Source organism: Lynx canadensis, chromosome B1 (genome assembly GCF_007474595.2).
Source record: "Lynx canadensis isolate LIC74 chromosome B1, mLynCan4.pri.v2, whole genome shotgun sequence".
In the NCBI taxonomy this organism is placed as follows: Eukaryota; Metazoa; Chordata; class Mammalia; order Carnivora; family Felidae; genus Lynx; species Lynx canadensis.
In genome coordinates, this window is record NC_044306.2 from 174,668,984 (window position 1) to 174,737,306 (window position 68,323).

The 68,323-nt window shown below is 42.3% G+C and overlaps 1 long non-coding RNA gene across 1 annotated transcript; it reads left to right on the forward strand.

Moving 5' to 3' along the window:
• Nucleotides 1-633: 633 nt before the first annotated feature.
• Nucleotides 634-32,229, forward strand: LOC116738043. The gene is made up of 4 exons (XR_004343585.1): nt 634-653; nt 2,302-2,309; nt 15,965-16,044; nt 32,215-32,229. It is a non-coding gene; the product is annotated as an uncharacterized LOC116738043 (long non-coding RNA).
• Nucleotides 32,230-68,323: the final 36,094 nt, after the last annotated feature.

Genomic DNA, 68,323 nt, shown 5'->3' on the forward strand with positions numbered 1-68,323 from the left:
TTTGGCCCACTTGGTTTTCTTTCAAGGACTAAGCTCTGGGCCCCCCCCCCCCCAATCTTCAGAGATGCCTGAGAAGGCACATCCAGAACACCAGAGAGTGTGGTGTCCCAGGAGGTGAGTGAGATAAGTGCTTCTGGTGGGGAATGGTTAGTTTTCCTAAATGCCACTGAGAGGAAAGAAGGGAAGTCCAGAAGTTACCACTGGAATAAAGGACATGCAAGATGCAGATATTTGTTTGAGATGTCCAGCTGACAAAAAGAAGTGATTAGCCTCTTAGTTCAGTGATTCCCAAACCAAAATTACCTGGGGACCTTAAAAAAAGCTCCTTTGGGGAACCTGGGTGGCACAGTTGGTTAAGTGGTTAAGCCTCTGACTTGGCTCAGGTCATGATCTCCCGGTTTGTGAGTTCGAGCCTCACATAGGGCTCTGTGCTGACAGTGTGGAGCCTGCTTGGGATTCTCTCACCCTTTCTCTCTCTCTCTCTCTCTCAAAATAAATAAATAAACTTAAAAAAAAATTCTTTCATTCGCATGGATTTACACTCACACACCTGAACAGTCACAAACACTCCAAACCTGAACTATAGTTAGACCATTGGGTTTTATGGCATGGGACTTAGAAATTAGCATTTCAAGGGGCGCCTGGGTGGCTCAGTCGGTTGAGCGTCCGACTTCAGCTCAGGTCACGATCTCGTGGTCCGTGAGTTCGAGCCCCAAGTCGGGCTCTGGGCTGATGGCTCAGAGCCTGAAGCCTGCTTCCGATTCCGTGTCTCCCTCTCTCTCTGCCCCTCCCCCGTTCACGCTCTGTCTCTCTCTGTCTCAAAAATAAATGAACGTTAAAAAAAAAAAAAAGAAATTAGCATTTCAAGAAGTCAAAGTTCTGATTCTGGTGGCCAGGCCTGGGGAACACAGGCCTGGCTAGACTGTATCCAGAACAATAGCTGAGAGTTGGGCATTGGCCACACCCACAAATCCTGCCCTTTCTCAAACTTGAGATATTGTGTTCTCAACAATAATTCCTATATCTGAAGCTTGTGTTAATGTGGGCTTCATATCTAGTATCTTTTTCAGTATCCTGTTTTAAAATGTTCATTTTTCCTTAAAGAACGTCAATGGATGGCACTTTGTGAGGGATTTTTCTTCTGGAATGTCACATTATTACAGGTGATATCTATTCTCATGCACAAGCACACTTGTTATTCAGACCTTGGAGATAGTTTGTGTCTTTTTTTTTTTAAATACTTTTAAAGATTTTATTTTCAAGTAATCTCTGCCCACGGTGGAGCCCAAATTTATAACCCCCAAATCAAGAGTCGTGTGCTCTACCCACTGAGCCAGCCCGTGCCTCCTTGCAGTCATCTTTGAAGCCACAAAGACTTCCGGTCACAGTAAAACTAAATTCTTTTTCTTGCATTAATGGTTATCTATTTCTTTTTGGCAACCTTATAAAACTCTTCTCTGAAAGTGAAAGTAACTATTTAAAAAAAGCTTTTTTTAAAAAAAAAAAAACAACTCTTTTTTGTTGTGGTAAAATATATATCACATAATATAATATAGTATATATAAATAAAATATATTTTATTTAAAATATATATATAAAATATAATTTTATTTTCCATTTTAACCATTTTTAAGTGTATGATTCTATGGTATTAAATACTTCCCTATTATCATCTGCTACCAGCACCATCCATTGCCAGAATTAAAACAATCCATTTAAAAATGTCTGAAGATAGTTGTATTACATGCTTAATATCTATTAAAAAATTCAGTGTTGGCCAAGCGAATTAAAATAATACAAATATTAAGAGAAAATTAATAAAATAACTTAAGAGTATCTTGAAATATCTCATTTTCTTCTTTTTTTTCCCCCTACTGTATTACTTTTCTATTGCTGGATAGCGAATTACCCAAGTTTAGCACCTAAAAACAACAAAGATTTTACATTCTTTTTATCATATTAACTCTTTGAAATCTGATGAGTATATTACACTGGATTACATGTCAGTTTGGATTAGACTCATTTCCAGTGCTCAGTAGCTGTGTGTTAACATATTTGCTACATAAGACACATTAGTTATGATGAGGACGGCTTGGACCTGAGCACTCTGTAGCTTATTCTAGATCTCACAAGCAGAAGATTGAAGGATAAATGCACATGCACATGGCATTTGGGCCAGTTACATTCCATTCATATTGTACCATTCTGGTTTTATAGGAGGCCCATGAATGGTCTTAGCTAGATGCAATCTTTCTAGATGAAGGAGCTGGGAGCCCCAGGACATGCATGGCCTTGGTCAAGGCATGGTAGTTTAAGATGTGGTCTAGAAAATATCAACCTTCCAGGGTCTTGTCTACTGACAAACTTAAACTAAGAAAGTTTATCCAAGGTTAGACAAGATATAGGCAAAATAATTATTCATAGCTTATTACAACAGCTTAGAATTTTAAAAAGTGTTGCAAATGAGTACCACAACTCATATACGCACAGAACCGTAGCTTCTGTATCTCCATAGCCTATCTAGTTTTCCTGTCCCCATTATGAGAACCTTGAGAATGTTCATGCACTGGCAATGGGAACATAAATTGGTATATTGTAGAGCTACCTTGGAAAACAAGTGTCATTGAAAAGGTACATACTCTATGCTGTAGCACTTCCAGTTTAGGAATATAATCTACAGCAAAGGTCTGCCAACTTCTGTGAAGACCCAGATAGTAAATATTTTGGGCTTTGTGGGCCAAGATATCTCAGTTTGGACTAGACTCATGCCAGGTGCTCAGTAGCTAATATTCAAGATATCACAGCTACTCACCTCTGCTGCTGTAGTTGGAAAGCAGCCATAGACAACATGGAACTGAATGGGTGTGTTCACGTTCCAGTAAAACTTTATTTGTAGACAGTGAGATTTGAATTTCATATTGTTTTCACCTATCACAAAATATTTTCCTCTTTCTTTTTTCAACTATTTAAAATGTAAAAATGATTCCCACCTTAATGGGCCCATACAAAAACAGGCAGCGGAATTTCCTAGATGAAGTGTTGTACATCTGTAGTGAGAGGCTCTTGCTAAGTTTCCAGCAGTGTCACCTGTAATAGTAAGTAAATAAAAAGTGGACCAAAGAAGCATAGACAATGAACAATAGTTTGTGATATAGTCATAGGACGGAACTCTACAAAGCGCCAAAAATGCATGAAATACAGTTACAGGTATCAGTACAGATAGATCCCAAACAATGAATATTGATCAAAAAAAAGCACATCACAAAATAATTCATGCAGTAAGATAGTTACATTAAGAGCAAAAAAAAAAGGGGGAGAGGGGGCAAAATTAAGCAATACGTAGGTGATAAAACTATAAAGGAAGTCAAGGAAATTATTAACATATAATTTAAAATAGCAGCTCCCATAGGGATGGGGAAGGATGAAGAAGAGAGAAGCAGAGAAAAGCAGAAGGAACTTCCAAGTTAATGGAATTTTTCTATTTCCTGAGTTCTCATGCCAGGTATGCAGAAGTTCCTTTCCTTCTCACACTTTAAATTACATATACATATACATATAGATACACACATGGCCTTGGTCAAGGCATGGTAGTTTAATATGTGGTCTGGAAAATATCAACCTTCCAGGATCTTGTCTATTGACAAACTTAAACTAAGAAAGTTTATCCAAGGTTAGACAAGATATAGTCAAAATAATTATTAATAGCTTATTATTATTAATTATTAATACACACATACATATACATCCACACTTATTACTAGCAATATAATTTTTGAAAAAGCATTGTTACTGATAACTCGGAAGTTAATTTAGTGCTTTACTCCACAGGTTGGTTTACCTGTTAGTTGAGCAAACGGACCTTGGTTTTGTGGGAAAGGGTGCCCTCTTCTGGCAATACGTCCAACGTTGTGAAAGTTTTTTCACAGCAAACGTAGACTTTTAAAAATACCAGACGCTCATAGAATTCCATGACTGAGAGGTACTTTGTGAGGTCTTTCACACCTATTCTTAGCCAGCCTGAAGTATTTTATTTTTAGAAATCTCTAGGGAAGCATTTTTTTCTATTTTTTGTTTAATAATATGGCTTGGCTTAGTTTTTTAAATCATTTCCTTTATATTCTAATTTCTATTTCTTATCAGTATATGAAATTCCTTAGAGTCCTTTATTGGAAGATCTAAGATACAGCCACAGAAATGCTTACCCTGAGATGCCTCCCGTGGCCTGTGATAACACCAGTAGGTGGGAAAGACTGGGTTTCTTGTCCTTGGCAATAGCTTATATATTCTTGCAAATATTTCAGAATTCTATTTCTATTCAAAGAAGGAAAATCTATTTAGATCTAAAATCTTGTGGGCACTACTATGGTTTGCTCAAATATTTACCTTATGCCTCCATTTAATATAGGTACTACACTACAGTTTATAAAAAGGATCTGAGCAAAAATTACCATTTAGTCATTAATTACTAAAAATATAGTTGAAGTTGTAACATCAGTAGTTTGGGATTAATAAATCAATTCTTTTGACCCAGCCGCTACAATATATTTAAATTTGTTCCTTTGTTAACTCACTGAATAAGCCCTTATTTGTGATTATTATCATTTTAACCTTAAATATAGTATTTATTCTCCCAGATTATCTTATGCCACCATTGTATTGAAAATAATCTTTAAAAAATTCCTTTTTAAACATTATACACTAGTTTGAAAAATTGCAAAACATTTCCTGAGTTACTATCTTTCATATCTTTCATGGCTACCATAAACTGAATTTCTATGAGGGGTTTTACTGGCCGTAAAATGGTTTTAGAAACACATGTTGAGTAAAAAATGGGTTGTGCTGCTTTTAAAAACATATGCTATTTTCTTTCTGTGTGGAAGAACGAAAAGTAGATGACAGAAATTAGAATCCTATTGATTTTTTTAATGTTTATTTTTGAGAGAGAGAGAGAGAGAGAGAGAGAGAGTCAGGGCACAAGCAGGGAGGGGCAGAGAGAGAGAGGGAGACACAGAATCTGAAGCAGGTTCCAGGCCTTCAGCTCAGAGCCGACACAGGGCTCGAACTCAGGGACTGAGAGATCATGACCTGAGCCAAAGCTGGATGCTTAACTGACTGAGCCACCCAGGCACCCCTCAAATCCTATTAATTTTAAATCTAGAAGTGATGGGAAAGTTTATCTTGTCTCTTGTCCCCTACTGAGGACGGCTGCCCTCATCTGAGTAAATTGAGATCTAACGTGTTCACTTGATTTGTCCCAAATCACACAATTTTACTAATTGAGATAACTCTTTTAACCAGTTTCAAATGGACTTAAGCAGCAGGCTGTTTTTTGATTTCGCGGGCACTTGGCATGCCCAGTGTTATAACATTGGGTAGCTGGGAGGCAGTGTTGTATAGTGGGAAAAAGCTTTCAAGTGAGAGAGATAGAACAGGGAGCTGGCTCTCGCCACTTGGTGGCAGACAGTGGGCAATTTACTAGGGGTCTAAATGGGAATAATAATATATACTGTAAAGTGTTGTCATAGGGCTTAAAAGAGATGCATAGTGGGGCTCCTGGGTGGCTCAGTTGGTTAAGCATCTGTTGATTTCAACCCAGGTCATGATCTCACGGTCATGAGATTGAGCCCCATGTCAGGCTCTGTGCTGATAGAGCAGAGCTTGCTTGGGATTCTCTCTCTCTCCCTCTCTCTCTGCCCCTCCCCCACTCTCTCTCTCTGTCTCTCAAAAATAAAATAAAATAAGATAAAATAAAATCTTAAAAAAAGAGAGAGAGATGCATAGTGCTTGGAACACAATAGATCTTCAATTAATAGAAGCTGCCATTATTGCTAGTTGTATATTTCTATTAGCTGTATATTTGTTATTATTATTAGCTATATATTTTATGTGTATCATTAGCTGTATGTTTTTTGTCAGTGGTATTTTTAATGCTTGTATGCATTTTTCATCTGAAATCCATCTCCTTAATTACTGCTTATGTGCTTTAATTCTCTATATTTTGCCACAGTCTGAAGCAGAGTGATTTGTATCATATTTAATTCTTTGATGCCTCAGTTTCCTCATTTGTCTTAGGAAGGAGGGATTGAAACAAATAATCTGAAAATCCCTTTTAGCCCTAACTCCCCATGTGCCCATCAGTTGGTTTTTTGAATCCCCACATTCCTGATTCTCAGAGGGTTTTCAGGTCTGAATTTCCTACAATAATTCACTCCTGTAAATGAAGCAATGGGAAATACTGGGTTGAGGGGCACCTGGCTGGCTCTGTCAGTTGAGCATACGACTCTTGATCTGGGGTGAGTTCAAGCCCCACATTGGGCATAGAGCCTACTAAAAAAATAATTGAACTGAAAATCATTGTCAAGAGTTTTAAAAAACGATGATGGGGGATATAAATCTGTTTAATAAATGCTGTCAGGCAAGCAGGATAGTAGGGAGAGATATTCATTTAGAGCTGTGCTTCAGATTATTTACTGAAGTAAACCTCAGATGGATCAAAGAGTTAAATATTTAATACCAATCTATTAACGACAAAACAAAAAAAAACCCTTGGAAAAATGGATGCTAAATTTAATCCAGCTGTGGAGGAGGGCTAAGTCTTTGATGCTTAAGAAGTATTGGCTAAGACCAGGGATACAATGCATATGATCAAATACGTGAAGTCAGACTAAAATTTGTGTGCATACTAAATACTGAAATGAACAGTGAAAAAAACAAACCGGAGAGAAGAAACAAATGTGACAACATCTGATAAAAGCTTTACTATTCAGATACAGCCAGCACATCAATGCAAAAATCAACAGGTAGGGTTCATTTAGTAGGCATTGAAGGTCATCCAGAACAAGAGACAGTGCATTGTCTCATGGACAGTGTCTACAAGCCAATAGAAAGAAGGAATATAAAATAAGGTAGCAAAAATTAATAAAAATTAGCTTGTTCAATGGAGCTAGGGCTACTTGGTCACTGTGAGGAAACAAAATGTGCTTTCTCACTGCAGAAGAGTTACCTCTTTCTGGAGAATAAGTTTCCAATATATAGCAGGCTCTTTAAAAGTTATTCATACCCAGGGTGCCTGGGTAGCTCAGTCGGTTAGGCATCCGACTTCAGCTCAGGTCATGATCTCATAGTTTGTGAGTTTGAGCCGCGTGTCGGGCTCTGTGCTGACAGCTCGGAGCCTGGAGCCTGCTTCAGATTCTGCGTCTCCCTCTCTCTCTGCCCCCCCCCCCCAACTTGTGGTCTGTCTCTCAAAAATGAATAAAAACATTAAAAAAATTTTTTTAAAGTTATTCATACCCTTCCACCCATTAATTCTATTTTGGAAATATACCCTAAGGAAATAAACTTACAGGAAAGGACATCAGTAGTAAAAGCACAAATATAACTTCTCCATTTATAGCACAAAATAAATAGAGAGGGAAAGAAAGTTTATTTTACCAAAGAGAAAAAATATGTGACACACATACATACATATATACATACATATGCATATATATGTGTATATGTATATATAATATACATATATAATACACATACATTGACATATTCTCTAGGCAGAAAAAATAATGTGGTCTGTGTAAATACTTGGAATTGTTTTTATGAAAATAATCTTAGGGTGAAAAGGAGAAGCATAAGACAGTCATATACTGATTGCTAGCTGAAACCATTCATGTAATGATTATTCAGTTGGGTTTATGTCTCATGGTTTCTGCTTCCTCTGCGAATCAGATGACTGAGTTGTTCATTGGAAGCACTTGGGAATGAGGAAGGCAGATGATGGAGGGGAACCAGAGGAGGCTAAGAATTTAAGTAGCTGCTTTGGGGGATGGGATAAAGAACAAGTATTCTGGGAAGGACTAGGACTGAAGTTTCAGATCATGAATTTGTTCCAGTCTGAAGAGTGATTTCTTTTTTCCTGGCATGATCCAAAGCCAGAATGTGGGAGCAAAACATGGGGGCAGAGTCAATAACCACAAGTTGTGAGTTTATCGAGAGATGAAAAGAATGACAATGTACATGTGAGTTGAAGTGTTGGTGAATACATCAGTCATTCCCTTGAAAGTAACGGAAAGGAAACATTAACTTAAGTATATAATGAATAGCTCATAGATCAAAGGGAAGGTTAGAGAGTCAGGCTGAAAAAACAGGTGGGACTCAAGGGAGATCAGACAGCTCACACGGGAACGAATGACCGGGGCTCCCTGCTGGAATGGCTACCACTGTTGTCAAGGTGGCCCACTACTACCAGGACACCCTTCCCCTGCCTCTGGACCCACCTTGTCTGGATTCTGCAGCCATAAATATGTACGAAGCTATCCATTTGTCGTCAGTGGTCAAGAGTTGACCTCATGCAGGAACATCCAAGTGACTAACCCTTGTATGTCCAACTTCTATTTCTAGGAGGAAGGGAGAAGTATCTGGCCCCTTCAGCTTCCACTGTGGAAAGAGTCTCTACTTCATGGCAGATTCTCACGATGGGGACTCCCCCCAGTTAGAAAGATAGACACATTGAATAGGAAAACCAAGAAACAACGCATTCACTGTAATAAAAGAGTGGTTGAGTATTGGGCTATTGGTTCTGGGATGACAGGAAAAGATGTGGGAAAAGGGGGTAGTTGAAAAGTTTGGAGAAAAAAAAGAGATAAAGGAACTGGAGATTTCTTTTTTAAGTTTATTTAAGTAATCTCTACAGCCAACGCGGGGCTCAAATGTACAACCCTGGGGTCAAGAGTTGCATGCTCTTCTGACTGAGCCGTTCATGCTCTGTCTCTCTCTGTCTCAAAAATAAATAAACGTTAAAAAAAATAATTAAAAAAAAGGCGGAGCATACAAGTTTTTTAAGCGCGGATACCATGTAGTTATACCTCAACGACAACCAACCAAAAGAAAATGTGGGCCACCAGGAATGGCACAGAGGTGGTGCTCGATGTGTTAGACCTGACCGAGCTCATAGCAGAGAGCCCAGCACTTAATATGTAAGTGAATGAATGTTGAATAGGTTTTTCCCTTTGGTTGAGCTTTCTATGTTTCTGATTTATTAAAAAAGAGTTGTGCTTAGTATCTGCCCTGATAATGACTGAATCTGATTTTCTCCATGGCTTTGAGGTATGATACAACAGAGACACAGGGACCAAAAAACCCAGTCTTATTAGATTTTTGCTTCATTAACTAGGTATTCATATTGCTTTATTTATATAGGTATAAGCTAAACAATTTCAGTACATTTGTCTGCTTTCTGGTTTAAAGGGTGTATTTGGAGGGGATTAGATATTATTGCTGACTACTTACCTGTTTGCTCTTAGATTCATTCTCTGCCTTCTCCCTGATCTGCTCTCTAATGCAGGGACCTATAGTTCTCAGACTACCTTGTCAACTGGCTTCTTGATAAGTTCAGTTAAAGGGACGACACTAAAGGAAGATTTGGGCCAAGGAGGAGAAGAGAAGCCAGGGTATTTCTGTCTGTGTGTCTGTGCATCCTTCCCTTCCATCTCTCTCTCTCTCTCTCCCCCCCCCCCCCCCCCCCCCCCACCATGTCTCTCTCTCTCTCTCTCTGGTAAAGTCTCTGATGACAGTTGTACCTCGACTTCCTGCCCATTAGCTCCTCTCTCCTTCTGGGCATCTCCCACTGGAGAGATGGGGCTTTGGAGCCCCAGCTTTAGGGCTCTGACGACACATCTCATCCTATTGACCTTCCCATCCTGGGGGTGGTTCTCCATATCTCTAAAATCTGGGTAGTCTCACTGTTCATATTTAGTTTCTCTAGTCCTTTTATAAATTCATTGTTTGAAGTTCTCATTATTTGAAAGCCCTAAAATATTTGCTGTTCTAAGAGGATCTTGGCTGATCTAATATTCGTAGCGAAAACTAAATATTGTGGAATTCACTTGACCTTCAGATGAATTCCAAAGTCATCAGACTCAGAGCTTGCTGTCACCTGAGAACACTTCTGTTCAAATGGGGGGGTTCTAATCTGAAGCAGAGTGTGCCTAGCCCTTCATCAGGTCCTTTTTCTTTCCTCCCAGACACTCAGCCGGATTCCACTTCCCAGCCATACAACGGATTGCCGGCAAATGGAATATGGATAGAATTTATACCTGGCGTTTCCAGGCCTGATCCATAAAACGCTTCCTTCTCTCTTTCTCTTCCCCTTTCTGCTGACTGGACTTCAACATTTGGGGCAGCTCTGAAAGAAGATGCTGAAAATGTCAGAGTCTTCACCTGCCTGGGTCCTTGACTGTCCACATGGAGCAGACCCTTCTCACACGGACCTCTGCCAATTGGATTTGAGATGCGTGAGAGATAACCCTTCAGGATAATCACTAAGATTTGGGAGTTTGTCTTTTATAGCATTTAATGCTACATTAACTAATATATAACCTAAGGGAATTTTTTATTAGGGAGCACAGTGGTTAAGATTGGAAGTAAATGGGCTTGGAATCCCCAGTCAGTCACTCACAGGCTGTTCTGACTTTGCGTGAGGCATTAATTCTCAGTTTCCTTTGCTTTAAAATGGACATAAGAATAATAGTATCCCATGGTGATGTGGTAAGTAATTACTATGGATAAGATCTATACATGTAATTCCATATATAATTACTATATTATACTACATTATGTTAATTAGTACAGTCATTAGCGAAAATACATAACTGTTAGTCATCTTAGTTATTAGTCAACTAGAAAGTGGGTTGGATTTTAAAAGCAGTTTTCCTCACCCTCTGTGTGTATCTCATATAACCTTCAGACACACCAGTATAAGTTACGTACCATTTTTAGATACTTTTAAAGATACATTTAGATACATTTTTAGATACATTTTAGAACTTCATTATATAGTCAATCACATGGCCGCTGAACTTTTCCCTGATGGTGTCATTAGATTTTTCCACTGCAGTTGCTGGAAAATAATGTGGCCGATTCCATCCCCCTAGGGAAATGTCAATGGGCAATTGAAAGAGTAAATAGGAAAAGGATTTTATAAACCACAGCCTCACCTGATCTCCTAGTCAGGACTGATGACTCCTTCCTTTGAACCCTCACCCTGGGTTTCATACTCTATGACATTTTCTTGTGGTCCGGCTTGCCTCCTATATCAGCCTAGAGGAAACAGATGAAAGAGTTTAATGACAGGATGTTTACACATCAAGGGGAACCAAAAGGGGTAATGAGGCACTCCCACTCTACATCAGGGGGAAAGCCACTGTCAGCCCTGGGGCTGAAGGAGACAGAATGGTTACTAAGATCTGGCTCCATCTGTGGCTCTAGGAGAAGGTCGTAGCTGTGGCTGGAAGGGGATACAACCACTGGCAAGTCATGGGAGGGCAGAAGGAGCCAAGGCAATAAAAAGCTTTACTATTTTCTCCCCTACCCTTCTCCCACTGTGCCGCCCATTGACTGAGCCTATCTAAAGCGGGGGGCCAAAGAAGCCTGGTTGATGCTGTCCAGAAAGTCAACCCACAGGGGCATTGGGCAGGGTGGTGTATGGATCTCGTGGGGCCACGGGGAATATTCAGCATCTGCCCTTATAAAATCGTGAACTCCTTTTTTTTTTTTTTTTTAAGATTGTATTTTTAAGTAATCTCTACACCCAGCGTGGGGCTCGAACTCACAACCCTGAGATCAAGAGTCACATGTTCCCCCTGACTGAGCCAGCCAGACTCACCGAGCTCACCGAGACTGTGAGCTTCTCATGAGAAATCTTTGTCTTGTTGCCTTTGCAACTTCAGTCTTCAGCAAGGGACACTTAACAGATGTTAGTTGAACATCTGTTAGTTAACAGATGTTCGTTAGTTAACATGTTAGTTAACTAGATGTTAGTTAACATGTTTGTTAACATGTTAGTTGAATGTGGAGAATAAAGATGCTTGCTTTTATTTTTTTATTATTTTTTAATTTTTTAATGTTTATTCATTTTTGAAAGACAGAGAGACAGAGCATGCGTGGGGGAGGAACAGACAGAATCCAAAGCAGACTCCAGGCTCTGAACTGTTCAGCACAGAGCCTGACGTGGGGCTCGAACTCACAGACCGTGATCATGACCTGAGGGAAGTCGGATGCCCAACCGACTGAGCCACTCAGGCGCCCCAAGGTGCTTGCTTTTAAATTTGAAGAAAAATAAATGATTTCATGGTCTTAATTGTCCCTGGGGACAATGAAACTCCCTCCTGGAAATGAGGACTCTAAATGAAAGGGACATTGAGTTCTTCACGGGCCCATGGCATCCCAGTCCTCGAGATCCATCCTTCACGCGTTGGCAAGGGCCCTTCTCCCTTGAGGTCTGTCACTCCTTGCCTGTGGCCACTGTGTCCTCTGGCATAGGTCAGCCTTGCTGGGCTGTCGTGCTGTTTCTAAAGCCCTTTACAAAATCAAAGGGCTTCTCCCACCAATGCCTAATTGCCTGTTACTCCTCATCCTGGATTTCCTTGACCTTTTCCTTGATAGCTCTTTTGCTGTCCTAAAATCTGCATTTTTTAACATTCAGCCTGAAGGTCTTCCTTTTACTACAGGCCCAGCTCTATCAGCTGCTCAAGTTTTGTCAGCCAATGGATGACACTGGGAGCTAGTACGGCAAAAAAGAGAGGGCACAAGAGAGGAGCAATGCTTACTTCAGAACATCTGCACTCGGGGAAGGACCGTGGCTCTCACTGGCTGCAGTAGGGATGTGCTCCAGATCTCTTCTTCCTCTTCTTCTTCTTCTTCTTCTTCTTCTTCTTCTTCATGTTTATTTATATTTGAGAGAAAGAGAGAGAGAGAGGAAATGTGTGAGCAGGGGAAGGGCCGAGAGAGACAGAGACAGAATCCAAAGCAGGCTCCAGGCCCTGAGCTGTCAGCACAGAGCCCGATGCAGGGCTTGAACTCACAAACTGAAAGATCATGACCTGAGCTGAAGCCGGCCGCTTAACTGACTGAGTCACCCAGGTGCCCCATCTTGTACTTCTTTCCTTAATGGTGGACTGTTCCATAAGACGTTTTCTTTTGTTGTGTTTTTTCCATTTGGAGTCCCCAAAGATGTTTTAGAGAGAAATAGTGCCTGATAAACTGGCAAACTCCAAGGCTGCAGCAAATAGGATATACATTTATGTCAAAAGAGAAACTTTTATTTATTTCTCTTTTAATTTTTTAAAACGTTTTTATTTATTTTTGAGAGAGAGAGAGAGAGAGAGAGAGAGAGCGAGCACAAGCGGGGGAGGGGCAGAGAGAGGGAGACACAGAATCCAAAGCAGGCTCCAGGCTCTGAGCTGACAGAACAGAACCTGATACAGGGCTTGAACTCACGAACTGAAAGATCATGACCTGAGCCGAAGTCTGATGCTTAACCGATTGAGTACCCAGGCGCCCCTCAAAAGAGAAAGTTTTTAAGGAAGTTATGAACATTCATACCATATGAGTGCTAAACATAGTTTTACTATGAAACTTACAGAAATGAGGTATTTTAAATCAAGTTATTTCGGAATAAGTCTTTTGTCTGAGGATCAAGGATTTGTCTAAAAGGAAATTAGACAATAGATGTATGGAAAATATGTTTCCTGTTGCTTTTCTCATTGACTTAGTTGTTCTATTTGCTTTGAAGGCCATTAGAAGAAAAGTATTAGAAACAGAAATCTGGTCAGAAGGGTATCACCTATGACCTCCAGGTATGTGTAGCCTTAAAATTCAGATAAATAGATGTTTTAAAGACTTAATTTTTAACAAGCATCACTAATCATTAAGCACATTTACATTTTCTACATCGAGCATTTCACTGAAGGTCACGGATCAAGTTTCTTTTTGGTCATGACTTAGTCATATGAACTTCAGCCAAGCTTACCCATGACTTTTGTCGTAGGAAAAGTTTTCTCAGGGAGACAAGATGCTTTTTTTTCACCTCATTATTGCCAAATCAGGAGTCTGAGGACATAAAGTAGTATATCCATACTGTCTTAAGCATATACACCCATGATCTATATTTTATTTACGAATACACTGTTTTTTGGATGGCTTTTTGTTCGGGCCCTGTAATAGCTTGGTACCTCAGGGGTTTAATAAAGGGTGAGACATGGTCCGTCCCCCAAAAGAGCTTCTGTAGTTGGAAAGAAAACAAATGTTTAATAACTTTACAGACCAAAATATGGCAGCCATCATAAGGTATATTTGTTAAGCACCGTTTAAATGGAAGAGAGAATATACATTTAGAATTCTGAAGGGAGAGAGCTGATTAAAGGCAATTCAGAGAAGTTTCTAGAAAGGAAAAAGAGATGAGATTTGAAGAATTTGAAATAACAAGGGTCAGAGGAGGACACGGTATGTGGGAAAGTTTTGTTACTTACCCCCCTACCCCCACCCTCCTCCACCCCCCAAACATGATTTCTCTGTCAAGCCTGGAATTGGTAAAGACATAAGCCTGTGGAAACAGCTTTAAAGGAGGCAGCACAGTGGTGGGCCCTCTGTTGCGGGCCAAACAATTGTGTTCACTGATTGGCAAGTCTGTAGTCTTTCTTAGGTGAAATGCTCAGGTTGTGATGGAGGGGGGAAAAGGCTGGATAAATGATTCCACTTTAGAAAGGATAAGGGATGGTGTTGCTTTAAGACTAAAGAACAAAAATGTAATACAAAAAAGGCAGGCAAGAAAATCAATATTGGCAAGTGATTCTAAATATCCAGTTAATGTCATAAGATTATAAAAATATATATATATATTTTTTTTAATTTTTTTTCAACGTTTTTTATTTATTTTTGGGACAGAGAGAGACAGAGCATGAACGGGGGAGGGGCAGAGAGAGAGGGAGACACAGAATCGGAAACATGCTCCAGGCTCCCAGCCATCAGCCCAGAGCCCGACACGGGGCTCGAACTCACGGACCGCGCGATCGTGACCTGGCTGAAGTCGGACGCTTTACCGACTGCGCCACCCAGGCGCCCCAAAATATATTTTTATATTAGGATACAATAGATATAACCGGAGGCATTGACAACAAATAACAAAACAGATATATTAAAAATGCATCAATACATTCAAAAATTAAGCTCTCTCTCTCTCTTAATTTTTGCTAGTCTTTGGCTTTGACCGGGGTTTCTCAACCCAGTGCTACTGACACTTTGGGCAGGATGATTCCCTGATGTTTGGGGCCGTCCTGTGTATTGTAGCATGCTTATGGCATCTCTGTCCTTTACCTATTAGATGCCAGTAGCATTCTTTCACCCTAGTGTGACAACCAAAAACGTCTGCGGACCTTGCCAGATGTCCTCTGGAGGACAAAAATCACCCCTCTTGAGAAACGCTAATTTAGACGAATGTATTTTTTTTTTTTAAGTCGTCACTAGGTTTAATAAAGGATCAAATAGGGGCGCCTGGGTGGCGCAGTCGGTTAAGCGTCCGACTTCAGCCAGGTCACGATCTCGCGGTCCGGGAGTTCGAGCCCCGCGTCAGGCTCTGGGCTGATGGCTCAGAGCCTGGAGCCTGTTTCTGATTCTGTGTCTCCCTCTCTCTCTGCCCCTCCCCCGTTCATGCTCTGTCTCTCTCTGTCCCAAAAAAAAAAAAAAAAAAAAAAAAAAGTTGAAAAAAAATTAAAAAAAAAAATAAAGGATCAAATATATGAGGGTAGAGTGTGGGGTTAGCACAGAGAGAAAAAAAAAAAGACATTTAATAACACCTATACAACGAAATACACTCTCATTTATGCCTCGTAGTCTCAATTCTTCCTGGTAGAAAACACACAAAACATTATTTCTGAAAAAGCTACCAGCTCTCTTGAGCTCCCCAAACCAAGGTTGGGAAGTTCTTGGCAGCTGACCCCTGCTGGCTGAGCGCAGGAACGTTCTGGGCCTAGTCTGGGGCAGGCTCTCACATTTTTATCTGGTGAGCATTTTCTGGCTTATCAGCCTCAGGGCAGGCTCATAGGGGAAGCTGGCCGGGGTGGAGGGCCTCTTCTCAGTGTTTACAAAGTCATCTCTGAGTGGATGAGTGGGGGACACCTGGCTGCCTCAGTCAGAGGAGCCTGAGACTCTTGAGCTCGGGTTGTGAGTTCGGGCCCCATGTTGGGCATGGAGATTACTTAAAAACAACAAAACGAAGTGAATGTGCACGACATGGGGAGCGCGCTCAGCTGACGAAGCCCCACCGAAATGACCTTCCCTGTGGGGAGAGAGCACACCGGGTCGTTCAGCCTTTGACGGGCAGTGCTCTCCGTTCAGATGGCGTCAAAACCCCGTGATCGATTCTCGTTGCTGTGCAGAGTGACCTCATCAATACTGGCAATGTTCTCTTCTCAGTCTCTAGGGTGGTAAGCACTGGTATCCTTTTAAGAAATGCATTATATTTTATGGATGAAAGTGCAGGACATTTTAATCTGGATATTTGGCATCAAAATTCCTTTTAGGGAGAGAGTTGATACCATTGAAAAAAAAATACATTTGGTGAATATGTGGAATGAAGGAAGAGACGCCTAAGTTACATTTTAAGTGAAAAGGGGCTTCGTGTTTACAAATGCTGCATGTGAGACAAAGGGATCGTCCTGCTTTGCTTTTTGGCCCAGAGGGTGAAGTTAAAGGGACAGGGGAAGGGAGAAATAGAGAGGAGGTGGGCTAAGCAAGATGGTAAAAGTGTACAACTTTCTCCCTCCCTAGTTCCCCCAAGTAAAAATCTTCTCTACTGTTAGGGGCGTATTAGGCTGTGAAGTAGTAAGTAGAATCAGACTCCTGGTGGCTTAAATAAATGGGAGTTTATTTAAAATCAGAGATATGTAGTTGCTGGCATGGATCCATCTGCTCAGTGATACCATCAGGGGCCCAGGAACTTTCTCTAGTTCCACTTTGTCATCCTTAATTCTGGTGGCTTTTCGCTCGCGTTTTCCACACATGGTCTCAGGTAGCTGCTGTGGGCTCACACATCGAGGCAGGAAGAAGGAAAAAGAGGGAAAGTCTAGCAATGATGGCCCTGTTCTTCTTTAAAGAAAGTAAAATCTTTCCTGGAAACACCCCTAACAGGTTTCTACTTCCACATGGCCTCCCTGAATTCAAGGGGCGACAGGATATAATTAGCCTTAATATCCTCTTTCACAGAGGCAGGCAAGGGGGACGGCCTGCTGCTGGGTCATCTGCTGAGCTCATAAAGGTTGGCTGCGGGAGAGCTAGTTTGGGAAATGCACGAGGGCGATGAGTTTCATTTTGGAAATTGATCCGGTGTGAACAGAAGCAGCTCATAGGAGTCAGAGGTCACAGAGCAGGAATGGCTGGGAGGACACAGCCTTCCGGAAAGAGCAGAAAATCGTGGTGAGTGCTTAGGGCCTCTCAGGCTGCGGATTTGAGGGGTGGGGCAATCTTAACGATCAGCCCTCATGACTGAGTTATCCTAACTAACCTCTAGTTAATCACCAATTCCTACTAATTATTCTTGTCTGCGGTCTTCAAATTTGCCACTTTCACACAGTCTCTTCTTCAACTTCCAAGCTCATGTCTTTCATGCCATTCTGGGAATTTCCATCATTGCCTTGTTTCTCTGCCTTCAGTTTTTCTCCTAGTCTGGCTTCATGTAGCTTGTTGATTATCTAGCTGTTGCAGATAGGTTATCTATCTGTCTGCAAAATTGTTCTCAAGGAGAAATAGCATAAGAATGCTATAATAAGTGGCTAGAAAATAGAGCGTCTTAGATGGTGGTAAGAAACAACAGAAACATTCATCCTAATGCTGGGGTGGAGATGTCCCCTCGTTTCCTGCTGCGAACTCCATCTTCAAACACAGATGTCCCTCAACCTCAGATCTTTAGCCCCCTGCCTGAGAAGCATAGAATTTGTTTAGATTCCCAGGTACAAATGATTCCTGGTGGAAATCATTTGCAGAGTTCAAATAGATAAGTTACATCTTCCCATAGCAAGCAACAGAAATATAATTATATTAAAACAAACTTGGAGCAGTAACTATAAACAGAAAACGTGTTTTAGAATATTTATCTTGGAAAATGCTTAAAATATCTTGCTAAATGGAAGAAGTGGGCTCCAAAACAGTATGTATGACCTGAGTTTTTTCATATACCAGGGAGGGACAGAGAAAGAGAGAGAGAGGGAGGGAGCAGCATATTGCATTATATGTGTATCTTTGGCACTAAGTGTAGAATCTAGTCTCCAAGAAGGTGTGGCTCCATTATCATGTTTAACCTACATAATAACCAATCTATTAATATGTATCAAGGCTACAGTTGCTTAATATTAAACCATAACAGAGTAGAAACTTCCAGTAAGCAGGACTTTAGAATTCTCCATCCCTCTCCCCAGGTTATTTTAAGATATTGCTTTCCTTTCTTCCTTCAGTCTAGCTGAGCCATTCTCTTAGTATGCTTAAGAAGCACTTTCCAGGGTTGTAACCATAAAAAGTATACGCTGTACCTTCTGAGTGATTTGAGGTCAGCTCAGGAATAGTTTGCAAGGTTTTCCTCCTTCCAAGCTGACTTTAGAATTAAACTTTGAATCCATTGCTACTTCACCATATTCACATTAAAAAAATTATTTTTCTTTCTTTTGAGAGAGAGAAAGAGAGAGAGAGAGAGAGAGAGCTTGCTGGAGGGAGCGAGCTGGGAAGGCGCACAGGGAGAGGGAGAGAGAAAATCTTAAGCAGGCTCCAAGCCCAGTGCCAGCACAGAACCCGGTTTGTTGGGGGGAGGGCTCAACATGGGGTTCCATCTCATGACACTGTGAGTCATGACCCAAGCTGAAATCAAGAATTGGAGGCTTAACCACCTGAACCACTCAGGAGCTCCTAAAAAGATTAAAAACAAAATTTTTTTTTAACGTTTATTCAATTTTGAAAGACAAAGAGACACAGAGCATGAGTAGCGGTGGGGCAAAGAGAGAGGGGGACACAGGATCCGAGGCAGGCTCCAGACTCTGAGCTGTCAGCGCTGAGCCCGACGTGGGGCTCGAAATCACGAACCAAGAGATCATGACCTGAGCTGAAGTCGGACGCCCAACTGACTGAGCCACCCAGGCACCCCTAAAAAAGAAGATTTAAATGGATATCATGTATATGAGAAAGTTGAGCGCATTATTTTTGATAATGGGGTTATAAAAAGGCTCTTACTCTTTTTTCATCTGTATTTTCTAGTTTTTCTACAATGAAACTGCAGTACTTTTCTAATCAGAAAATGTTATTTTAAAACTATCACATGATAATAGAGCCTGTAACAAAAGCTGCCAGGGTGATTCTAGAAGCTAACACCACCCTGACTCAGCTCCAAACCCCACAGATCTGCTATCTCTCACCTCAAGACAGGTACCAGCAAGTGTCTTCCCATGGGGTTATTTCCAACAGGGCGACGGATTTCGAGATAAATCAATCCAGCTGTATTTAGGGACAAAACGATCAATTTGCTAACAAAATGGGCTGCAATGGTAGACTATAAACTCCCAGAGCATTTTTGTTCCATGACTCTTAGATGATCAGCTTTGTGATTTCTTTGTGTACGGTCCTACTTTCTGCTAACCCCCAGTATTACTGAGGTCACAGAGGTATGAATTCTGAATTTTCCCATGCTCAATTGAGTGTTGAGAGAGTACTTCGTGCAAAAGAATTTGGTTTAGATTTAACATGCTGAGCATTTAAGTCAAATTAGTAACGCTACCCTTTAAAAAGTATGTAGAAACTCAACCAGTTTAGCTACTCCACGCTGTTCAGCTAGTATGCAAACACGTTTTGTGTTGCTAAAATTGTTTTTCCAGGACCTTGAAGGTGTAGAACCAGAATGCTCTTTCTCTGCGCTTGCAAAATCTCGGCACATATGCTCAGAAACTGCAGGTAATATTGAAAACAATAAATAAAAGAAATACATACAAAGCATCCTTCCAAACAGACCTTTGTGACGCTCAAGTTTTATCCGAGGTCGAGAAGTCTGTGTGTCTGGTAGGAGACAGTGACGATCCATGGACCAGCCAAGGGCACTCTCTCCCCAGGAAATCACTGTGGTTTCCAGCCCAGTCCCTTTCTGCTCTTTACCTGTGTCTCCGCTTAGACAGCTTTGAAGCAGCCATAAAAGAACCTATAAAGGAAGTTTTCAGATTCCACCAAGAAAGGGGACATAGTCAAAGCAGGTCATTTATTTTTATATCTTTATTTGCTTTTGTCTCCCCTTTCATGCTTCTTCTCCTCCTGAGCCACCATAAAATTGTGGGGAGGAGCAAAATCTCATCTTAAGATCCATCTAGATGTGAGGAGGCGGAGGGATTGAAGTTACTCTTTTTCTCTTTCAAAGGAAAATAAAAGCAAACGGGTAATTTGGGTACGTAAGGGACGGTGGACACATGAAAGAACCCATAAGCTGTGGAGTTTATATTAGCGTCTAAATGCATGAGCCTCTGTGCAGATTTTTGGGTTTTTTCGTTTTGTTTTTGTTCAGCCTGACAAATCGTCTTGCCTTCCTAAGCAGTATCGTGCCACTTGCATAGTGCAGAATCCTTTTCTGAGCTGGAGCCGGCTTCTCTATTGGCCGGGCTCTGGGGGAGTCCACGAAGGACAAAGAAGTTCTTGTGGCCCCAGGAGATGATGTAGATAGCATGCTTTCCGAGGTTACGAGAAGGTCATGAAGAACACCCACACATTCTGTCATGGCTTGAAACAACCCTCCTCCCATACCTGAATCCCCCAATCAGCTTTCTGCGAGGCTTTAATTCACCATCAAGCGCCCAGGCAATATACTTCGAGAGAGGGTAGCATAGAGGTACTCCTGAGGACAGCTTTCTCTTCTCTGGCAGCACTAACAGTTTAGATCATTCCGAATCACTGTATTCATTCAGGCTCATTGATCTTCACGTAGTTTTAAATGTAAGACACACTCTCAAATGGAGGGCAGTCATAATCTTTATAATTGTATTTCATTGTAATTACAGCTATTTGCCTTCGAGAATAGTGGGTTATTTTAAGTTGTTATTATGAGGCTGGTCTTTCCTGTCTCGTCACAGCCCATTATCACGACTCACCTGAACTGCGAACAGGTTGGTGGCCAAGATCGTTGAAACCCTGTTGTATGGGTCAGTGAACATCCTTCCTAGGTTGAGGCACTTATGTAGGACATGACTGCTGGCAGCAATTAACTCTAGTTCAGCCAACTGACCAACGCACATTTACCATTGAGTCAAGCACAGTGCTCAGCATCATGGGAGTAGACAGAGGTACTGGCAAGGTGTGTATTCTTGGGAGAAAGGGGGAGGAATTAATATTTAATAAATGCTCACCATATACTTGACTCTCTGCTCGCCATTACTGAAATATAGAGCATGACTGTTGCCCCCAGGGAGCATGCAAGCAACTTGAAGAGTAAAGTGCATGCACACACACACACACACACACACACACACACACCTTATATCATTTTGGAGCAAACACGTCATTTAATCCCCATAACTTAATGAGACTGGCACTATTATTATCCCCACTATGCAGCTATGGTGGTGAGGAAGAGAGTTAGGTTGATAAGCAGTAGGGCTGGGATTTCGACCCATGCAGTTTTGCTATAGACCCCATGCCTTTAGCTCCATACTATATAGCCTATATCACATACCCATGTAAAAAGTCAGTTATGAAACAAACCTGTAATCAAGTAGCCTTCACTTTCTGAATTCTTGCTATCCAAAATCAGAAACCGATTAGGGCAGTGTGTGTGTGTGTGTGTGTGTGTACGTGCGTGCGTGTGTGTATTTATAGATCTTACATACAGCTCAGAGCCTACACTAACCACATTTTTATTGTGTGCTATTTGAAACTCAGGAATGAAATGCATTTAGGTGATATGGCATCCACCATAGCTATGTAAGCCCTCGCCATTCAATATTAGAAGCCGAATATTCAGAGAGGTAGGGAGACTTGCATAAGAGCCAAATAACTGAAGCATATAACAAATGCAACAGGAGTTGGCCGTTGAAATAAAACCCTCAAGGATAAGGAAATGTTAGCCCAAAGACGGAGGAGAAGACCAAAACGGTTGAGGCACACAGGGAAGCAATAACAACTTGCATTCAGAACAAGAAGATTGGAAAGGCACACGGGCCAGAGATGAAGTAAGACAGGAAGCCAGTGGCTACATCATCAGATACTGATTGGACTTCATGCTGTAGACAGTGGTACGTCACTCGTAATTTTAAGCAGGGCTCGTGACACGATCAAGTTTGTGAATTTAAAAGACTCCTGTGGTTTCAGTGTTTCCAAAGGTGCGACGTTAAATGGCTTCTGCATACTTGGGAAGCTTTGGGGCAGGAACGGTATCTGCGCTGGCAACTGCAAAAGCCTGATGGTGGAATTGTTTTTGCTAGGTAGCAATGTTGGGCTCAAAATCCTTAGAGGAGCTGCAGGAAACAATGGAAACCCCACATGTACACATGCCCAAATGTAGATAATATATATGTGGTGACCTGTACAGCATAAAGTTACTTGCTGATTCATCCACCTCCATAAAATAGTTAAATTGGAAATAGTTACATTTTGTTTGTAAATAGGATAGAAATTATCTACATTTGTGATGGGCTCTGACTTCTTCAAAACCACGTGGCAGTTTATTTCTTCAAGGCCAGTAAGAGAGTTTGCTGCTTTGAATCTCTCTGCTTCAGTTTCTGACCTTGGTTGTCCCCATAGCTTCACCTGATTAGGTCAGGCCCACTCAGGATAATCTCCCTTTTGAATAACTCAGAATCAATTGATTAGGTACCTTAATTGCAGCTGTAAAATCCCTTCTCCTGTGCTATATAAAATAACCTAATCACAGGAGTGCTATCTTATGGAGTGGTAAACTTAGAGGTCATCTTAAAATTTTGCCATTCATAGGTATCCTCCAAATGGAAGCTAACCTTTCAGAGGCTATCCTTGGATACCTCTGTTTACCTCTGCTAAATGTTTTCCTCCCCCCCGACACCAGCATTCACAGATTCATGTTTGGAACTAGTGACCCTAGTCTGATACAGCTGGCTTCAAGCTGGCACTTTTTAAAACTCCGGAGGTGCAAATATCATGGGCCGCCAATGAACACCCTAGTGTACTTTGTCACCAATTTTATTTCCAAGGTTGCTGTCCCAGGAAAGTAGGTGTAGATGGGAACACTTTGAAAATTAATTGTTGTTTATTTTGGCTATGGTGGTAGTGATTGCCATGTGTTCACTGACCATTTCCTTTTCCTTTGGGGCATAAAGCCAGACGACACTGCCCAGGCACTACCCTCCCACACCATCCTCCACTCCCTTGGTTTCTTGCCATCTGGGAACTTAGGAATCTGAGGGCTCTACTGCCCTTGGGGATGGTCAAGACACAAGGTTGAAGCAGCCTGGGTCCTGAGTAATTGCTTGGAAAAGAGTCAAATGGGAGGGCCGGCTGGCCAGGAACAGCACACTTTCATGTGTGAAAGTGGACTTTTAGTCCTGGGCACTGACCGTCACAGCAGTTAACCTCTCCTGACCGATGCAGCCGGATCTCACCCTGCCTCTGGCCACAGGGCTCATCCACATGTGCTTCCTGATTGATACTTAGAGGAGCATTGTTGATCTGTTGTTGTTGCTTTTGTTACTTTTCTTTATTTTTTTTAGACAAAAAGCATAATCCATACCCTACGATGACTAGAACACAAAAACTATAAGAGAATATTATATGGGAGAGATAAACTAGTATTCAATTGTTTCTTTGACTCTATAAGCTATTGAAGTTTTAGGACAATGTCTGCTTAGATCTACTTGTAGCAGGAAAATAAATTTTCTTTTACCAGCTGAATATTCTCTTGAAATTAGTAAATTAGAAATCCAATTGTGTTTCCTTTTATCAATCTAATTAATTTATATAAACATTGTCCCAAACAAAAGCCCAAGTATATTGAGAGGCTACATAGAAAACCCAGGAGATAAAGTTGTTGCTGTTTGTCCAGTTGGTCCCTACGCTTTTGCATTTACCTTTCTTACCTTTTTTTCCTCGGGAACAATGATGTCATTGCTTAGAATTTAGCTGCTTGCAGAAACCCACTATGTGATTTTAATGACCCTAGTATAGGACACTTTGTAGAATCAATACGAATGCCAGTTTATTTAATAAAATAGCTTGACGTTTAATACACAAACATTTTGGAAACCTAAGGTAACGTTTCATGGGCTTTATCGACTAATTTCAATCAAGATAGGACTATCTTTGGTCTGAGTTAGCCTATATCCTCAGGAATAAATTATTAGAAAAAAGGTAAGGTAAGAAAAAGCAGCAAAACATGATATAGTGAATAGAACAGAACAACAATGTTTCAGTTATAATTTGGATAAGAAAGAAGGATGACCAAATGCAAGAATAATGAACATGAGATAAACAAATTAGGGAAACATGAGCTGGAAAAAAATCAATATTGATAGACACATTTTGTAAATTATAGGCTTAAGAAAAAAAGGGAGAATAAAATACAAACTTCACTGCAGACTGATGGAGTCAGGAATATTAACTGAAGAATATTAGCAAGAAGAGAAAGGGATACAAAGAGTATTAAATGTTTAAGAAAAAGATAGAACTAGAATGTATTATGCTAAGCAAAATTAATTTGTCAGAGAAAGACAAATATCATAGGATTTCACTCATGGAATGTAAGAAAAAAACAGATGAACATAGGAGAAGGGAAAGAAAATAAGATAAAAACAGAGAGGGAGGCAAACCATAAGAGACTCTTAAATACAGAGAACAAACTGAGGGTTGCTGGAGGGGCGGTGGGTGGGGGGATGTGCTAAATGGGTGATGGGCACTAAGGAAGGCACTTGCTGGGATGAGCACTGGGTGTTGTATGTTAAGTGGTGAATCACGGGGTCCTACTCCTGAAACCAATATTACACTGTATATTAACTAACTAGAATTTAAATAAATAAATTTACAAAAAAAGAAAAAAGGAAATCTTGTAACTTGTGACAACACAGATGAACCTGGAGGGCATTATGCTAGGTGAAAAAAGCCAGACACAGAAAGACAAATACATCATGTTATCACTTACATGTGGAATAAGAAAAAAAAGAAAAAGAAAAAGAGAGAGAGAGAGAGAAGGAAAGAAAGAAAGAAAGAAAGAAAGAAAGAAAGAAAGAAAGAAAGAAAAAGAAAGGGAAAAATTAACTCAGAAACAGTAGAAAAGTGGCTTATGGAGGCTGGGGGAAAATAGGGAAATGTTGGTCAAGGGGTACAATAAACCTCCAGTTTTAAGATGAATAACGTGTGAGGATCTAATGTAAAACATGGTGATTATAGCTGATAAGACTGTAGAGTAAAACTACAATGTGCTGAGAAGTTAAATGTTCTCACCAAAAAACCCAAAAGTAGGTACGTGAGGTGACAGGTGTGTTAGTTACCTTGGGAAAGGGAGCCCTTCCGCGTTGCATATGTATAGCAAATTGTCACATTGTACTTTAAAGATCTTACAGTTTTGCCAATTATACCTCAATAACGCTGGGAAAAGAAAAAGAAAAAGAAGATTTAAAATCCCATAGTCCTGGCTTCAAATTCCAGTTCTACTTTCAACGAGGCTGTGACCTTGGACTAATTAATTATTTACCACTCTGAGTTCAAGCGTCCCCATCTGTCAAATGAAAATAATGATACCTCCTAAGATGCCTGCGAAGCTGTATTTCTCAGCTTCTCCAGTCTCTGGTACTGTAGCCGTGTCAGCCTGTCTCCGGCCAGGTCAGTCCTCTCTCTGCCATGGTGATTAAGCGGTAGCTGGGCATGTGACTGCTCAGCCACTCTCTGTTCCCCAGCCTGCCTGCAGTTAGACATAGTCACATGACTCAGTGGAATGGAATGTGACGACTGGACAGGCCACTCTGGGCTACTGGCTAAGACGCTGGATGTGTCTCCTCCTTACATCTGCCCCAGTTAGAGCCGGCAAAGCCCCAGCCTTGACCCTGTGGAGGAGGCCAGGGCCCCAAGGCCTTGAATGCCTGGAGCAGAGCATCTAACGACCTCAAATACCCACCTCACATGTTACGTGGGAAACCAGTAAACTTCTACTGTCTTTAAGCTCCTGTTGCTCCCTTTTGTGAGGACATCCTAGCCCTATCCTAACAAACATAGATCCATTTAGACAAACATAAAAATCTCTCCCTCTCCGTACCCACCCCCCACCCCCTGCCCCGTATTTTCCCACTGTTGACTCTGGTGGAAAATGCAGATTCTGGGTATTTCTACCCGCCAAAAAAAAATGGGCTCAGACTTGGCTTTATTTGAAATTCCAGAAAAACTGGATATTTTTACCAAATATGAAATGATCTTACTTAATTTTTCCCATACAACCTCACCCCTCTGGAAAAAAAACACAAACTGATACCTCCCTTACTGCTTTAAAAATATAGTCTGTTAATAGAAACTTGAAGTATAGTAAGACCAACAGATCAGGAGTTGATGGCTATTGAACAGATAATTTGTTATAGTTCCCAGAAGGAGAGAACGTGCCATGCCATGGGCCTGGGACCACACAGGAAAGCACTGGGGTCCCGACCAGGAGGCAGAAAGAGAGGGAAATGTGGGCAAGAGTCTTTACTGTTGTTACTGGAGACATGAAAGGGTGAAGAGGAGAGAGAGTCTCAGGAACTGGCCAGTTTGAATAATTTCAGAGAACTACGCATAGGGCATAGGAGCTGTTCATATTGTCTGGTACCTGACGTTGTGATGATTAGGGCAGACAGGTTGTTCGGAGGATGAGAGAAGGAGATGTTTGGGATGTGGATTCTGGATTGGCTGGTTTGTATTTGAGGAGCACACTAGTGGGTGAGTGGTTTATTTTCCCTAGGAATTGACTAACTCTGGGAGAAGCAGTCACTCTAGGTCTGCAGAGCCCCAGACGTCAAAGCATCAGAATACAGAAAATAAAAGACATGCTTAATACACTCACCGCTTCCCACAGCTTTGAAAACCTCTTTGACCGGAAAAGAGTAGGCATTCAGTAAATGCTAAATATCATTTTTGTTGCATGCTAACTGCTTTGGCGCACAAAAATATGAGCGATTGCTCCTATCCTCAAACATTTAGTAATCAAGCTGCACAGATAATACGTAAATACAAAAGGCAGTGTAAGTACCAAAAGAGTAATATAAGTAATGAGGCTAGGGAGTTTCTGCAGGCACCAGGTGACTCTGTGGTAGGATGGTTTGAGTATTGTTGGCAAGGGCTCAGACCCCTTGAAGAAGGGGCAGGATTTTGATAAGGAGAGATAAAGGTGGAAGAACAATGCTCTGGAAGAGACCATGTCAGGCTTATTCGTCACCGTTGCCACCAGCACCCAGCACGTGCCTGGTACAAGATGCACACTCTGTAAATACCGGTTGAATGAGAATAAGTTCTGGGTCTGGAAGAAGGACACAAATGAGGTTGATCTGAACAGGGAGGCAATGTGTTTGGAAAGGCAGGTTGGAACCCTGTGTTAATTTGGGTCCTCCACGAAGCAGATGCCAAGATGGAGTAAAATGTGCAGGGATTCTGTTAAGGGAAGCACCCAAGACAAAATAAAGAGGGTATGCAGGTAAGGTTGGGTGCACCACTGGACCATGAGTAAGGCAGAGAGAAAAGGAAGGTTGGGATAGAAGCATCCTAGATTGCTGTGCAGTTTCCGAAAGGCCATCAAGGAGCCCTTGAGTGAAAGTTGGCTGTCAGATGTTTGGGAAATTGCCCAAGACCAAATATCGAAGTCAGGACTAGACCTCAGACCTTCTTGGTTCTCAGCTCTGTGACTTTTCCTTTTTTTTTTTTTTTTTATTGAATAAACACTTAAGAGGTCAAATGGCTTTCCCAGAATTGAAGGAGAATTTTGGTTCAACCTATTTCAGAATTCAGTGAAACAGCATCAAGCTTCCTGGAAAATTATGCACAAAGATAACCTGCTTGCCATATAGCTTGCCGGGGATAGGTCCAGGTTGGCATCTAGAAAACCCCTTGAAGAATGTCAATGCCAAATTCCTGCTTTGTACCCACAACTACCCTTCAGCAAGGAGACACCGGGTCACACAATGGAAAAGGTACTGGACAAGGTCATTGACCACAGGAGCGATCTCCCTGGGCACATTTATTCATGGATAAAGTAAGAGATTTGGACCAGGTGTGTATGCAAAACCAGTGCCTGAGGGAGGATTCTAGGAACCCAGAGAGGTGTGAACATGTGGCCTCAGTAAGGGAGGGCGAGGGAAATTCTCGCTTTTGAGGTGGGGGATGGGATGGCACGAGGGTGACTTCTTCTAGACTGTGCTGAAGGGGGAGTAAGGACGCTGCATTTGTTAGACTTTTTCTGTTCCTGGCCCCATAGTAGTCTCTGGGAATAAAATGATGAGTAAGACAGGCTACCTGACCTTGAGGAACTCCCAGTCTAGTGAGAAGACGTTGGCGGGAGGTAGCGTCAGATGGGGAGAGGAAGAGGGCTTCGTGGCGAGTCCTGTGGAAAGCAGGATACACCACATAGTCTCAGAGTTGGTTTCTTCAAATGAAGAACCTACTTCTCAGGGGTGTGGGGAAGATGAGGAAAAGCGTACGTGAGCTGACCAGAGCAGCATCTGGGACAACAGTGGTCTTCACAAAATGGCTTGCTGTCGTTCCCAGTGTGACAGGGTAGAAGGTTACTGAGTGATAGTGTTTCCAGACTGTCCCTCGCCCACCCCCCTTCCCCCCCAAGGCTGCTCTAAATGAAGAGAGTGCTTTCTTGGGCTGCTCCCTGGAGGGCTTCTGCAGGTGTGAAACACTTGGAGGTGAGGCGAAAGATTCGGATGCAAAATAGGCGAAGGGAGTAAGGGGCACAAACTTCCGGTTATAAAATAAGTCACGGGGATGAAAAGTACAGCATAGGGGAGATATTATTGTAGTAAGTCTGAATGCTGACACGTGATGGCCACACTTATTGTGCTGAGTGCTGAGTAACATATAGAATTGTCACATCACTACGTGATGCGCCTGAAACTGATGTAACATTGCATGTCAACTATACTTAAAAAAACAAAAACTAGCTGATAGGAGGCGACACGTGTGGAGGAGAAGCCAAGAAGGCCTAACAGAGAACTGAGTGAGAGAGGAGATGAGAAGGTAAAAGAAAATGCCTCTTAAGGACCGGACAGGACAGGGTCGGGAGGGTAGGTGCTGTGGGCTCAGGGAATTGGAAATGGAAGAGGGGATATAAACATATAGCTGGAGAGGTGCCTGGGTGACTCAGTTGGTGACTCATCCAACTCTTGATTTCAGCTCAGGTTATGATCCCAGGGTTGTGGAATGGAGCCCCGAGTTGAGCTTGCTTAAGATTCTCTCTCTTTCCTCCCCACTCTCTGCCCCTCCCCTGCTTTCATGTATGTGTACTCTCTCTCTCTCAAAACACACACATACACACACACACACACACACACACACACACAACACATGCAACTGGAGATTTTGAATTTGATCCTTCCCCCTTTATTTTTGAGAGTCAAAGAATAAAGATTTCCTTTTTGCCTGTTTTTGGCTGCCTGTGCCCCTTTAACGATGACCTCATAGAAAGACTGAACCGCAAAGGTTTGACATTCTCAAGGCTCACATTACACACATACATAATTAGAATGCATTGTGGTGACAGAGGTATTTATTTACAAAGTCTTATGGGATGCAAGGGAGGAGCAATTCTTTGTCATGAATGGGTCAGAGAGAAGGAAGCATTCGACCTGTTTGAGGGCTGGCTTTGACTCCTCTTGCATGAATGGTCTCGGTAAAATCACTTAAACTCTCTGAGCCTTGACTTCCTCCTCTATAAGTGAAGGATGACTTAAAAAATACCCTCTTTGGGACGCCTGGGTGGCTTAGTCGGTTGAGTCGGTCACACTCTGGCTCAGATCATGATCTCATGGTTCGTGGGTTTTAGCCCCGCGTTGAGCTCTGTGCCAACAGTTCAGAGCCTGGAGCCTACTTTGGATTCTGTGTCTCCCTCTCTCTCTGTCCCACTCACGCTCTGTCTTCTCTCTCTCTCTCTGAAAAATAAACATTTGAAAGTTTTTTTAAAAGTGCCCTCTTTAAAGGCTTTGCACAGGAGCAAAGGAGATATTATTGAATGTTTAAAATAAAGTGAAGCGGCAATTGAAGGTTCTGATTGAGAACACAGGTTGTGAGGGCAGACACACGTGGTTTGGATTTCGGTTCAGCACGCTGTGGACAATGGTAGGATATCCGTGGGACCCGGCTGTCAGTACATGGAGAGCCCTTACAGAATGTCTGGCACAGGATAAATGCTCAGGCTTTACTACACTCGCTTTGCAAATCTTGAAGCACTGTGCACATAGCTACTATTGATTTTGGAATTCTGACCAAGGCCTAACAGCACCAAACTGTAGAGGTGAAAGTGCGCAAGGGTAGGGGGTGAGGTATGTCGGTTTCCTGTTGCTGCTGTAACAAATCACCGGGAACAACACCAATTTATGCTCTTACGGTTCTGGAGGTCACGTCTGAAATCCATTTCACTGGGCTAACGTCAAGGGGCCGGCGGGGCTGGCTCCTTCCGGAACTCTAGGGGAAAATGTTTCCTTGTCCTTTTCTGCTGCTAGAGTCTGACTCCATTGCTGGGGTCACAGCCCCCTTCATCCATCTGCCAGGCCAGCAACAGAGTGTCTTCTCTCCGCTCTGGCCTCAGCTTCTGTCCTTGCAACTCCCCGGACCCTGACGCGACTGCCTCCCTCTTATAAGGACACTTGTGATGACGTTGGGCCCCCTGGATAATCCAGGATATTCCCCGAATCTCAAGATCCTTAACATAATTACCTATACAAATTGTGCTTGCCAAATAAGGTATGGTGTTCACAGGTTCTGGGGATTAGGACGTGAACATGTTTAGGCAGCTGCTTTTCAGGCTTGCACAGGTACCCAGGGAAGGAGAAAGGAATTTCCAAGAAGGAAAAACTTGAAAATTGAGAAAGATGGGGCACCTGGATTGCTCAGTTGGTTAAGCGTCCGACTTTGGCTCAGATCATGATCTCGTGGTTCGTGGGTTTGAGCCCCGCGTTGGGCTCTATGCTGACAGCTCAGAGCCTGGAGCCTGCTTCAGATTGAGTGTCTCCCTCTCCCTCTGCCCCTCCCCTGCTCACGCTCTATCTCTCTCTGTCTCAAAAAACAAATAAACGTTTAAAAAAATCAAAAAGAAGAAGAAAATTGAGAAAGCCAACTTCAGATAGTGAGTTCACTACTGAAGAGTTAGTTCGAAACACAATGAAGGCAAGTGACAAGATGACAGGATGAATGCAGGGCCCCAGTCCCATGACCCCCAACAGCTGAAGCAGGCTGACCACCCACTTCCTCTGCTTGCTGCCTTGTGCACCTTCATTGGCATCTCTCAATGCCCATTCTCACTGCCGTATGTGTCTATCCTTTCTCCCGTCTCCCCTCTCCATCTCCTTCCTCTGTGTGGAGAGAGAATCCCAAGTGAGATCATGACCCGAGCCAAAATCAGATGCTTAGTGTGGAGCCAGACATGGAACTCGATCCCACAACCCTGGGATCATGACCTGAGCCAAAATCAAGCCAAAATCGCTCAGTTGACTGAGCCACCCAGATGGTCCATTATGAGACAATTTTGGGATGCCCAACTCAAATCAGTGCTAGTTTTCCTCTCTTCCTCTTCCTCCTGTCTTTTTGGGTTCAGCAAACCTTTCTTGGCATCTTCCAGTCTCTTTCACGTATATTGTCTCGCTTGTTTCTGATCACAACTTTGTAAGTCAGATTTATCTATTTCCTTTGCATGGTGAAGGGAAGTCTGTTTCTTACTCCACTCACAACACTTCTGACCCTAAGGATGAAGCGATTTCCCTTATACCAACCAATTCTCCAATGCTCTGCATATCAACAAGGTGCCTTATAAATTCTGACACTAACTACTCAGAGCTGGGGCAGACCCCACAAGTTTAGAAGTTACTTTCACAAGACCACTCCCTCTTCAGATGACAATCATAAGTGGTGAGTCTCCAGGTTGGCTACAAAGTGGGGGTTCCCATGATCCCTGCCTCAAGTTTGATAATTTGCTGTAATAGCACATAGAACTCAGGGAAACACTTATGTTGAGTGGCTTATTATAAAAGATATAAAAAAAGATACAGGAGCACCTGGGTGGCTCAGCCGGTTAAGCATCCGACTTCAGCTCAGATCATGATCTTCAGGTCTGTGGGTTTGAGCTCCACGTCGGGCTCTGTGCTGACAGCTCAGAGCCTGGAGCCTGCTTCAGATTCTGTGTCTCCCTCTGTCTGCCTCTCCCCCACTCACACTCTGTCTCTCAAAAATGAATAGATATTAAAAAAAATTTTTTTAATAAAAAAATAAAAAAGGATACAAATGAACAGCCAGGTGAAGAGGTACATAGGGCCTCAAGTGCAGGAGCTTCTGTCCCTTGGAGTTGGAGTGAGCCACCCTCCTGGCACGTGGATGTGTTCACCAACCCAGAAGCTCTCCACATCCCATAGTTTAGGAATTTTTATGGAAGCTTCATCTTATAGTCATAATTGATTATTAATTCAATCTCCAACCTTCCTTTCCAGTCTGGAGGATAGAAGTGGGGTTATAAATTCCAAGTTGCTAATCATAGTTTAGTCTTTCTGGTGATTGTCCCAAAGCTATTCAGGAGCCCACTAAGGGTCACCTCACTATAACAAAATATGCTCTTATCACCCAGGACATTCCAAGGGATTTGAGAGCTTTGTGTCAGGGACCAGGGACAGAGACCAAATATATATATTTCCTACTTTGTCAGAGATTGGCACAGTGAGATCCAGACAGTTGAGGTAATTTGCCAACTCTACGGAGTAGGAGGAGGTGGCGGAGCCGCGACCCTGGCCCGAATCCTCTCCACAAAGACTCCACATCTGTCTTTGACATAGAACCACAATGTACATTTCACGGTTGCAAGACTGAGGTGTTAATTTCTTGCTACTTATTTTGAAAAGGAGAATCATCAGAACATTTGTTTAATTTTGTTTCTCAGAAAGCAGCAATAAAAGCCTTCTGTGGTGGAGCATTGTAACTTTGTGGGTAGCCCTTGACTTTGTTCTGAGCGTCCACAACCATCCCAGAAGAGCCGCCCTGCTCCTGCCCCACTCAGCACAGCTCTTTCCGCTCAGAGGTGCTGGCAGGTGGCCGGGCCAGCCTGCAGCTTCGAGCTCCCGTTCAGTGTAGATCGCTTCTGCTGCGATGGCCGTGTGAAGGGAAGTGGATGACTGGGAGCCAGGATTGGTAGGAGTGGGAGTGGGTTGTGGCTGAACCAACACGCACACCAGCAGATGCCACACACGCCAACGAACCGCCCTAAGTGCTCGCCTGTACTAGTGACAGAGGGTGCACGGGTGGTTGCCAGGGGTTCTCTCTCACAAATGGAAAAATAGAAAAGAGGGTTCTCTCTGGACGGAAGCAACCTGGGCCAGCAGAAATCTCTTTGAGCCAATTCGTAAAAGGTACCCCTTTCTTTGCATAGCATAGCCCCTGCCAAGGTAGAACACTGGGAGCATTTTACTCCCCACGGTGACCTGGGCCCTGGCAGCATAGCAGAATGGGTCAAAGCCTAGTTCCAGGATTGGAGCATCACTCCCCCACTGACTGCTGTGTGACCTTAGGCAATGGACTTAACCTCTCTGTGACTTGGGTTCATTATCTATAAAGTGGGGAGAATAACTATACCTATTTCAAAGGTTCTCACGAGGGGACAATGATTTAACACACATAAAAGTTAAAATAGTTCCTAGAGGAAGTAAGCACCATATGACTGTGAGTTAACATCATTACTGAAGCTGCAAACAAGTTACTGGAAGAAACAGAGTCCCCTATGATTTCTCTCTTTCCAACCCCAGGCCAGGGGCTCCTTTTCACCCTCCTTTTCCTCTGCCATTCTAGAACTATCCTCTCTGATAGCACACCCTCCTTGACCTCCCCCCCACCCCGATGATACCAATGGATTCGTCTCAGAACTAAGCTTGCATGCATGCATGCTTCAACACCTGTTTGATTAAGAACTTACTTTGTCTTGCTTAGTGTATTTGTTAAGAGCTAAGCCGTCGAAAAAAACCCCTAAAATTGTAGCGGTTAGTGGTTTAAAGATGATAGGAGTTTATAATTTAGAATTGCCACCAGTCACTTTTGGAACATGTAAGTAGAATATCTGCCTTCAGACTTTTTAAAAAAAATTTTTAATGCTTATTTATCTTTGAGAGAGAGAGAGAGAAAGAGAGAGAGAGAGAAACAGAGCGTGAGGGGGGGCGACAAGCAGAAAGAGGGAGACACAGACTCTGAAGCAGGCTCCAGGCTCTGAGCTGTTCAGCACAGAGCCCAACTCGGGGCTCGAACTCACAAACTGTGAGATCATGACCTGAGCCGAAGTTGGATGCTTAACCTACTGAGCCACCCAGGTTCCCCTGCCCTCAGACTATCTTTCCAGTAATGTTCCCTGTGCCCCTTTTAGTCAAGGTGGTCATTATCCAGCCACTTTGTCGTGTATAGGAAATGGGGCTCATTAACGTGATCCCTGAGCATAAGATAATACTTAGACTAGTCCGGGCTCTTTGCTTGTAGAACCTGTAGACTGTTCTCATTGGCTTATCATACATCCAGCATATCCTACTGGGTGCTGGCTCGCTTTCTTTTCCCCTTCATCTTTTTTTTTTTTTTAAAGTTTATTTATTTATTTTGAGAGAGCAAGAGAGAGGAGCATGCACACACATTCGGGGAAGGGGCAGAGAGAGAGAGGGAGAGAGAGAGAGAATGCCAAGCAGGCTCCACACTGCCAGCACAGAGCCCAATATGGAGCTCGATCTCACAATCTAGGAGATCATCACTTGAGCTGAAATCAAGAGTCGGAGGCTTCACCAGCTGAGCCACCCACGGGCTCTCTCCCTTCATCTCAACAATCAGTGTTTTCTGCCAAAACTTCCGCCATGTCAGCGTTTATCTTGCAGTGGTTCATCAAAGGGGCTAGAGTCAAAAAAAGACTGCTTTTTACCCCGAGACCCGGGTTGGTAGCTCTCTGAAACAATTTTCTTTTCTGCGTGTCGGAGTTGACCGTAAATGTTCATGTGGTAGAAGGTGGCAGTGAAGACGACGTCGATAGTTAGGATTGTCGATTGTTATTAGCTGTAAATGGGGCTGGCAACGTCAACTCGTCATCCGGCAGAAGTGGCATGAATATTCACCGCACACACAAGTGTAATACGCATACACACAAAGCACAGACTTCACATGTATAAAGAGCCTTTATTTTGCCATCTGTTCTTCAATATTTCACTCAAAACTCCCTGACCCATGAGCGTTTGTGCTGGGAGGGCCGGTGCTGCTGCTGTTTTCCTCCCCCAGAGGCCCTGGCGGCCAGAGTCCCCGCCCTGGTTTCTCAGGGGTCCCCAGCGGCTGTAGGACGCAGAGGTGGACCCGGCTCCCCGCACTGCCATCCAGGCGCAGGGTGACTCAGGCTGGCCCTTGTCAGGCTGGAGCCCTCTTTGGAGACACGCCATTCCAGAAACAGACAAAGCAAAACAATATATGTTGCTTCGTTATTCTAAAAGTATGAGGAACTTGTTTTCACTTGCCCTTCACTCATGCATTCATTCATTTCGTCAGTAAATGTTATCGTCTACTTAGCGTGTCTTAGTGTATCATTCGGGATCTTGTGGCTCTTCCATGCCGCACTCTGTCCCCAGGGACGCATGTGCTTTGTCTCGGTACTTAAAGGATGTCTCACTCTCCCTTTCCACAAAAGGGAAACTGTTTTGACAGAGTGTTTACGCCTCACTGCGATAAGCTGTAAACGCGTTGAACTTCAGAGATGTCATAAACATGTTGATACGAATTTGTTATTACATATGTTGTTTTTGAGGAGAGTTTAGAATACAAAGGCAAGCGTGTTTATCCCCGAAAGCGAGCAGCATAAATAAGTTGCCTGCATCGGAGAGAAGGTATCCAAGGCGATGCTCCTGTAATTTCCAGTCCCCTAGGGATCCCATTTTGCCTAAGACCCCCACCTTCCCTACTGTCCTCGAACATTGGGCATCCATCTCGTGCATCTCTTGGGAAAATACTCAACTGGATTTTGTAGGTTGTGGCGTGCAGTTTGGAGGAGGTCCCGATCGCCTCCTGTGGACAACAGAAAGAACTCTTGGTACCAGAGGTTGGTGACATACTGCCTGGGAGTGAACAGAGAAGCAGGAAGAGAAAGACTAAACAGACTGTTAAGGTTGTGTGTGTTCATCACCCCTCCTCCTCCCCACCAACTCTCTACCAGCTTGCCTATTTTTTTGTCGTTGTTTTTGTTTTTTTATGAGAGAGAGAGAGAAAGAGAGAGAGCATGAGCAGGGAGGGGCAGAAAGAGAGGGAGGACAGAATCTGAAGCAGGCTCTGGGCTGTCAGCGCAGAGCCCCACGTGGGGCTTGAGCTCATGAATGGTAAGATCATGACCTGTGATAAAGTTGGACGCTTCACAGACTGAGCCGACCAGGCGCCCCCCAGCTTGCCTATTGAAGGAAATAAACGTAAATGTTGCATTAATTGTGCGTGTGTCTGTGTGATCAGTAGCTTTTTTTGATAGCGACTACTCTTTGACATGCTGAACTTCTGGGTTGTATCATGCTTTTCCCAGTTAATATTCAGAATAAAAGCAGCCCTCTTCTGTATGGTCAAAGCTGAGTCAAGAGAAGATTCAGCTTCCAGGAAGGGAAAAAGAAATAGTCAAAGACAGCAATTTCCTCTAAGCAAAAGAGATAGATGTGGCATTGGTGACACCCTGCATTGGTGACAATGTGATCACATGGTCATACCAAGCTGCAAGGGATGCTGGGAAATGCAGTCTCTAGCCCTGAGCCAGAGCTAAAACTTCATTACGTGAGAGAGAGTGAGAAAAGATTTGGTGGGGTCATTCCTCACGGTAGTGGGGATTTTTAGCGCCAGACCAAAATCCTTTCTCATTTCTCCTACCCTTTACCAGAGTTGTCATTAGGTTTTAAAATTTCCATTAAGCACAGGGAGAACCTCCATGCTTCCCCCTGCCCTCCAAGGAGGCGATTGCCTCATCCCTACAGAGCAAGTCCGGTCCTGCTGTTATTCTCCCTTCCTTGGCGAGGTGCTCCTTGTTGCCATGAATCAACACCGTTGCCATGGGTTTCAAGTGTGCTAGTTGGCCCCAAGCACATATTCTAGCACATGCTGACAATGTGCCCACCGTCAGGAAATCGTTGATTCTGGCACGCATATCACTCAGATCCCACAGGGCTTTGGATACTGCTGTGTTAAGGCAAGACAGAGTTACACCCAGGTAATCATGAAGCTATGACAGGTCAGTGCCTACTACGATCAGAGCTTTGGGCTTGGTGCTATACACACATCTCCCTTAATCTCTTAAACTGTGTTTCTAGGCAGTTTCTGGGATCATCTCCCCAGATCCTTGTTCCTTACTCTGGAAGGAACCCAGACTATAATAATCATCTTAGATTGAGCATTATTTATCCCCCTGGAGCTGGGGAATGACCCATATAACATGGGAATGCCCAACATTACAGAAAATTGGGGTTCTGATAATGAGGTAAGAGTGTTCTGGGACCCAATTTCAATAGGTGGGGAGGGCTTTCTCCCCTGCCCACCCCCCCCCCCCCCCCCCATCAAGCAATTCTCAGACACCAGCTGGGTGTCTGTCCTACAATTCAACTCAGGTCTGACACTATCTACTGGAAGATAGCATCAGATTCCACAGGTTAAGGGCTCAGTCCTACAAGACTGTCACCCCCACCCCCCCTTCAGACCCCAGTCATAAGCCCAAGCCCAGGGTATCACCTGTGCTTCTAACCAACTGGCTATAGATTAGAGGTTCCGACAACCCTTCCTTATGTTCTCTTAATTTGCGAGAGTGGCTCACGCAGCTTAGAGAAATATTAGCTTACTAGATTATTGGTTTATTATAAAAGGATGCAACCCGGGAACAGCCAGATGAAAGTGATGCATAGGGCAAGTTGTGTGGGAAGGGGCGGGGAGCATCCATGCCAGTCCAGGTGTGCCACTCCCCTCTCCGGCAGGTGGTTGCATTCACCAACCCGGAAGCTCTTCAAACACTGCCCTTTGGGTTTATTTTATTTTATTTTTTTAAATGTTTTTTAATGTTTGTATTTATTTTTGAGACAGAGAGAGACAGAGCATGAGCAGGGGAGGGGCAGAGACAGAGGGAGACACAGAATCCGAAGCAGGATCCAGGCTCTGAGCTGTCAGCACAGAGCCCGACGCGGGGCCCGAACCCACGGACTGTGAGATCATGACCTGAGCCGAAGTCAGACGCCCAACCGACTGAGCCACACAGGCGCCCCATGCCCTTTGGGTTTTTATGAAGTTTCCATGACATAGCTGGCACGATTGATTAAACCATTGGCTATTAGCAATTAACTTCCAGCCCCTCTCTCCTCCCTGGAAATCAGGAGGTGGGACTGAAATTTCCAACCCCTTATTCTTGGTTGGTTTCACCGGCAATAAGCCCCCATCCTTAGGTGTTTTCCCAAAGTTACCCCCTTAACATAAACTCAGCTGTGGTGGAAAAGGGCTTGTTATGAAAAACAATACGCCCATTTCACCTTCATGGGTCTGAAGCTTTTCAGAGACTAAGGACAAGAGACCAAATATGACAAAAGATGCTTGCATTGTTCTTGTTCTCAGGAGATTCAAAGGGTTTTGTGAGGTGTGGGCCAGGAACTGTGGAGGAAGTCCAAATATACATATTTCTTATGAATCACAATATTGCCCTAGGAATAAAAGGAATGATTATTGGGTAGGCAACTAGCAGTCGGCCCAGATGGCTTCAGCCAAGTCGATCTTTCTATAACCAGATTGACGAGTACCTAGCCTTTCCCACATTCTTGGATATATCTTTTCCACATTTTACAGTTGTCTTGGAAAAAGGATGATGCTTCTGTCAGGCCAAGACTGATTCCCACAACATTTGGATAAATATCTCTATTCCTAGTCTTTCCACACTAGAAAATGCCTCCTTAAGATCTGATCTCTGAGAGTGTTAGAGATGGAAGTCATTTCTGCAGCTTTTCTGCTAGACTCCTGGACATGGTCTTCTAAGTGCTGCCCACATCAATGGGCCACTTCTTTCTCAATCTTGCCCTTATGGTTCTGGAGTTAAATGGCTTTCCTCAGGCTTGTCTGAGGAGCTGGCTCACCTGGACACCAACTAGAGTCGCCACATTCCTTAATGCACATGCCGCCATGATGCCTTGCCTCTGTCCATACATACTTAAAAGAACAAGTAGTAATGTGTGAGCATGATGTGTTGACATTTTTGAAAACAGCATGCTGTAATTTATGTATTTAAATATCCTCTTCAAAAGCATATCTTGCACACACAAGCTTTGCAGTTTGCTTTTTAGCAATACCTTCAGAACCCATGTTACATTCTCTTCAGTGGTCGCACACCTTTGTCCCTTACGGGTGGATTTGATTGGTGAGGTCTGCTAAATATCATTAGGGGTCACAAGCAGTAAATAAAGAAGTTAAGCAAGTGCAGGCATTCCCTTCAGTCCGAACACAAACTGTGATTATGCACAGTGATATTTATTTTCTGAAACAGACTGGCTCTGATAAATCATTCTTTTAAATGTGGTTCAGAAATGTTTTAGGTAAGGGGCACCTCGGTGACTCAGTCCGTTAAGCATCCAGCTCTTGATTTAGGCTCAGGTCACGATCCCAGGGCCATTGGATAGAGCCCTGAGTCGGGCTCTGTGCTGAGTGTGGAGCCTGCTTGGGATTCTTTCTCTCCTCCTCTCTCTGCCCCTCCCTTCCCCCTAATAAATAAAATAAAATGTTTTAGGTAATGTTTGAAAAACATTGCAAGCTAGGCTTTTTGGATGGTCCGTTGCTCCTTTGAATTTGTGAGTTTGAATCCTGGCTCTGAAATAACGAGCCAAGAAACTTTCCTGTAAGTCAGTTTTCCCATATGTAAAGGCAGTTTTTTCCTCTGCCCCCTCAAGGATCTAATTAAGGCATTGCATTTGGTCATTACAATCCTTTATTCTTTTTTGTGCTGAAAGAATTGTGTGCTTTCTTTTATTGTTTTGTTTTGCATTGTTTTGTTTTTTTTTTTAAACACTGCCCTTTTGAAGAGACAAGGCCAGCTGTCTTATAGAGCGTTCCATGGTCTGGATTTATCTCATGGTGTCGCACACCTTGTTCCTTTCATCCAGGTATTTGCTGACAGCTGGAAGGAGGGTCCAGAAGTTTGACGAGATTCACCTTACGCATCTCTGGCATGCGTCCTGCATAGATGACCCTGAGAACTTCACATTGTATTTTAGCAAGTGTCACATAACGCCACGGGGTCTTACCTTGACACTAAATGTGACCACTAGGTGAAGGTGCTAACTGCTAGAACCTTCCATGGACATGCTCTTCTCCCCCTACCCCCACCCCTCCCTTGCAACTGGAAAGCCGTGGGGAGATAAGTTGGCACCTGGCACATCTCCTTGTCAGTAGCAATCTTCGCCGAATGGTTTAGTCCTTAAAAACGACAGCCTTGGCTACCCTGCCTGCCTGACAACAACTCGTGATGCTCACAGCACTGTTTCTGAGTACCTTCAACGAACTCTTTTGTATTTCTTATGAATCCTAGGTTACAAGTGTTCATCCGGCTGTGCTTCAAAAACAGAATCTTGCTCAATGCTGATAGAGAGGTTCCGCAAACACGTGTAAACATTTCCTGTCAGAGACAGCTGGAAACATTTACCCTTGAACATCCCCATGGGGTAGTGGAGGACTCGGCTTTGCTGTGAAAATCTTCTTTACTTTCCACCAGCACCCAGGACTTTCAGAATGATTCACAAAATAGACAGGCTGCTAGCAAGTACTCCGCACTCCATTGCGCTTTCCCCATACAGGGGACTTCAACCCTGATCATACATCTGAATCACTGGGGGAGCTTTAAACTCTCCCGGGGCTACTCCAGACCATTTATTTATTTATTTATTTATTTATTTATTTTTAAAGCAAAAAAGGGTATTTATTGGCTCACATAACTGAAAAGTCCATAGGGATAAACTAGCTTCAGGCACGGTTGGATCCAGGGGCATAAACATTGTCATTAGGACTCCAGTCTCTCCATCATTTGGCTCTGCTTTCCTTTGCACTGGCTTCATTCTCTGGCTCATTTAATATGGTGGGTCCCGTTGGTGAGAACTTTTCATACTACAAAGTCAAGCAATCTCAGTAAAGAGAGCTCCTGAGCCTCTCCTCCACAGTTCAGTAAAACTCCTAGGGCTGAGTATCACTGGACCAGCTTGAATCACACGGCCATTCCAGAACCAATTACTATGGTGAAGGAGATGGGCCATGCTGATTGATCAGGTCTGAATTACATGTCCACCCAAGAAGCTTAAAGGTAGGCCAGACTGTTTGAACCATGTGGACTGGAAACAGGGAAGTGGTTCCAAGAAACATCAGAGTTGTTACAATGAGATGGAATGAATGCTGGTCAATCAAAAACAACTGATGCCAATGATAAGACCAGATACTAAAAAAGTTTAGTCTGTGTTCAGTAACAGCTGGCATTGTTACTTTCTTGACAATAAAAGTATTCTGAAAAAAACGTCATGAGTAAGCTTGTCCTGTACTCAGGAAGCTTGTAATCCCTTTGAATGGAACAATCATATCCAATAGCGTACTTTTACTCCAGACCATTTAGATCTGCATCCCTGAGGGTGAGGTCAAGCAGAAATATATTCTAAAAGCTCTCCGGGCGATTCTGTTGGGCAACCCAGGTGGGAACCACTGAAAAAGAAGTTTATTTCTAAAAGGAAAAGTAATTGAATGGTCACCCTTTAATATCAAGACGCTATAGACCTTTCTCCAGGATAATGGTTGCTAGACTTGGGCTGCACATTACAATTACCTGGGGATACATTAAAACTCCTGATGGCCAGGTTACATCCTATATCAATTAAATGGGAATGTCTGGGCACGGGAACCAGGCATCAGAACATTTTAAAGATGCCAGGTGAGTCCAAAGCCCAGCCAGGTTTGGGAACCACTGCACCGAACAGGCAGCTGTGGTTTGCTTGAAAGAACATGAACTTGGGAATCAAACAACTTTGCTGCTCACTACCTGTGTAATTTCTTAGCCTAAATTGTTTTTTAGGAGAAGAAGGATAATAATGCTAACTCACAGTCTTGTTTTCTGGATCGGAAGAGAATAGATGTGCTAGCACATAAAAGTTGTACCCATTTTGTCCCGGGTATTAGTTTCTTATCTCTGCTGTACCAAATTACCACAAACTTAGTCGCTTAAAGCAACACAAGCTTATTATCTTATAGTTCTGTTGGCCAGAAGTAAAAAATGGGTCTCAGTGGGCTAAAATTTGAGATACTGGCAGGGCCACATTCCCTTCTGGAGACCCTAGGGTAGGGTCTGTTTTCTTGCTGTATCCAGCTTCTAGAAGCCACCTGCATTCTGCATTCATGTCCCCCTCCCATCTTCAGAGCCAGCAATGGCCAGTCATCTTTCTCACACTGTATCACCAAGACCCTTCTACCTCTCTCTTCCACACTTAAAGACCATCCAGATAATCCAACATTATCTCTTTTTGTAAAATAGCTGATTAATAACCGCAATTCCCCTTTGCCATGTAATGTAACATATTCATGGGTACTGGGCATTGATGTGTGGACATTTGGGGGAGGCCATTATTTTGTCCACCACATTCTCAATACCTTTTCCCTTTGATTAGGATACACAATATAATTGTAGGTTCATGTCAGTTGATGTTTGAGAAATACACTAGAATCTTGCTAATATTCAAGGAACGTGATACCAGCTCAGCGAGACCTACTGCAGCCCTCGTTTCATTATTTATCCTGCTAACAGATCCCTCCCCTGTGGCTCTGTCACAGGGCCAGGCTTAGGCACCCATGTTTGTAACATGTGATCCTATGGCAGAGTGGGTGGCCACTGACCCACGGGGAGCCAATGAATGAGTTTCCCAGAACCTCATTGGAATTTTCCTTAAGAACTTGCGATGAGTGACACAGATAATTGTCATGAGTTGTTGCTGCACTCTGGAATCAAAAAGGACTGTGAAAGTGGAACTGACATTGCCAATATGGTGATGCAAGGCTAGTCAGAGTTTGAAAGGAGCAAGAGCCAGGCGAGCACCTGCAGAGAGGAAGGCAGTCTGCAGAGAGGACAGCTGAGCGCATTTACCGAGAAGGGAAGCTGGGATGCATGACTTTCCCCACAACTTTGGCTCTATTTTGGAAAATAGTGTTTTGAACAAGTATTAAGAACTAGAACTTGTGACACCTGGGGGAATTAAAGAGCCTGATGACTATTTCTCAAGATTTTTAGAAAGTCATATCAGCTTTCTCTTGCTCATGTAACACGGAAAATGGAGAAAAGAGAGTGAAAACTAATCGCAAAACCTCACCTTCCTAAATGTTCCTCATCTTCCATCTTTTATAAGTGACAACACAGAAAGTGCCACGGGGAAGGCAACGTCTCATTTAGAAATGTTGTAGGTTAAAATGAGCAGCAAAACCAGATAACAGAAGCTAAACTCAAAAGACATTTGATTTTATTTAACAAGAAGTCTGGAGGTGATTCCAGGTTTTGTTCTGAAGCTCCAAGTTCAATGACCCCTGCTGTCTCCAAAGAAGGATATTGTCAGCTATTGGCTCCTCCTTATTGTTTTGGTGACTTCATGATCACAACATGGCTGCCGCAGCTTCAGGCATTTTGGCTTCACATCAGCTGTCCAAGGTAGAATGGAGGTGCGGGTAGTGCATACAGGCTATATTCTCCTGAGGCTCTGTCGTTTTATCTGAGATGGGGACACCCCCCCCCCCAAGCCCACATCCCCCTACATCTCTTTGGCCAGAACAGACTCACTTGCCCACCTCTAACCCAGCACTATCAAAGGGGAATGGGGCAGCGTGATGGTTCAGACCTAACACGATGAACCACCGGTGACTGGAATAGATGACTCCCTCCCTGAGATGAATGGATTTCCAGTGGCTGAGTTCTGTTAGCAGAGCAGAAGTGGGGTGACTGGCTATCGGGTAGCCAATAAACTGTTGGCAACAAGCAAGCAATGAAATGGCTGAAAGGAGGAAAAAGAAGAGAAATAGGAATTAGGAAACCACAAACCTCTCGGTTTTGCAAGAAAGGAGCTATAGCTACGCCTATTATCGCAGCTCTGGCTCAGGCTGCTGCACCACATGAGAAATGTATTTTTCTTGTATTCTGAAGGAAACTTCCACGTTCTGGGTAAGATGCCTTGCCTGGAATTCGCTCTCAGCTATCGATGTTCAGATGCTATTTGAGAAACTACTGTCAGTGGTAATGGGACAACACCACAAGTTCTAAGCTCTGGGAAGATTTGGAGACTCCTCTTTCTCCTTCCCACCTCGTCCCAAGTGATTAAAATTAAACACAAAGTCTAACCCATAAGTCTTAGCGTGTAACCACCATGACTAGTAACTACTTCAGCGTTGGGTTTTTTTTTTTTTTTTTGATAACAATATCAACTTTTTCAAAAATCATTTTTTGGTAATTGCCACTTTTCAGATGCCCATAAATATGTGTGTTTATTCTCTGTATGGGTAAAACACCAATGCTCATGGGAATTCTCTAGTCCTGCATAGCATCGCTGGAACCCAAGCTAACATATAAAAAATTGTTCACCACCTCAGTGCTTTGAGAGTTAATTGAGACCATCCAAGGGTAACATCCCCAAGGCAGAGCTCTAAGCAACTTCAATAACTAAGTCAACATATGTAAAGCACACAAAATATTGCTTGACATATAGTGAGCCCTCTATAAAGTGTTTGTTGGTGGTGTTATTAGAGATCTCAAAACTGTTTTGGAATGAAAAGAGACCACATGATTGATACAAAGATGGTACTTTAATGAGACAGCAGTGGAGAGAGGGGAAGGGTAAGAGAAGGAACCCTCTCTGATCATCCTTATTCCAGCACAGAAAAGACAATACACATTCCTGTGTTATGTCACGTTCATCAGTACAAGCAACCTCACAAGGTAAGTATTATTATAGCCACTTGACCAGAGAGGAAATTGAAGCTCAGAAAATTGGAGTGAAGTTTGCAAGATAAGTTAGTAAGCAGCAAAATTAACTCAGGTCTGTCTCAACTGACCCATGCTTTTTGTGAGAATACATGCTGCTTTTTTTTTTTTTTTGACAGAGTCATAGGACAAAATATTTGATATATGGATAAAAGCTTTAGCTGTTCATAAAAAAGGGTACCAAATCCATGTAAGCTGGGTTGCTTTTGATGTCCCGAGAGGCAAGTATAATGTAGCTTTGCATAACTGTTGCTAAACTTTTATAGCCTTGGAATTAAAAAGATGAAAAATGTGATCTCTGTTCTCAGAGAACTTACTGACCACTGGAGAAACAGAAATGCAAAGAGACTCAACATGGTAACTGATACAGTGGTCACATCTTCAGGACGGAGGTGGATTATGGACAAAGAAATCTCTACCTGGAAGAGTATTGGAGGAAGATTCACAGAAGATAAAATGTTGACACAAGATGCTGGCTTAAGGAGCTTGCCAGACGGAGAGGACAGTCTGTGAAAACGTAGGGAGGTTTAAGAGAGCTTTGGGAATTACAAGTAGTTCAGTATTGATGGCTCATGAAATTTAAAGATAAGAGTAGCAGAAAATGAGTCTCTAGGGGAAAGCAAGTGCCAGATCTTTCTAAAAGTGTTGAAGTTTCATTGTTTTTGGAATCAAAATAATAATTATGCAGCAATGTGATGTCACCAAACAAGAGATGATGTGAAAGCTAGCGAATATTTTAACTATTCATGCCTGCACAAGATTGGAGATGACCTAAATGTCCACTGATAGGGGATTTGTTAAATACAACTTGTATATACATACATGAAAAACTATGCAGCTATTAAAACAGAGTTAGACAAATCTACAGTGTCCTAGATCAGGTTCTCTTGAAAGAAAAGCTAACAATTTAGGGAGGTTCAAGCCTGGGATGGTTCAGAGGGAGGCTAACGGGCAGAGTATCAAGAGAAGGTTCAGTGGAACGAATGCCATGTGTTAGCATGCTGACCAGACCAACGAATGGTAGAGATGCAGCGTTCTCTCTGCAGGTGGGTCACAAGCAGGAGCCATCTCAGAGTGGTCTATGCAGGACGGGTAGGAGGGAGAAGGCAACTGGTTGGCTTCTCCTGTCTCTTGTTTCCAATTGGTGGAACTTCTCACTTCCTAGTTATGTCTTGACCCCAGGTGGCACCTGGGACACTGGGACCTCTGCCTTACCCTATGGTGTTTCATCCAGGTCCCAGACTGGAGGGGCTACCAGGTGGTGCAGGAGGAGCACTGACCAAGAGAGAAAGAAGGAGCCTGTTGGGAGAATTTTAAAAGGCAGGTGAGGGGGTGCCTGGGTGGCTCAGTCCGTTGAGCATCTGACTTCAGCTTGGGTCATGATCTCATGGTTGGTGGGATCGAGCCCCGTATCAGGCTCTGCACCGACAGCTCAGAGCCTGGAGCCTGCTTCGGATTCTGTGTCTCCCTCGATCTCTGCCCCTCCCCCACTCGCACTCTGTCTCTTGAAAACAAATAAATACTAAAAAAATTTTTTAAAGGCAGGTGAAGATTTTTATCTCAGTACGTACACTGCCTGACTATAAAGTCTAGAAACATAGACATTATTTTATCAGATATTATATGTCAATAAGCTCTCTTTTTAGCTTCTAGACTTGATGGCCATCTTATGTTTTGGTATAAAACAAGCTTCAAAATGCCCTTTAAATGAAAAAACAAGGTACAGCACAGTACACACAGTATGCTAACCCCGGGTAAGATAAAGAATATATGCGTGTGTGCGCGGGGGGAGTGGGCAAAATAAGTCAAGGAGATCAAAAGGTAGAAACTTTCAGTTATAAAAAAAAGAAGTCATGGGGATATAGTGTAAGCATGGGGGATGTAGTCAGTAACGTTGCAATAATGTTGTGTGGTGCCAGATGGTAACTAGGCTTATCTTGGTGAGCATTTCGCAATGTATACAAATGTTGAGTCACCGTGTTATACACCTGAAACTAATAGAGTATTGAATGCCAAATATGCTTCAGTTAAAAATAGGAGTATATATATATGCTTATTTCTGCATAGAATTCTTTTTTTTTAATGCATACTTACTTATTTTTAGAGAGAGAGAGAGAGCATGAGTATAAGCAGGGGAGGGGAAGAGAGAGGGAGAGAGAGAATCCCAAGCAGGCTCCACGCTACTGGTGCAGAACCCAGTGCGGGTCTGGATCTTACAAACCATCAAATCATGACCTGAGCCGAAAGCAAGAGCTGGATGTTCAATTGACCGAGCCACCCAGGTACCCCTGCATAGAATACAGGGGTAGGAGACCCAAGAAACCACCAGCAGTATATGTCTTTGGGAGGAGGAATTAGGTGGGAGGGGGTTGAGTAAGAGGAAATTCACTTTGCACCGTATCTCTTTTTGTGCCTTTCTAAGTTTGTACCACGTTAAACTATAATTATTAATGTAAAAACTTGTATTATATGGAGAAACCTGTTTTTAATGATCCTTGCTCTGAGTATACAATTCTCGTGCTGAAGAAGTTATTTTTGTGGTAAAACCCCTACATAGCAGGCCTCAGTCTCTCATTCCCCATTCCCCTATATTCCCTACACTGTCCTGTTCGTCCCCTGACTTCTTTATTTTACAACTGGAAGTTTGTAGCTCGTATTCCCCTTCGCTTATTTTGCCCATCCCCCCAACTCCTCCTCTCTGGCGACCACCATTTTGTTCTCTGTATTTGTGAGTCTGTTTCTGTTTTTTGTTATTGTTATTTATTTGTTCCTTTTTTTTTTTAGATTCTACATGAGTGAAATCATATGGTATGTGTCTTTCTCTGGTGGACTTATTTCACTTAGCATAACACTCTCTAGGTCCATCTGTATTGTTGGAAATGGCAAGATCTCGTTCTCTTTTAGGGCCGTTGTGTGTGCGTATGTTATATAATCATAGTTCCTTATTTTATATATACATATATATATATAATAAGTAATGTATACATTAGTTTCCTATTTTATTTATTTGTTATTTGTTATTATTTTTTTTAATGTTTCTATTTCTTTTTGAGAGAGAGAGAGAGTGTGAGCATGGGAGGGGCAGAGAAAGAGGGAGACACAGAATCCGAAGCAGACTCCAGCCTCCGACATGTCAGCATAGAGCCCGACTCGGGCCCAAACTGAAGAACTGTGAGATCATGACCTGAGCCAAAGTCGGACCCTCAACCAACTGAGCCACCCAGATGCCCCTAGTTTCCTATTTTTAAATTGTTGATGTTGAGCTAGAACAAAGATACACGAAGTTCTCCTGTAAAGGGAGATAGCAAATATTTTAGGCTTTGCAGGATGGGCTGTGTCTGTCCCAACTACTCAACTCTGTTGATGTAACACCAAGCAGCCTTGCCAATATCTACACAAACGAGCATGGCTGTAGCCCAATAAAACTATTGGAAGCCTTGCGAGTCTATTGGAGATTCCAACAGAACTTTGAATGTCACATCATTTTTATGTGTCACGAAATATTACTCCTCTTCTGATTTTTTTCCCCAATCTCTTAGAAATGTAAAACCTCTTCTTAGCTTGTAGACTATACAAAAACAGGCAGCGGGCCCTATTTTGCCTGCAGGCTGTGGTATGCTCGACCCCAAGTTGGAATATTGTTCCCGTGGTAAAATTCCAACTCTGCGCACGTAAAAGACCAACACCTCTGCCAACAACGGTACAGGAGCTGGTGCTGGTGGATCAGGAAATCTAAGTTTGCTCTCCTCACCTCTGCACACTTACTCTTGCTGAATTGTGTGCTGATTTGAAATGGAGTCCTGTGCTGCAGAGAAGGTCACAGAAGAAGATTTAATTCCTCTGCGACTGCCGGTTCATTCATTTCTGGACATTAGAACCACTTTTATGAGCTCCACGCCATATGCCATATGGAATATCATTATGTGCTCCCTAGAGCTCCTGTCACCGCCATCTGTCTGTGACTTCCTGTGTGGTTTCTTCGGCAAAGGGGGGCCCATCTATCAGAAATGCTTCTGTAACGTAAGTTTAAGACGCACAATTCTAAACATCTGCCTCTGAAGTTAGATGTATATTTTTCAAAGCTTAAACATCAGAAGCACATTTATAATGATTTCTTTTGTGAAACCACAGTTGGAAATTATAAGAACGTATTGTCTTCCGTCACCAGGGTAACACCCGGACACCGACACTGCCAACCCTGCAAAATCCTCCACAAGTAAATCTCTAAAATCTCCCATTTTGAGGACTCTGACACATTAGTCAGAACCCTGGCCTTCTGCCTGAACCAGGCCTCTGTTCTCCAACATGCCCAGAATTTTCCATCCTAATGGTAGGAATCATATTTGTGTATTTTGTCTTGAATTGCAAGTGTATTGTTTATTTTGTTTTTGTGCCCCCAGTATCTAATAACAATACCTATGACTTAGTAGGAGTTGGCTGAATTTTTGATAACCTGAACTAAAATGCTGAGTTATACCCCGTGAGTTTCTAGATCATATCTCCATGCAATATCAATGACGAGACTTTAGCTCAATGTGACGCTCGTGAGGTTGCAAAAAAAATGAATTGTCTTCTATCTCCTTTGTTCTGCTTGGGCGAATTCTTTCACCGGCCCTGCTGGCCACCTCCGGATCAGGCCACCCCACATTTGGTGACACCCTTATGGGGGACCTCTGTTGTGCCGGTTGGGACTCCCCCTGGATTCTCCAGGAATTTCTCAGGACTTTTCCTCCTAGGCCGACCCTAGTATTCTTTGGAGAACTGATGACCTCCAGCTGAGCCTACTTCTCCGTGAGGATCCAAGGGAAGCCGCCGGACCTTTCGGGCAAGGGATTTCCCCTCTTGCCCTTTGGAGGGATCATTCCTCCCCCTCCCTTCTCTTTTCGGCCCTTCTGTGGTCTGCCCCGAGTACGTCCCAGACACCTCGAGATCTGTGTCCAGGGCGGCTCCCCCATGTGGTCTGAAGGTCCGAGGGTGAACAGGTCAGACTTTCCATGCCTGTGAGGGTGAAGGAGTCCTCTCTTCTCCCACTCCCACTCCATCTCCCCAAGGCCTCTTGTTCCCAACGTGTGCTGCAGTTGGCAGTGGTTGCTCGTCCAGGGAGAATCCGCACACATTACAGGCTCCACTGGGACCCTTTCCTGATGCCAGCTGCCTCTCAGCTGCCTCACTTCTTTTTGGGCCTCCTTTTTCCCTTTGTTCCCACGGATCCGGCCACCAACTTGATCTGCAGATATAATGTATTTCTACGCATCTGAGTAAATCCAAAAATTATGTGTAAGAATGATGGTTCAATAAGGATCCCAGTCCGTACCATGGGAGGGTTCCCTCCCCCTAAATCCCATGCACCTGGTCCCCAAGGAATTTCACTCAAATTGCCTGTCAGCACGCTAATACCAAGCTCTGTGCTCTATAACTGCACAGAACCCCTGAAGGACCAAGTTTAGGTGGAGGACGGCACACCCCCACCCCCTCCACAAGGAAGCAGCTACCGAAGATAAGACTTCCCCCCCAAATGCCAAAGATTTGTCATTGTTGTTCTGGCAGGGGGGAAATGTAGATGCTGCTTTTAGGCAACAGGCTTGAGCAGTGGAAACCTGAGTAGGGTAAAAGGTCCCACAGTCACTAGACTGATTGCAAACGGGCCCATTAAGCAACATACCTTGAAATAGCCATATATCCTAGCTGCCCAATGGGCTACTTACAACCGGGCACAGACACCAAAAAAAGAAAATTCCATATGTTCCCATACCTCCTCACTTCTCCCCGTGACTAAAGCCCCTCACCACCCCTCATGGCTGAAAGTTTCTTCTTTGCTGTTCTGCCCACCGTTCCCTTGCAGTGTATTCAATAAACCTCCATCTCCTTAAAAAAGAAAGAAAGAAAGAGGGGCACCTGGGTGGCTCAGTCAGTTAAACCACCAACTCTTGATTTGGCTCAGGTCATGATCTCATGGTTTGTGAGTTTGAGCCCCATGTGAGGCTCCATGCTGACAGTGCAGAGCCTGTTTGGGATTCTCTCTCTCTCTCTCTCTCTCTGCCCCTCCCCTGCTCAGGAGCTCATTTTCCCTCTCTCTAAATAAATAAAGAAACATTAAAAAAGAGAGAAAGAAAGAGAATTGTTTGTTATGTTGTCTTGGGGGCTGATTATGAATGTACATAAAATATTCATTTTATGAAGATGAATGAGATACTCAGAGTAGAGCAATTTCAGATCTTCAGATGAATGCATAGATCACCCAGGATCAGGAGACGTTGTTGGATGAAAGCGTCTTGACCTCTGAGTGAGAAGATCTTGGTTTAAACACCAGCTCTTTACAAGCTCTAAAAACAAAACAAAGCAAAGCAAAGTGAAACAAAACAAAACAAAAAAACCCATTTACCATCTTGGATCTATTATTTTGGTCTCTGAAACAAGAACAATAATCCCTGACCTGCTACCTCAAAGAAGTGATGTAAGAATTGAGCAAGATGGTGTAAGTCACTAAAATTTACAAATGAAAATTCACAGGTGCAAATATAGGATTTATTCATTCACACGCACACGTATGGCTCACCAAAGGCGAAGCGCTGGGGAATACAGATGTGAACACACATAATTGTTAAAGGCAAACAAATGAGTGGCACACAGGGAGATTGCAGGAGCAGTCCTCAACTTGAAGAGACTTAAGAATCAGGTGGAAAGCATGTTAAACATGCAGATTCCTGTGCCCCACCTGAGAGATTCTGGTGGGAAAAATCTGGGTTTATGTACAGAATTCTATGGATTTAACAAACTCCCCAAAAGATGCTGATGCAAATGGTCCATGGACCAGGCTTTGAGAATAGAAATTTAGGATTGAGCAGTGAAGATAGAAAAAAAAATCAATAATTAATTTCTCATCAATTTTAGATCCCCAAAATAGACCTGCAATTTTTGTTAAAGTGGTGTTCACAGTCTGCGAGGAATAAGAAACAAATGACATGATGAGATCAAGGGTACAACAATGGTACAATGGGTGTCTTCTCCCCTTCTCACATTTTCTGTCTTTTCCACTGGTGACTGTAATCCTAGATTTCTTTTAAGAGTTGATGTATTTGTTAGGATTCATTTGGGTTCTATGTGTTAAAGGAAAAAAAAAAAAAGCAATGCCTTACACCAGGTAGGAGTTTATTTTTATTACTTGAAAACAAGGTCTAGAGAGGAGTGGTCCAGGGCTAGGATGGCGGCTCCACAAAGTTACTGGGGACTTGCTGGGTCACTTTTTATTTCCTCATTCTCTCATCCACAGGGTGTGGGACCCCCAACCTCATGGTCCAAGATGGCAGTAGCAGTTACAGCATCTTTCCAGGTAGTAAGATAGAGATCAGAAAGGGCAAAAGGAGAACCAGCTGTAATTTAAGGAGACTTCCTAAAATCTGTCATCCCTTCCCATGTACGTCTCATTGGCTAAAGCTGCAGAAATACATTGGTCATTTCCCAGGCAGCGGTGCACCATGATACAAATCAGTGTTGCTATTAGTAAGGAATAGGGGAGAATGAATATGTACTGAGGTAGGTAAATCTCAGGCCCAGATGGAACCCTGGGGTTTGAAGCTTGTTTCACTGGGCATGGACCTCTGGCCACAGTGACTCCAGCTATTGTCTGATGTTGAAGCATGTCAAGAACGAGCACAGCAGAGAAAATCCGGTGGTGTTGGTAGGAACCAGTAGTAGACTAGAGTTCAGGGGCTTCCAGACCCAGATTTTCTGAGTTGGTGGCATGTAAGTGCCCTTTGCCCTGCCCTCTGTCTTCTGAAGTTTATTTCCCTGACTGTTCCTGTATCTATAAGAGATAGGCTCCTGTCTTAAACAGGATTTACATCCCAGAGTTGAGACTAAATAGCCTTATGACTCTTGGTAACTTGGCTGGTAAAAGCTTTTGTTTTTATTTTTCTAAAACTGAGATAATTTCTGATCTAGCGACCCCCCTCATAGGGTTATTATGCTCATCAAATGATATATGTGAAGCGCTTTTAAACTTTAGCATTAGATTCACAAAGACATTATTTTGAAAAAAAGAATCCATCAAATGTAGGCTAAGGATTAATGAAAGTAGTTTGAATTATTTAAATTGGGTTCATACATCTAAAACTTTAATTTAAAATTTCATACTAGCAAGTGATATGAATAATTAAAATTCCTCATTTAATCCAAAGGAAATTCCCCTCACTGGATTTTTAATAAAACATCCAAACTATGAATATCTCAGCTATTGCCTCCAGTTCTTCTTGATTAATGTAGCTCATTAGCATGAGAAATCCCCTCTCTCAGAACTGATCGTATTTTCTTAAGAGTCTTATCATTTCTTCTTTGTATCAAATTCAGGTATCTTTTCTTCCATGAGACCCCTTCTTTTTGTGTGTACGTTTTCGGTGTAGCTGGATAGAAACGGGCAAAACACACACAACCACATTGATTGGTTTCACTTTACATAGAGCATGATTGACCAAAGTGAACCCTTGAACACTGCCTCTGCCCTTCATTCCTCTAGATGACCGCTCACACCTTCTCTGCTCTCCTCAAGACCTGCAATAGCCCTTCACTCTGGGCTCATTAGCTGGACCTCACTCACTAACCCACTAAGAAAATAGAAGCCACTAGACAAGAGCTTGCTCTGCACGTACATGATGCTCATGTACTCTAGCTTCTCTCCTGTTTAAGGCCGACCCTTTGCTCCTGATCAAGGCCAATACTGCCACTCATCCACTGTCCCTGATACCCTTTTACCTATGCAAGAACTTGGTTCTAGAAATTCTTTCTCTCTCTTGTCTTATCAAAATTTCTCTCTTTCATGGACCCTATCTGTACCCAAACATGCTGTCATTTCTCCTTTAAAATTAGAAAAATCCTCTTTCTTGAACCCACTTCCTTGGCAGGTATTACCCTGTATTTCTCCTTCGCTCTGAAGCAACATTGCTTGAAGGAGGTTTTGGAATTCAAAGTCTTCAACTGCTGTCTCTTAAACTCACTGGAATCAAGTCTTCATCCCGCCATTCCAACAAGCCTGCTCTTGTCAAGGTCACCAGCAATGTCCACTGGGTGAGATCTAATGGCCAATTCCCATCCCGAGGTAATCCATCAGCAGCACTCAACAGCTGTCTCTCTCCTCTCCTTAAATCCTTCCTGCACCTGGCTTCTAGGGCACCACACTCATTTTCCCCCCATTTCTGTCCTTCACCCATCCCATCCCCTGGCTTATTCCAAGTCAGCCAGGCTTTCTTGTGGTTCCTGGAGCAAGCCAGGAATGACCTTATCTCAGAGCCTTTGGACCCATGTTCCCTCTTTTGGGAATTCTTTTCTCTGGATATTAATCTAGTTTTTTCCTCCTTTCCTTCACCCCCCCCCCAACTTCACTGCTTTGTCCTTCTCCTTAACGCATATTATAATCAAATCTACCATATATTTTACTGATTTGTATTTTTGGTATCTATTTCACCTACTGTAAATTCCATAAAGGCAGGGATTTTTGCCTTTTTTATTCATAACTCTCTCCCCAGCCTCAGAATAGTGTTTAGCACATAATAGATGTTCAACAGTATTTCTTAAGTAAGACCTAATAAATCCTTTATTTTTTTATGACACTTTGGGAATAAACTTTTGTAGAGCTGACACATTTTCAAGTATTAATCAGTTCATGTATATTTGGATGCCACTTGACTTTAAAGAATGATTGCTGGTGCTCCAGGGCCCCATATTGAGAGTACATCTAGGTACCTGTTTCAGTTAAGAGCTTAGTTTATGACAAATATTTTACTCAGGTTTTCTCATTTTATCCTGTCCAAAAATCTTTAAAGAAGGTACCACCCCAATTTTATAGAGGAGGAAACAGGGATTATAGAAAAAGTGTGCAAATTGTCCAAGGACACCAGCTGGTAAGTGCCAGGGCTGGCATTTGGGCACAGGCTGTCTGGTTGACCCCAAACTCCATATTGCACCTACTATTTACACTCTTTTTATTTACTTATCTTTATTTTTCAAGCTTTATTGAGGTATACTTTATACACAAAAAATGTACACATAATTAATGAGCACATTTTGATGAATGTGGACATATGCATAGACCCATGATGCCATCACCATAATCCCTTGATTGATACTAATCATTTGTGGGATTGTATGTGTGTGTGTGTGTGTGTGTGTGTAGTAAAAGGTCTTGACATAAGATCTATCTTTCTTAACATTTTAAAGTGCACGGGACTATATTATTAACTATAGGTACTATGTAGTACAGCACATTTCTAGAATTTATGCGTCTTGCATAACTGAAACTTTACAAGACTGCCCCGCTAGTTTCTGAGCGGTCTTGTAAAGTTTCCTCTCATTATTTGTCTTCACATAGTTCTGATGAACATATACATGGTTCTAAAGAGTCTCAGACAGGAGCGCCTGGGTGGCGCAGTCGGTTAAGCGTCCGACTTCAGCCAGGTCACGATCTCGCGGTCCGGGAGTTCGAGCCCCGCGTCGGGCTCTGGGCTGATGGCTCGGAGCCTGGAGCCTGTTTCAGATTCTGTGTCTCCCTCTCTCTCTGCCCCTCCCCCGCTCATGCTCTGTCTGTCTCTGTCCCAAAAATAAATAAACGTTGGAAAAAAAAAAAAAATAAAGAGTCTCAGACAAATCAAAATTGAGTTTCAGGCTGTTGCTGCTTTATTCTTACAGACAGACATGTCTACCCCAGTGTTAGCAAGGCTCTGGGCTAATCTAAATAAGAACTAAATAAATTCTCAAATAAGAACTCAAATTCGCAGACTAAAGTTAGGGATATACTGGCATTCTTGCCTTGCCCATAAACCTCTCTCCCATCCAAGTTGTGCTCATCTATCAAGGCCCAGCGCAAACCCCACCCTCTACATTCAGCCAAATGTGATTGTTTTTCTCCTCTGAACCATGAAACTAATGCACGGCTCTCCTGTGAGCACCCACCTTACAGTGGTTTGATTTACAGCGGTTTGTATACATATCATTTCCCCACTAGGCTGGAAAGCATTGAGCAGGGTCCATGCCACACTCCTCCTATGTCTCCACATCACTGAGCACAAGAGCCTAATTTGTGCTTCAGGAATGAACCTTGGACCCCTGTTGTGGCTATTGTTCACCTTTTATTCATTCAATAAACAACTATCAAGTGCCCACCACGGGCCAGGCCCTGTCCTCAGCGTGGGAGGGCTACAGAACAGTGATTAACTCCTTCACCGTGTGCTTTCACAGTGTTCTCCTCGGCCACGGGGCTGGTCTGCGAACCATTTGTTACCTGTCGGCGGTGAGATCAGTACAGAAACCGAGAGTAAGCAGTTTGAAACTTTCAGAGCTATTTTATATCTCCGTGAAATCCAAGCTCGTGATACAGGGTTAGCAAACGCGGTTTGAGGTTTTAGGTTTTTGTAGAGGTCTGTTCCCATGACACAGCAGCGATGACAGAACAGTATTTTGGGATGATTATCTTGATTAAAAACTTGAACTGCTTTCTTCATTGACCAAGTCTTGCTTTAAGGAAAAACAGGTCGGCTGAACTAAACAACGCGCTTTGTGGTGTAAGAACAGTTGCGAATTTATGCAGAGGTTAATGTGTTAAACTCAAGATTATCCTCTTTATTATTTTATGATACAGAAGCTGACCGAAACAATTGTTAATTCTGAGATATGCTGGGTTTTGAGGGGGAAATTCTGTTGGAAATATTAAAACTGCAAACTTTGAGCATTTCTGCAAGATAAGAAACCCATCTTCCAACTTTCTTATTGTCTGACATCTTCATATTTTTAATGATCTTAGTATTCCATGCAAGGAAAAAAGTGATACTGTTTTTTAATGACAGAAACAAATGAAAGGGCAAAAATGGAAGTTAGAAACTTGGAATAATTGAGTTTTTAAAAAGTATTATGACATTTCTCTGAACTTAACATTAATTATCAGTGAAGTAGGTGATAATTTAGATATTTCACACCTTTTCTTATCACCAGACAATCTATGAATTTGCTAGAACATTTGGACTTTTATTTTCCACAAAAAAAAGTTCTTGGAGCTAGAATCTATTTTTTTCATCCAAAGATAATACAATTTTAGCTAAAATTTTATGAATAAACTGTTAAAACTGGCTGCTAATGAAAGATTGAAGATGAATTATTTTGGATGAGTCAATAAATATCCTGAGCTTGCTAAAATTGCTTTAGCATCTCTATTCCATTTCTATCCACATACTTCTGTGATGCTGGTTTCTCTGCTCTGTTAATAAGACAAAATGGAGAAGCAGTTTACATTTATTCTCAGTAAGTTGCGTTGGCACAAATCTAACATATATTAGCTAAATTAACAAGAAAGAAACAGCTCGTTTTTCCCACTAAAAACTTTAAGTATTGACAAGCATGTGGGTGTTTGTTCAAAGTGTTTATTTGTTTGCATAGAGGTATTTAACAGGAGAAATCATTATTTCCATCACAGCTGGCTTTGGACTATGATTATAGTGATCATTGTGGGTGGAGGCTGCAACTTTTGGGAATAGATAGAAAGATTGGATGATGTATAAACTGAATCCAGCCACCTGAGCCATGTAATACCCTTCATCCTTTTACGTTGAGGAATCATGGCCTAGAAACTTCAAACACGTTCAGAATGTAAAATAACAACAACAACAAAAACCTAAACAAACAACAACAGAAAGCAAATGACAAAGAGACAGAGGAGAGAGAGAGAGAATGTCCCATCTGAGTCACCAACAAACCCACAGTCAGCAGCCCAGTTGGGTCATTTTGTAATCTCAAGCAAACAAAGAAAGCAACTTCAAAGATCATATGAAAAGGTAGGTACTCTCCCCCTCCAAATTACGAAGACTGCAGACATTTCTTAGTGGGTAAGCATCTTTCAGCCTGGGGAGGACTTAGAATTGAGAAGAGAAATGTTCAAGAGAATGAAGCACTTACTATTTAAGTACGTTTTAAGGTGGAGGGGTCCATCCAGATTGGGAGGAAGGCATGACCACCACCTTCCTCCCCCTCCTTCTCGCTTCCAGTCAGCAGGATTTCCCATGACCCCTGGGGTGGGTCAGAGCTTCAGCTTCGGATTTGAATGAGCATGGGGTTTAACTGTGCCATCTTTGCTTCCAGAGATGTGATCTGTGATAAGTTCTTTGTTCCTCTACACCTCGTTATTATCATCTATACATGGTACCCATCTGATAGTATCGTAAGGACTAGAGAATACGCGTGGACTGTTGGTACAGAATAAGCGCTTAATAAAGAGCAGCTCTCTTCCAGTTATCCACTGCTAAGAAACAAACCACACCAAGTGTTGTCATGTAAAACAACAACCTTTTTCTCATGCTCATGGATTTTTCTGGAGCAGGAATTCAAAAAGGGCCAATAGAAGCCACCCTTCTCTTTTCCACAACGATGTCTGGGGTCTGAGCTGGAGTGACGGGAACAGCCAGAGGTAAATGGAATGGATGGAGCTGGGGTTGGAGGATTTACTGCCAAGATGGTGTCTTCACTTACGTATCTGAGTTGGGATGACTAGAGAATGGGCCCGGCTAGGATTGTTGACTGGAGTCCTCACCTGTGGCCTCCCCATGTTGCTTGGGCTTCCTTAGAGCCTTGGCAACCTCAGAGTAGTCAAACTTCTTAATGGCAGTGCAGAGCTCTTAGTATCAAAAGGTACTGTGGCAGTTTTAAATCATGGCCCCAAATTATTGATAGTCCTTCCATTAAGACATCTCTGATGAGGGGCGCCTGGGTGGCTCAGTGGGTTAAGCGGCCAACTTCGGCTCAGATCATGATCTCGCGGTCTGTGGGTTTGAGCCCCGCGTCGAGCTCTGTGCTGACAGCTCAGAGCCTGGAGCCTGTTTCAGATTCTGTGTCTCCCTCTTTCTCTGACCCTCCCCTGTTCATGCTCTCTCTCTGTCTCAAAAATAAATAAATGTTAAAAAAAAAAATTAAAAAACAAAGACATCTCTGATGAAGTCTTTGAAGACAAAAAAAAAATGCATCAATGCTAGAAAACTCTCAAAGTCCCATTTACTACATGAGTAATGCAGGAGTAATAGAATAAATTATCAGAATTTCTGGGGATGGACAATGTGTGAATTTGGGATTTAAAGATGTTAGGACTTGGTCCCTAATTATCCTTGGCTTTTGGTGATTCTTGAGTAGGGCTGTTCCAACCCTCTCCTGCTTCCTCCTGTCATAGAGCTTCTGCCTCCTGGGGTAATTTCTGCCCTTGCTGTGGCTACCTCGGCCATTGGTAAGCTCTACTCTTGCTCTCCGACTTCCTGATTGGCAAGCCCTCTTGGCTACTGCCCTGACCCCTTCTCTGCCGTCAGTTTACATTCTATGTTTTCTTCTGAGGCCACAATAATGGGAGGTCAGGAAACACAGGTAAATCATAGAGGTTTGTGTGCCAATGCAGAACCTGATGAGGTGAGTAGAGATTGCTCAGCCCTTACTGTAAGGTTAGCACCAAGTAAAATCATGCATTTGTTTCTTGAAACAAAACTATCTTGAAGACACTGAAGACTTTAAAATCAGAGTGCTATGATTTTGCATATGCATAAACACATACATTTATACATAATGATTCTTTTAAGAAGAATATCACTTACCCTATTATTTTTCTTCTTTCTGGCAGGCATCGTTGGTTTATACCACTGGCTAGTCAACTATTAAAGGGAATTGCTGTTTGTGGTTTATTAAGAGAGTCAATACCTTCAAAGATTTAGGTCTCTCCAGAGGCAGAGAGCTGCCTACTGAACTCAGTGTGGGTAGAGGATGATGGGAGTGTGGACAAGCTCACAGGCAGTTGACACGGCTGCCTTCTGGTCACCTCAGGCACTTCTGGATCTGCCTGGCTCTTTTTCAGGTACTTGTTTACCCAGAAGAATCAGAAGACTGAGTGGGCGAGTCTGCATGAACCATCACCACATCTGAGGATGAATTCATCCCTGTGTAACGAGCATCTATCACCAGGAGATAATTTGGTGGTAGGGACCCTAAAATTCAACGAGAACCTTTTCCTTTAGCTTGGTTTGTGTGTGTGTGTGTTCTCTTGGCACTCATCAATTTTGCCTCTTAGCTTGTTAAGTGCCTGCACTTTGAGCCTTCTTTTTTTCTTCGTAACTTTTATGACAATTATAATTGAGCTTTATAAAATCTCCTCCAATCCCATAGGCTTTTGGACATCGTCTCTCTGTTTGAAGTTAGGTTTAGGAGCTTCTTCCACATGCAGTTTTTACTTTAGGAGTTGTTTTGGAATTTCTCTGGAAACCACACTGAGTCAGAATGAAACCTTTTTAGAACATCTTCCTAAATTGAATATGGTAGCAGAGCAGATCCATCCAAGGGGCATGCTTGAGGAAAAAGATTCAAATGCTGGTCAGTTAAATATGGGGATTTGTTCTGCTGAGTGGACCTTGTAGACTGAGGACAAAACCTGAAACGCTTGGGGATTTTTCGTTGCTGTTAGGTTGGAGTGAAATAAAGGATTGCGGCAGTGAAAATAGGGAAGAGAGACATGGCTCGAGGACACAGAAGGAAGAATCTGGAGAGGGAAAAGGGAGTGAATGGAGAAGCATGATTAAGCTTAGCTGCAAAGTGTGATATAACCTTCTCCTTAGACTTCCCATAAAATCTATAAAATTGGTTTTATAGCTAGGTTTTTCTTTTGGCCAATAACCTTTTTATTTTAGGTCAGTTTTAGATTTACAGACAAGATGTGAAATGAACTAACATTGGTACATTATTATTAACTAAAGTCCATGCTTTATTTAGATCTCCTTGGTTTTTTACCTGATGTCCTTTAAAAAAATTTTTTTTTCTGTTCCAGTATCCCATCCATCCAAAATGCCACATTACATAGTAGTCATGTCTCCTTAGGCTCCTCTTGGCTGTGACAGTTTCTCAGACTTGCTTGTTTTTGCTTTCCTTGAGAATGTTGAGGTATACTGGTCAAGTACATTGTAAAATGTCCCTCAGTTGGTACTTGTCTAATGTTTTCCGTGATTAGATTGGGATTACAAGTTTTTGAAAGGAAGGCTACAAAGACAACGTGATACTCTCATCGTAGTATATCAAAGGTACATACTACCAACATGGCTTGCTGCTGTTGAAGTTCACCTTGATTACCTGTTTGCCAAGATTCTCCACCATACAGTTATTTTGTGAGAGGAAGTCACTATGCACAACCCACACTTAAGGAATGGTGAGGTAGGCTCCACCTCCTTGAGAGCAGACTATCTATATAAATTATTTTGAATTCTAAACAGGAGACTTGTTTCTTCTCATTTATTTATTTACTTAATCATTTATTTACATCAGTATGAACTCATGGATATTCATTTTATACTTTGGGTTATAATGCAATATTACTTTATTGATTTCGTTTCTCAAATTGTTCCAGCTTTGACCTTTGGGAGTTCTTTCAGTTGGCTCTTGTGTCCATTTGACATATCCCTTAATTGTGTATGTGTGTATGTTAGCACTTCCTTACTTTCTGGAACTATTAAGATTCTCTGGGCTCATCTTGTCTATTTTCTACCCAGCCCTAGAATCAGCAGTTTTTCCAAGAAGCCATGGTTTATTTTTTGAACAATGGTATTAGAAACCAAGTTCTGGTTGCTAGGTGTGCGTGTTGCTCTTGGGGTGTCACGGCTTCCAGGCTGTCTCAGCCGACAGAGCAAGGAGATAGATGTGTGCACTTCATCCTATATATACACATATCTATAAATATTTCTATATATAACCATCTATATCTATGTTAAGCTACACATCCATTTATACTGAGGTCTCAAACCCTAACCCATTGTCTTATGGGCGATTCTAGTCTTCTCCCCTTGCTTACCTGTAAACTCCCACTCTAACGCTGAGACACCATCCATCTACTAAATTGTTCCATTTCAGTACACATGTATAGTGGCATCAGAATTGCTAACCTGTACCTCTGTGGGAAACCTCTTTTTCAACTAGAGTGCAGTGCTTGTTTATGGTTTCTTCTACTTTTGGTCTCACAGACTCTGCTCACACCTAAAGTTACTTGGGTCAGCATCTCTTTCCCCTATACTCTGCGATGAAATTGTTTCCAGCATCTGTAATACATTAGATTGTTTTGTCACGTTCAGCATTCCATCCTAGGATTCCCTGTACTACAAGATGTTTTAAAAATTTGCATGCATTAAGGTTCACTTTTTGTACTGTAGAGTTCTACAGGTTTTGACAAGTGCATAGTGTCATTTATCCACCATTACAGTATCATACAGAATGGTTTCACTATCGTAAAAAAAAAAAAAAAAATCCCATGCTTCACCTGTTTAATCCCCTCCCCAGCTCATGAAAACCACCACTCTCTTTGCCTTTTGAAGTTAGATTTTTGGCCGGAAGGTACAAAGGGGGAAATGTATCACTGTGCCGAATGTGGTCTCAAGATGGAACAGGAGAGGAACACAGGGCACCATTGGGAGCCCAGAGATATGTGGATCCTTGTTATAGGAATCAACAATCTGGGTTTTATGCCCCAAACCAGAGTTGAATCCACTTATTCTTATGGTCACTTTATTCCGTATTGATTTTAAAAAATTTTAGTGAATACCTACTATGTGCTAGGTGCTAAGAAGACAATGAAGAATAAGATGGTGTTCCTCTCCTTGTAGAACATATACTTTAAGTTAATTAGTACGTTGGAGGGAGGGTAAAGTATTTGTTTTTTCACCTAATTAAGAATGTATTCAACATCTCCCACTGAAGCTTTCTGACCTATTTTTTTGCTTAGGATCATGACAGAAGTTAAGAAATGTTTCAGAGAGACAATTATAGAAGAACTCAAGATTGGGGACTCAGTAGTTAAGAAGCACCAACCTGAAGCATGTGCCACTGTGAGGTCCAGGCCTGCTAGCAAGGCCTGTGGTCTCTACAGTCAGCCTGGCCTCCCAGCCCAGGCTGCCCTATGCCCCCAACCCCCTCCTCATTTAATCCAAACTCACTGGTCCTGAAGTCAGTCCATCACTGGGCAGAACCCTGGGCAGTGCCAGAACTTACTGTGTCAGCTGTAGACCCCCACTTGGAAACCTCACCATGCTCCTTAGATATTGGGGTCCCTCCCGTGCTGCGTCCTCCAATGCGGCCTGAAGGGATACCTGGGAAGCAGAATAATGGAAAGAAACCCATTCTGCTTCAAGGGAAACAAAGACCTGTGCCAGGAATCAACTGGGGGCTATTAACTGAGGCTGGTGTTCCAGTTCAGTTACGTAGACCCCGACACCCAGTCCTGCCTCTTGAACTCCCAGACGGCTGGTGGCTCCCAGCCCATGCTGTGGCTCTGGCTGGGGTTTTGCCACAAAAGGAAACTGTTTTAACATTTCTTAAGGATGGACATTTCCATTGCCTCGAGCAAGAGGGCTCTCTCTTTGTAAAGGTTTTTGTTTTGTTTTGTTTTTTAATGGATAGAGATGTCAGTGTGCTGCCCATTTCTTTCGCTCCAGGTTTAATAAAGTCTGCAATCACTGGTCCTTGCTGGGATTTGTCTGAACTCCCCAAAGATCATCCTCGGTGGGACTGGATATTGAGTACATCATCTGTTCACTCCTCTGTTGAACATTTACTTAGTGTAAGCAGTAAGGCTGGCAGGTGATACCACCGTGAATCAGACAGATGCACCACCCCCCCCCCCCCCCCCCCCCCCCGGAAACAGTCTCTCCGAAGTGTTCACAGAATGGCTGGTTTTACCTCAGGCAGAGCAGCGGCATAGCACGGAGATGAGGAACATAGATTAGGAGCTCCCACTCTGCCATTTAGCAACAGAGGGACCCTGGAAAAGTTACTTCACCTCTCTGGGTCTTGGTTTCCTTGACTGGAAGGTAGGGTTAATAGTAGTACCCTGTCAGGAGATTTGGGGGGAGGATTAAATAAATTTAACCATGTGAAGCCTTTAGAACACACATTTTTACATGTCTGGTACATAGTAAGCCCTCAAAGATGTTTGCAGTTATGATTATACTCATGTTATTTTTTCTGTACCAGATTAATGCTTTCCATCCATTATGTAATTCAATGATGACACAAACTTTTAAATTACAGATGTCAAGGAGAGACTCAGGGAGGTTATGGAGCTTTACCAAGGACTCAAGGAGCGTTAGATCCAGTGGGTAAGTCTAGAGTTCATGCTTTCAGCGATTCTATACGTGTTCCAGACATCCATGTTTCCTGGAAACTAAAACTCTTCGATGCTAGCATTTCTAGCCAAAAGTGTCAATACAATGTTCTCACACTGCTGTCGTCTCACCTACGAGCAATTTTAAGACATCACTGATTTCATGAAGCAGTCTAGATTGGAGAAGCAGTCTAGATTATGAAAAATAAGTGTATATTTATAATTGATAAGTAGTAAAAGAGGGTAATATTATATAACTTCTTCTGAGTGCATTCTATGAGTCAAGCATCGACATTCTTTCCATATATTTTTTAATTTTTTTAATATTTATTTCTGAGACAGAGAGAGACAGAGCATGAGTGGAGGAAGGGCAGAGAGAGAGGGAGACACAGAATCCGAAGTAGGCTCCAGGCTCTGAGCTGTCAGCACAGAGTCCGACATGGGGCTCGAACTCACAAACCACGAGATCATGACCTGAGCCGAAGTTGGACGCTCAACCGACTGAGCCAGCCAGGCGCCCCAATTCTTTCCATATTTTAATGTATTTTTTTAATTTTTTTTCACGTTTATTCATTTTTGAGACAGAGAGAGACAAAGCATGAATGGGGGAGGGTCAGAGAGAGGGAGACACAGAATCTGAAACAGGCTCCAGGCTCTGAGCTGTCAGCACAGAGCCCGACGTGGGGCTCAAACTCATGGACTGCGAAATCATGACCTGAGCTGAAGTCGGCCGCTTAACAGACTGAGCCACCCAGGCGCCCCCATATTTTAATGTATTTAATCATCATAACAAAACTATGAAATAGAGAACTATTATCTTTCTTTTTTAGGTGAGGAAACAAAGGCAAATAGAAGTTAAATAACTTGTTTAAACCCCAAAGCCAGAAGCAGGTTCGGAATTTGATCCCAAACTGATACCAAAACTTATGCTCTTAACTACCATAACTAAATGGTCTGTAAGACTCAAGCATGAGAGATACAGAGTGCTTTGCAGGTGGAGAGAATGATGTGAACATCATTTCTGGTCTTGGAGGCCAGAAAATGCATGATGAGGTTAAAAAATAAAAAACTTTTAGCTTGACTAAAGGGGTAATGGGAGAAAAATAGAAGGATGGGGCTCCTACTGTTAAACCAAGGAATCTAGGTGGAGCTAAAGAAAAGGTAAATTAAAGCCTGCAGACTTCAGTTTATGCATAGGTGCATGTATAGGTACATACATATATTGGCATGCATATGTACATATAGGTATCAGTATATGTGTGTTTGTGCACTCATGTGTTTGTGTGTATATATATATACACATGTACTTTATGTGTGATGTATGCATATTATGTATAACATGTATTATATGTGTGTCTTATAAATATCGTATATGTGGGGACACCTGGGTGGCTCAGTTGGTTAAACGTACAACTCTTGATTTTAGCTCAGGTCATGATCTCATGGTTTGTAATTCGAGCCCCACGTGGGGCTCCATGCTGACAGTGCAGAGCCTGATTGGGATTCTCTCTCTCCTCTCTCTCTGCCCCTCTCCTGATCGTGCACTCACACACTCTCTCTCTCTCTCTCAAAATAAACTTGCATAAATGTGTGTACTACATGCTTATATATATATAATATATGTATATATATTAGTAATTGTGTATATAAATCCTTCTAACTATATAGCAAATTCTCCCCAGGAACTTGGTACATTTCTCAGAGAGACAGAGAAGAAAACCACTTTGAAAATTTATATTAATGCATTTAATTCAACAAAGACGTTTGTTTGAAAATCAGTATATTATTTTGAGTATTACTTTTAAGGGGAAAAGGGCCAATCAACTTAAAATTTTTTTTTTTATATTTTCAATTATATCATAGGCAAGGCTTTTTAATTATCATCTATATATATATTATATATAAATATACATGTGTATTATATAATATGTAAATATATAATATATACACATATAATATATATTATAATATATATTATATTATATATAATATATAAAATGTTATAATATAATATATATTATATTATGTATATAATATATAAAATATTATAATATAATATATATTATATTATATATATATATTTTTCTTTTCCAAAGCCAACATGTATTATTTTTGCAATCAGAAAAGTGATGCCATGCTGGGCATGCAAACTTTATTTAGGCACTGAAACATTCTGTCTTATCTGCAGTACTTTCATAAGGATTTTCAATTCCATCATAATAAGTCCCTTCCGTCTATTGACACAGCATCTTCCGGGGAGTGTCAACATCATCTATTTAGACCTCAGAAGAATCCTCGGAGATGATATTTTTGCTTAGCGCTGATTGCTACGTAGAACAGAAGATGGGATGGCTGGCAGATTTTCATCCTATTTGAACAACTGAAAAGCGTTGCTCTAGGGATCAGCAGTGATTCATCCAGGGCTAAGCAGAGAGTACAAGAGTTGGCAGGAGGCCCAAGAAGCCCCATGTTCTCGTTGAATAAGCAGGTGTCTAGACATGGTGTCCAGAATGTCCACATCACTGTAAAGTGATGACTCAGAGACAGCCAGTCCGCAAACACTGGCACATTTGCAGGGTAACGTGTGACCTTTCATTTTACATTTGAAACTCAAATGTAAGTGGAAAGAATTGCTCCAAAATATTTTTCTGGTTTCTAATAAACTACTACATCTTATTTGTTGGAAAACTCACCAATTTATTTGTGGTTAGAACAGTGCAAAGTTCTCCACTATATCTAGGTTGAAGTATATTAATAAACCAGTATGTCTAACAGAAATATACTGCATCAAAATTTTAGAAGTTTCCTATGATCTTAGCATTTAAAAAATAGATATAAGCTTGATTTCCATTTATGACATAGCTAGGAAACTAAGAACAATTCACTTGAATTTTTGACTATAGTAGTTTTTACTTGATGGTAATTATATTTACTGTTTCTCTCCAAGTCCCTAGGAAACCTTTGTTTTACTGAGTTCAAATAGCTTATATTAGAATTTATCATGTAAAACTAGAGTATAAAAGCTAAGAATAATTTCTGCATATTGTTTAATTTGAGAAGATAATATTCGAACATAGATCCATCTGATTCTGAACAGATCTCCAATAATACTAACATTACTTAAAGTTTTTTTCGGGACACCTGGGTGGCTCAGTCAGTTGGGCATCAGACTTCAGCTCAGGTCATGATCTCACAGCTCCTAGGTTCGAGCCCCGCACTGGGCTCTGTGCTGACAGCTCAGAGCCTGGAGCCTGCCTGCTTCAGATTCCGTGTCTCCCTCTTTCTCTGCCCCTCCCCTGCTGGTGCTGTCTGTCTCTCTCTTTCAACATTAAATAAACATTAAAAAAATTAAAAAATATAAAGTTGTTTTTCTTATTTTGTGAACCTTCACGCGAGTCACTGAATTTCTAGAAAATGAAATCTGTAATATGATCATACTGTATATGGATTTTGGTAGGAGATTAATTTTGCATGTTTTGGAGCACATAAAAGTATTTGTATTAATAACACTGAAAAGTGCCCACAACCAGGCATTGTGGAGACTTGCCAAGTACAATTTTGAGGTATGTGTATTTTTCTGATTCAAGCAGGGTACATTTAGTAGTTCAGCAATTCCCCTTCATTATTGATTGAATTCTCTCTATCAATATGACCTTGTTCCCAAGGGCCTCTCATCAATAATTGACACTAGAAATGCGTGGGATTGATGTAAGGTAAGCGGATAATCCTATTCTACCAATTTTATGATATAGTTATAGTCACTGGAACCAGGAACTACTACACAGAGATATCAAAGTTCCCTAGGTCATATTCTGAATACCACACTTTAAGAGCGTGCATTCTTAAAGTGAAAAATTAGAGAAAAGAATATTAGCACCAGGCAGGCATTGTGACATACTGAGCCTACCTACCCTGTTGTAACTTTCACAAAATCCATAGACGAAACTACTGACCCATGTGATACAACCACTAATCAGGCCAGCTGTGAGCATCTCAGTACTGAATAACGATCCTAATTATGCTCAGTCACAAGGTAGGACAAACAAAACATTTTTCATATTCCCTTTTTACTCACTGACCTAGACGTCATGTTTTGGGTTCCAGTATTGGAGGGGTGATTTAATGCATTCCATATCACACTGGAACCATGTGTTGATTTGAGCCCACATTCTGCA